At 40.4% G+C, this 72,089-nt stretch overlaps 1 protein-coding gene across 3 annotated transcripts; it reads right to left on the minus strand.

The window, feature by feature from the left end:
• Positions 1–16,856: 16,856 nt before the first annotated feature.
• On the minus strand, positions 16,857–45,615 carry RAB18 (RAB18, member RAS oncogene family). Of its 3 annotated transcripts, XM_068987001.1 has the most exons (7): positions 45,509–45,615; positions 40,453–40,508; positions 27,750–27,811; positions 23,720–23,792; positions 21,952–22,070; positions 21,811–21,877; positions 16,860–18,726 (listed from the first exon to the last, which is right to left on the minus strand). In XM_068987001.1, the coding sequence occupies exons 1-7, from the start codon at positions 45,574–45,576 to the stop codon at positions 18,551–18,553; spliced, it is 621 nt and encodes a 206-aa protein (XP_068843102.1). In that variant the 5' UTR covers positions 45,577–45,615; the 3' UTR covers positions 16,860–18,550. The 3 variants fall into 3 exon arrangements, with proteins under 3 accessions (XP_068843103.1, XP_068843102.1, XP_068843104.1); XM_068987002.1 differs by lacking the exon at positions 21,811–21,877 and having other exon boundaries at positions 16,857–18,726; XM_068987003.1 differs by lacking the exons at positions 21,952–22,070; positions 23,720–23,792 and having other exon boundaries at positions 16,861–18,726.
• Positions 45,616–72,089: the final 26,474 nt, after the last annotated feature.

The raw sequence follows: 72,089 nt of genomic DNA on the forward strand, positions 1-72,089 counted from the left end.
TTTACTGTGAACTACCATTAAAAAAAAAAGTCTGTTTCCTTAAGTAGAGGGAAGAATTAATCAAAACTGAAACATTACCAGTAAAAGTATAGACATTATCAATAAAACCAACAGTTTAAAAGTGGCAAGGGTGATCAAGAACACTAACTGAAAAAAGACTCCTGAACCTTCTAAAAATGACTAACATTATAAACATATATTTATACCAAGCATGTCTGCCATTACTCAGTCCAGAAACAGTGCCATTTAAGCAAAGTAAGCAGAGAAAGAGAGGTCCTGCCAGATTCTGATGAAGAATACAATGACAGAATTGTCTTATAATTCAAAACATTTGTAGAAAAATAGCCTATGAGAATTAAGTGCCTTCAGTATACTGGAGTCAAAAATCACCGAACAATTTAGTTTTAAAAGTTTGGTGGAAAATGAAGTGCAATTTTAAATCCTTTAACTGAGTGTTTCCAGAAAAGTTCTCAGTCCCACAAAAAGAAGCCTAATATAATCTCCTCTTTGAGCTCTAAAATGACTTAAAATAAAAAAAAGTCAATAATTTTAAAGCCTTAAATTAATGCAGTTTCACAGAATATCTGTGGCATCCTCATCTTATCTGGAAAGTCTCTATTCAATCCCCCAAAACTTCTCTTTAAAAAGATATAAAGGCACACGAGAGGAAGGAAGCAGTCCTCTTCCAAAACGCTAGTCAATTATGCTTCCATTTTCTCCACCTCCAGCCAAGAAAACCGTGAGGACTGTTATAAAGTCTATATGTTGACTTTGGTATAAGTAGGTCATTTCAGAACAGAAAGTCTCAGGTCTAATAAAAAGGTGATCTGTGCCTGAACTTTGCCAAAAAGGAAAAAGAAAAGAAATGTAAACAAGAGATAGTGACAGAGAGAAAGAGAGAGAAGGCAGGAGAGAGGGAGGAGGAAGATGGCAAGATAAAACAAAACAAAACACAGGCAGCAAAAACAACCCCACAGGCTGTAAAAATTCTCAAAAATATTGGACAGTGTTTGATTGTGACCTTCACTGCGGGAATTCTCAAATAACTGAAGAGCTGCTGCCCCCTCATGGTAAACTGAAAGATCTCATTTAGAAGCGTTGATTCTACAATCACACATTTATTCATATATTCTGACTTCTCTTTTTTGGGACTTTTTTTTTTTTTTCTTAAAAAGCCACAAACATTTTCTATAGAAGACACCCACTATTCTTGACCTATAATTAAAAATAACTGATTTAATTTTTGATGACTGTGGTATTATATAGCACCTGCATAGGAAAGGAATAAAACATAGAAATTCACAGTAAGCTTTTACTTGGATTTAGATGTCAAACTCTTTTTTCCCAAATATGACTATGGGGAGAAACAGCCTGATGTTCCATATTACAATTCTTCCCTGAACACACACTCTACAAATCTAACAGTGAAATTGCAGAGTTTAGAGAATAGTACCTTCCCTGAAACAACCTGACTGAAAATCAAGAATCTTTCCTTCTAGTCTTGTGTATTGTCTTTCCAATTTCATGTCTATGTCAAGCCATGTGATCCTAGCAACAGAAATGGGCAAGCTCAATAAATTCACTTGCAAAAAACTTTCATCAGCTCAGTTCAGTCGCTCAGTCGTGTCCGACTCTTTGCAACCCCATGAATTGCAGCACGCCAGGCCTCCCTGTCCATCACCATCTCCTGGAGTTCACTCAGACTCACGTTCATCGAGTCCGTGATGCCATCCAGCCATCTCATCCTCGGTCGTCCCCTTCTCCTCCTGCCCCCAATCCCTCCCAGCATCAGAGTCTTTTCCAATGAGTCAACTCTTCGCATGAGGTGGACGAAGTACTGGAGCTTCAGCTTTAGCATCTTTCCTTCCAAACAAATCCCCAGGGTTGATCTCCTTCAGAATGGACTGGTTGGATCTCCTTGCAGTCCAAGGGACTCTCAAGAGTCTTCTCCAACACCACAGTTCAGAAGCATCAATTTTTCAGCGCTCAGCCTTCTTCACAGTCCAACTCTCACATCCATACATGACCACAGGAAAAACCATCGCCTTGACTAGACGGACCTTAGTTGGCAAAGTAATGTCTCTGCTTTTGAATATACTATCTAGGTTGGTGATAACTTTTCTTCCAAGGAGTAAGCATCTTTTAATTTCATGGCTGCAGTCACCATTTGCAGTGATTTTGGAGCCCAAAGAAATAAAGTCTGACACTGTTTCCACTGTTTCCCCATCTATTTGCCATGAAGTGATGGGACCGGATGCCATGATCTTCATTTTCTGAATGTTGAGCTTTAAGCCAACTTTTTCACTCTGCTTTCACTTTCATCAACAGGCTTTTTAGCTCCTCTTCACTTTCTGCCATAATGGTGGTGTCATCTGCATATCTGAGGTTATTGATATTTCTCCCAGCAATCTTGATTCCAGCTTGTGTTTCTTCCAGTCCAGTGTTTCTAATGATGTACTCTGCACAGAAGTTAAATTAGCAGGGTGACAATATACAGCCTTGACATACTCCTTTTCCTATTTGGAAGCAGTCTGTTGTTCCATGTCCAGTTCTAACTGTTGCTTCCTGACCTGCACACAGATTTCTCAAGAGGCAGGTCAGGTGGTCTGGTATTCCCATCTCTTTCAGAATTTTCCACAGTTTATTGTGATCCACACAAAGGCTTTGGCATAGTCAATAAAGCAGAAATAGATGTTTTTCTGGAACTCTCTTACTTTTTCCATGATCCAGCGGATGTTGGCAATTTGATCTCTGGTTCGTCTGCCTTTTCTAAAACCACCTTGAACATCAGGGAGTTCATGGTTCACATATTGCTGAAGCCTGGCTTGGAGAATTTTGAGCATTACTTTACTACTAGCATGTGAGATGAGTGCAATTGTGCGGTAGTTTGAGCATTCTTTGGCATTGCCTTTCTTTGGGATTGGAATGAAAACTGACCTTTTCGAGTCCTGTGGCCACTGCTGAGTTTTCCAAATTTGCTGGCATATTGAGTGCAGCACTTTCACAGTATCATCTTTCAGGATTTGAAACAGCTCAACTGGAATTCCATCACCCCCACTAGCTTTGTTTGTAGTGATGCTTTCTAAGGCCCACTTGACTTTACTTTCCAAGATGTCTGGCTCTAGATTAGTGATCACATCATCATGATTATCTGGGTCGTGAAGATCTTTTTTGTACAGTTCTTCCGTGTATTCTTGCCACCTCTTCTTAATATCTTCTGCTTCTGTTAGGTCCATACCATTTCTGTCCTTTATCAAGCCCATCTTTGCATGAAATGTTCCCTTGGTATCTCTAATTTTCTTAAAGAGATCTCTAGTCTTTCCCATTCTTTTCTTTTCCTCTATTTCTTTGCATTGATCACTGAAGAAGGCTTTCTTATCTTTTCTTGCTAGTCTTTGGAACTCTGCATTCGGATGCTTATATCTTTCCTTTTCTCCTTTGCTTTTCACCTCTCTTCTTTTCACAGCTATTTGTAAGGCCTCCCCAGACAGCCATTTTGCTTTTTTTGCATTTCTTTTCCATGGGGATGGTCTTGATCCCTGTCTCCTGTACAATGTCACGAACCTCATTCCACAGTTCATCAGGCACTCTATCTATTAGATCTAGGCCCTTAAATCTATTTCTCACTTCCACTGTATAATCATAAGGGATTTGATTTAGGTCATACCTGAATGGTCTAGCGGTTTTCCCTATTTTCTTCAATTTGAGTCTGAATTTGGTAATAAGGAGTTCATGATCTGAGCCACAGTTATCTCCTGGTCTTGTTTTGGTTGATGGTATAGAGCTTCTCCATCTTTGGCTGCAGAGAATATAATCAATCTGATTTTGGTGTTGACCATCTGGTGATGTCCATGTGTAGAGTCTTCTCTTGTGTTGTTGGAAGAGAGTGTTTGCTATGACCAGTGCATTTTCTTGGCAAAACTCTATTAGTCTTTGCCCTGCTTCATTCCACATTCCAAGGCCAAATTTGCCTGTTACTCCAGGTGTTTCTTGACTTCCTACTTTTGCATTCCAGTCCCCTTTAATGAAAAGGACATCTTTTTGGGTGTTAGTTCTAAAAGGTCTTGTAGGTCTTCATAAAACCGTTCAACTTCATAGCAAAGCAAAGCCGCATGCCTTTTTCTTCTTCAGGGAAGAATAATATGCTGTAGTGTGAATTTTGATCCAGGCAAAAAATGACCTCAAAATCTAATCTTTTAATTGCCTGTCTCATCCTCAGTTCAGTTCAGTCGTTCAGTCGTGTCCGACTCTTTGCGACCCCATGAACTGCAGCACACCAGGCCTCCCTGTCCATCACCAACTCCCGGAGTTCACTCAGACTCACATCCATCGAGTCAGTGATGCCATCCAGCCATCTCATCCTCTGTCGTCCCCTTCTCCTCCTGCCCCCAATCCCTCCTAGCATCAGAGTCTTTTCCAATGAGTGGCCAAAGTATTGGAGTTTCAGCTTCAGCATCAGTCCTTCAAAAGAATACCCAGGACTGATCTCCTTTAGAATGGACTGGTTGGATCTCCTTGCAGTCCAAGGAACTCTCAAGAGTCTTCTCCAATACCACAGCTCAAAAGCATTAATTCTTCAGCGCTCAGCTTTTATCACAGTCCAACTCTCACATCCTACTAGAATATAAATTCCAGGAAAATAGGGAACTTGTCTATCTCGTTCTAGGTCATAGGGAATTTAAAACACTTCCGTGTCAATGCAAAAATTAACGTTGGTGTTTACACAATGACAATCATTATTTTTTTCCCCCACTAGCACCTGTATCTTGGCTGCATTTCTAAGTTTTTTCAAAGCACCTGATGTCATATGGACAGAAATCTATCCACAAAACTAGTTTTCTCTTAAATTAAAATTCAAAGAGGAGCCCACGACACGCTCAGAATTGGCAAAGGCGGGTCCTGTTCAGGGCCATCTCGTCCGTCCTGAAAGCCCCCAACTCCTTCCACGCCTCCATCCGCCTCCTGGTGAATCACCTGAAAAAGGCCCACAGGGGCAGGATCGACTACATCGCCGGGCCTAGACTCCCACAATTTCCTTATTTGGTCCGTCCCTGGCCCAGGAGCTGGGCTTGGACTACGTTCTCATCCGAAAGCAAGGGAAGCTCCCGCCCCACACCGTGCACGCCTCATATGCGCTGGAGTACGCAAGGCTGAACTGGAAATCCAGAGAGATGCCCTGGGACCAGCTGAAGGTGGTGGTTGTGGGCTGTTCTGTTCGCCACTGGTGGAACAATGCGCGCCGCCTGTCAGCTTCAGGGCCACTTGCAGGCTGAGGTTGCTGGAGTGTGTGAGCCTGGTGGAGCTGAGCTCACTGAAGGGCAGGGAGAAGCTGGGGGGCTGCGCCCTTCTTCTCCCTCCTGCAGTATAAGTGACCCCAGCCCCAAGCCACCTGGAAGAAGAGAGGACCAGCATGGGCAGATGCAGCAACCCCCAATGGCCACCAGGGGGCACTGGCTGCCCGCCTGGACTTGCTCTGTGTCTATGGCTGAGTGACTTTCTTCAGAGTGGGGCTGCCCCTCGGGCCCTTGCTAGGGCTCTAAGTCCTATGGCCGGGAGCTGCCGGCTGGTTGACAGTGGAATGAGAATAAACAACTTTCTAGGGAAAAACAAAATTCAAAAAGGATGAACTTTGAGAAATTACTGAATTTACTTCGATCTCTATTTTCAAATACTAACCTAATGCTTATGCTTTGTAAGTCAAGACTCATTCTTGAAAAAAAGAAAAGCTCCTTGTATCCAGCTTTACTGGAAGCATAGTAAATACTGTAAGATATTTAAAGTGCATATCATGATGATTTGATATAGGTATGGATTGTGAAAGCATTCCCCCCATCTAGTTAATTGATGCATCTAAGATGCAATTTATACAAATTATATTCATCACTGCTTGAAATGGGGTTCCCAATAGTTGCATCTTAATTCTTAGAAACTAAGTGAATTTTGTTATCTCCACATCTTCTTTGAATGCTCCAATAAGGACCCCTTCTCCGTCAAATCTGTGTAAAAACTAAGACTTTAATAACTGTGTTCACCTACTTTTGACCCCACTTAGATATTAACATGATTTGAGAACAAATCTGAATTCCTGTATTTTGCACACTCTCCAAATTTTTCCAAAGTTGGAAGAGAAAATCTAATGGTAAAAGTCTATTTTTAATTTTATTACCAAGTCTGATTTGTATAGAAATTGAGTAAATCTCCCAAAATAAATTTTATACACACACAGGCACATTCACAGTAGGACCTCAATGGGTGTTCATCATATTATTCTTAATAACATATATACATTATCCACATTCTCTTATAAAGATGAAAAAATTAATGAAATAAAAACAAAAGAATACATGGTTGTTATATTATCAGGTTAAACAAGTTCAAAATGCAAATAGATTTAACAAGAGGGAGTTTATGCAATGATAAAAGATACAATCAAAAAGAATATATATGTTCTGTTTCTTTATGGACTAAATAACATAAAGCTAAATCTTACAGCTCTATAGGAACTTGATAAAATCATCTATCATAATACCCTTTAATACAACTGTTTCAGAATTTGATGGCTCAGATATACAAAATAAGAATGTATAAAACTTTATTCTCTATAAATGATATATATTAAACTTCTGATATCCATGAAACATCTTTTAAAATGAATCAGAATTTCAACTCTATTGGCTGTGTGACCTTGGAAAAGTTACTTAATTTTTCTGAGTTTCTATTTCCTTTTCTGTAAAATAAAAATTGTCACACCTGCAGTTCCCTGGTGGTCCAGTGGTAAAGAATTGACCTGCCAGTGCAGGGGACACAGGTTTGGTCCCTCATCCAGGAAGATCTCACATGCCACAGGGCAACTAAGCCAGTGAGCCACAACTGCTGAGCCCATAGGCCCTGGAGTTGAGGCTAAAAAGAGAAGGCACTCCAATGAGAAGCCCACACATGGAAATGAAAAGTAGCCCTTGCTGGCCACAACCAGAGAAAGCCCAAACACAGTGATGAAGACCCAGCGCAGCCAAAAATTAATAAATAAACCTTAAAAAAAGAATATTATGAATCTAGAAAGTAAAAAACAATTAAGAGATTAGTATTAACAAATTTCAGTAGGATTATGTTTTAAAGAAACATATAAACTAAATATTACAGAGAAAAATAAGAAAAAACAGTGGTACATGATAGTAACAATAAAATGCCTAGGAATACATTATGCTGCGCTGAGCTTAGTTGCTCTGTCATGTCTGACTCTTTGCAATCTCATGGACTATAACCCGCCAGGCTTCTCTGTCTATGGGACTCTCCAAGCAAGAATACTGGAGTGAGTTGCCCTGCCCTCCTCCAGGGGATCTTCCCAACCCAGGAACTGAGTTGGGGTCTCCTGCATTGCAGGTGGATTCTTAACTGTCTGAGCCACCAGGGAAGCCCAAGAATACATTATAGGGGGTGTGTATGAAGGAGATTCTGAAATTTTATTGAAAGATTTAAAATAAGAACTCAATAAATGGAAAGATATGCCATGTTTCTGGATGGGAAGATTTCTTAAAATGTCAGCTTATAAATTAATACACAAATGTAATGAGGCTCCCATCAGAATTTCAAAGAACTATATTTTCTAATCGGATAAAATGATTGCCAAGATGATAAGTTGTTAAAAAAAAAATGTAGTGGGGGGGGGAAGCTTGCTTTATAAACATACGACAAATCATTATGGTTCGGCACAGGATACATTTGCTGAACAGGTCAGAATCGAGAACTTATTTAATTGCCTATATATTGATTGAAAAAACATCCAGGATCAGTCAAGTACTTTGGTCCCTTCACTTCCAAATTTCACCCGTGTCAGGAATCACACGTTTATAATCATGATTTACTCCCAGAATCTCACTAGCAAGCATCCCTCCACTATTGCCTGTCTTTCCAGCTCACTGGCTCTAACATATAGATTCTGAAATATTTGGCCTAAGGGGAACACTCATTCTTCGGTTCTACCGTTTTCCCCCTATCAATTTCCTATTGACCCCATTGTTGCCTGTTCACTTATATGTGGAACCTAAATAATATAACTAGTGAATATAACAAAAAAGAAGCAGACTCACAGATACACGGAAGAAACCGGTGGTTACCCTTGGGGCAAGAAAAGGGGAGAGGAGCAGTACAGTGGTAGGGGATTACAAAATGCATGCTATATGACTGAGTTACAGAATGCGTGCACAAGCTGCAAAGATGTACTTGACAATACAGGGAATATAGCCATTATTTTATAATGAGTGGAGTAAAGCTTTTTAAAATTGTGATTTATTGTATTGTATAACTGTTGTTCAGTCGCTAAGTTGTGTCCAACTCTTTGCAACCCCATGAACTGCAAGATGCCAGGCTTCACTGTCCTTCACTATCTCCCAGAGCTTGCTCAAACTCATGTCCATTGAGTCAGTGATGCCTCCAACCATTTCATCCTCTGTCGTCCCCTTCTCCTTTGGCCTTCGATCTTTCCCAGGATCAACATCTTTTCCAATGAGTCGGCTCTTTTTATTAGGTGGTCAAAGTATTGGAGCTGCAGTATCAGTCCTTCCAATGAATATCCAGGGTTGATTTCCTTTTAGGATTGACTGGTTTTATCGCCTTCCTGTCCAAAGGACTCTCAAGACAATGGTAATGTATGTAAAAATTGTACAGCAACTATAGTGTGAATAACACATGCATACTCAGTGGTGTCTCTTTTGCAGCCCCATGAACCATAGCCCACCAGGCTCTTCTGTCCAGTGGATTTCCCTGGCAAGAACACTGGAGTGGATTGCCATTTCCTATTCCAGGGGATCTTTCTGACCCTGGGATTGAACCCAGGTCTCCTTTTCCTGAACTGGCAGGCAGATTCTTGCAACTATGGTGCTGCTCTTAGTCACTAAGTCATGTCCAACTGTGACCCCAGGGACTGCAGACTGCCAGGCTTCTCTGTAAATAGGATTTCCCAGGCAAGAATACTGGAGTGAATTGCCATTTCCTTCTTAAGGGGATCTTCCCCACTCAGGGATTGAAATTGCGTCTCCTGAATGGCAAGCAGATTCTTTACCACGGCCAAAATTGAAAATAAGCAGGAGCAAATGAACTAAGTAATTTGAACAACTTGACGGTATATCCATGGTGAGATAAACATCTTAAGGTCAAAAAAGAATGCAAGTGAATTTTGACATTTTCTTAGCAGGTTCATGCTTGGTAGTTCCCTTGGTATTACAACTCTGAAGTCATTCTGTAAGAATCGTTTATTTGTACTTCTATTAATGAACAGTGAACTGTGCAAGAGGTACATGTTAACAGGCATGTTTATTAATGTACATGGTTATCATCTCTACCCAGCACTGCAAGATTTATTAGTGTGGTTTTAGAGAAAACTTAGATGTTGCTTGTGTTTTCTAACCTAAAAAAAAGGTGGTATGAGTGTGACACACAGGAATATTTAAGTAGCTTAAAATTCCTTGTGAAGAAAATATGGCTGAAGGTACATGAATCTCAAAAGGACAACTGCCTCATGTCCAGGAGTCTGGACCATTTCCTGATGTGGTGGCAAGTTTGGACTTCAGAGGCTGGGACACACGAGATGCCTTAGAGCCTGATGTGAGGTTGGCTGACAACATCTGGGACTTCACAATGCAGGGAACCTGGCAGCGTTCTCAACAGATACCTCATTTGCACTTAATGGCTCTCCTTGGAAATCACTTTAGCATTCATTTCCAGTTCACTGTTCCACACTACCTTTCTGCTTGTTGAAAAGACCACAGAGAAAAAGTACTTGCTGAAGAAAAAAGGAAAATATACATATACATATGTGGAATGAGAAACTATAACCTTACAAAACTTTCAAATGAGTATATCCACTTTTGTTCCAGAAAAATTTTAAACCTCCAAAGAAAAAATAAAACCAAACAACTTTGTTTTCTCTACATTAATTATAAAAAAGGACTTAGGAATAGAAAAACTGAGAAGACCAATAACCACATATGCTATCATTCAGTTCAGTCACTCAGTTGTGTCTGACTGTGATCCCAAGGACTGTAGCATGCCAGGCTTCCCTGTTCACCAACTATGCTATTATTAATAACAGCTAAACATACTGTTGCTCAGCTGGTAAAGAATCTGCCTGCAATGTGGGAGACCTGGGTTCAATCCTTGGGTTGGGAAGATCCCCTGGAGCAGGGAAAGGCTACCCACTCCAATATTCTGGCCTGGAGAATTCCATGGACTGTATTCCATGTATTGCGATGGGTCGCAAAGAGTCAGGCATGACAGAGCGACTTTTACCTTCACGAATGTACTTAAGTGTGCTGTCAAGCTTTATACTGTCTTAATTCATTTAGTGCTCAGAACAACCCTAGAAAGTGTTAAGACTATTATTATCTCATTGTCAATTTGAACAAACTGAGACCCAAGTCTAGGAAACATGCAATAAACGATGACCCTATATGCAAGACAGCAAGAGACACAGATATATAGAACAGTCTTTTGGACTCTGTGGGAGAAGGCAAGGGGGGGGATGATTTGAGAGAATAGCATTGAAACATGTATATTATCATATGTTAAACAGATTGCTAGTCCAGGTTTGATGCATGAGACAGGGTGATCAGGGCTGGCACTGGGATGACACTGAGGGATGGGATGGGGAGGGAGGTGGGAGGGGGGTTCAGGATGGGGAACACATGTACACCCATGGCTGATTCATGTCAATGTATGGCAAAACCGACTACAATATTGTAATTAGCCTCCAATTAAAATAATTTAAAAAAAAAACAGGAAATATCCATTTTTACAATTAAGTATTCCAGCATGTGGAAAAAGAATCCTCAAGTTTATGAATCCTGCAAAACATGAAGCTAGCATCAATAGAAACGACAGACCAGTCTATGATTGCATGTGAAAAAAGCAGAAAATGGTGGCCCTGAGGGAGAGCTTGGCCTGCCTGAGAGCCCTGGCCTGGGAAGGGGCTGGGAGGGCTTACCCAGGAACTGAATGGAAGGCTGCAGACCTTAGCAGTGGTTGTGAAACGGGAGGTTTCCTCCACTTTGTCAGAAAACAAATTCAAAACGGTATTAGAAACGAAACAGATGGCTGTAATTTCCTCTAAATATATATGTGTATTAAAATTACCATTTTAAAGTAATTTTGAAGGCAAAAGGAGAAGAGAATGGCAGAGGATGAGATGAGAATGTTAGAGAGCATCACCAACTCAATGGACATGAACTTGAGTAAACTTCGCGAGATAGTGGAGGGCAGGTAAGCCTGGTGTGCTGCAGTCCATGGGGTTGCAAAGAGTCAGACATGGTTTAGTGACTGAAAGATGACAAAATTACAAATTATATTTTCTCTATTTTACCTAGAAAATGAACAAAATCTTACTTTAAAACAAAGTACCAAATTGATTTAGTCAGGTGGATAGACAGAAGTTAATAGCTTTTCCTTATTAGCATCATCTACATAGATTCCAAAATTAGACCAACTTTATTCACACTTAAAAAAAAGTTTTTAGGAATAGTTTTTAAAAAGAAGGTTCAGAACCTATGTAACTAAAAGTATAAATATAAAAATAGCATAAACTCTGAATAGAAAGCTATCTCGTTTCCTAATGGCAAGTCTTACCATTAGATGATCAGTTTTCTCATAATTAACACAGAAATATTTATCAAGTGATTCCAATAAGAATTTGAGTTTTATAATTAAAGTTTTCCTTAATTTTTTTAACTTTGCACATTTCAAACAAATTCAAATAATTTTGAGACTTCAGCAATATTTATTAGTGACAAAAGACTAGTACTCTTACCACATTTTATAAAGAACTCCTCTGTTTAAAAAAAAAGAGACCATGAAAAGGAAAAATGGGCATAGGATAAAATGAAGGAATCGTATGTCAAAAAACAAATTGAAAAAGAATGAGAGAGAACTTGCCTTATCAGTCATGAACATATTATAGAGCCACTACCACGAAAACTTTGGTTTTGTCGGGCCTCTGGAGTTGTCTAATGAAACCTGCAAAGCCCTTCTTAGAATGCTTTTAGAGCATAAATCAAACACACAGGATTAAAGAGATCTAGACACACTAAAATCCATAACCTTCCATGGTGAAGAGAAACTAAAATAGAAGGCCAGAGTAGACTCCACTACTTATGGGAATTTTACCAAGGGCAAAATGATTATTTCAGCTCAGTGGGGAAGTGCTGGCTCCCATATGAAAAACAAGATGGTTCCCTACCTTGTGTCATAAGCAAAAGTGAATTCTAAGTTATTAAGGGTTTAAAAAGAAAAAACTAAAACAAAAGTCTCAGAAGAGGTTAAGGAGATTTGCATGTACAGTCTAAGAGCTGAGGAATCCAAAAGGTATAATAAAATACTTTTAAAAGTTGTAAGAAAACACAGCATAAACAAACTGAAAAGCAAACACTAGGTTAGATACAAATGCTTAAAACTTAAATATATGGGTTAGTATCTGTACTAGTTAGTATCTCCCTGTGGCTCAGAGGTTAAAGCATCTGCCTCCAATGTGGGAGACCCGGATTCGATCCCTGTGTCGGGAAGATCCCCTGGAGAAGGAAATGGTAACCCACTCCAGTATTCTTGCCTGGAGAATCCCATCTGTACTATATAAAGAGCTCATGTAACATCATAAAATCAGGAAAAAAAAAAAACTGAAATAGAAAATTGGCAAAGGATATGAATAATCATTCCAAAAAAGAGCAACTCCAAATAGCCTACAAACATGAAAAAATGCTCTACAGAAAATGCAAACTAACGTAAGCTAACATCTTACAAATATTGAAGTGGCAAAATTTAAAACTTGAGGACACCTCCTGCTCCTGATGGTGAATGCAGGGGGGGATATCTTTACATACTGCTAGTAGAAATGTAAACGGTTACAGATTTTTGGAAGGCAATTTACAAAACACATCAAAATAAAAAAATAAATTTTCTTTGGCCGACAGACCCAACTCTTAGAAGTTGGATCCCATAGAAACAAAAGGTATACATACAAGGGTATTTATTGTAGCACCATCTGCAAAGGCAAAAATGGAAACACCATAAATGCCCAATACTAGAGGAATGGTTAGCTGTGATAATCCACAGCATTGAATATTATAAAATCATTGAAATAGATGCTGTGTATGTTCAATCGTGCCTCTTTGCAGCCCCATGGATTGTAGTCCACCAGGCTCCTCTGTCCATGGAATTTCTCAGGCAAGAATATTGGAGTGGATTGTCATGCCCTCCTCCAGAGTATCTTCTCAACCCAGGGATCAAGCCATGAATCTCGTGTCTCCTGCCCTGGCAGATTCTCTACCACTAGTGCTACCTGGGGAGCCAAAAGAGATGCTGCTGCTGCCAAGTCGCTTCAGTCATGTCTGACTCTGTGCAACCCCACAGACAGCAGCCCACCAGGCTCCGCTGTCCCTGGGATTCTCCAGGCAAGAACACTAGAATGGGTTGCCATTTCCTTTTCCAATGCGTCAAAGTGAAGTCGCTCAGTTGCATCCGACTCTTCGCGACCCCATGGACTGCAGCCTACCAGGCTCCTCCATCCATGGGATTTTCCAGGCAAGAGTACTGGAGTGGGGTGCCATGGCCTTCTCCGGAAATAGACGCTAGATGCATCCAAATTGGCTTGAAGGGATTTTTAGAATTTACTGTTAGGTAAGAACAGCAATATGCAGAGACGAATATACAGAGAATCTCATTTTTGTAAAATAGCAAGAGTAAAATAATGCATATAGCAGAAAGGATACACACGCCAGATTGTAACAATGATTATCTCAGGGAGGAAAGTGGGACAGTGAGTGTTAGGATGACACAGGAAATTAAACAAAACAAAACCCCCCCCCCCGCCAAGACCCTATAAAGCAAGCCCTCAAAATTATATTGCTGTTGTTCAGTTGCTGAGTCATGTCCAACTCTTTGTGATCCGACGGACTGCAGCAAGCCAGGCTTTCCCGCCCTCCAGTATCTCCCGGAGTTTGTTCAAGTTCATACCCATTCAGTCGGTCATGCTCTCTAATCATCTCATCCTCTGCCACCCTCTTCTCCTTTGCTTTAAAATTAGATACTTGTATATATCCACAAAAAATATATGAAAGTAACCCCACTAAAATATTAAATTATCTAAGAATGATGACTTTTCAAGTGATAGTGATCAACACACTGAACTCCATGTAGGAAGAGTCCCCACAAAGACCACATACACCATAGCAAAGCTTTGATTACAAGAAAAAAAAAATCCAACTCAAACTGGCTTAAACAAAAAGAGAATTTATTGGCTCACATAAGTGAGAAGTCCAGATATAAACTAACTTCAGGTGCAGTTTGATCCAGACGCTCCAGACTTCATCAAGACTCGAACTCCAACTCCCTTTTCTTTTCTTAGTACAGCCCTCAAGCTGGCTCCTTTAAATCAAACTGGCTACAGCAAGTTCAGAGTTATCACACCACATTATCTCCAATGAAGTGTCACCTTCTGCAGTTCCCGAGGGAGGCTAAGCAAACATGCTGTAACTAAGTGGCCTGATCTGGGTCTGTCACCCATCCCTGAACCATGTACTGGGGCGAGCAGGGCAAGTGGCACTGATTTAAGAGAATCAGGTCAGCTCTGGAGCTGACAGTGTGACAATCCCATTCAAACTGTATGTGTGATGGAGGGTCGTTATCCAAAGAAAAAGGGGATGGTAGAAGGAGGTGGATGGTGGATGGGTGACCACAACATAACATGAAAAAAGAATAAAAGAAAATAATACAAATATCCGATGAAATACTAGAAGTGCTCAACCACACGAGTAATCAAAGAAATACAATAAAATTGCATACTTTTGTTATTTATCAGGTTAATGAAAGAAAAAGACACTGCTTGTGTGTGAGAGAGATGGTGAGGAAGCAGGTCCCATGAAAACTAAAAGCTCAACCACTACCGGAAACATCTGTGACAAAACAGCTGTAACTCTAAGAGGCAATGAAACAAGCTTATACCACCCCCAGAAACACTACTGATTCATAAACATGAAACAAAAGGCTAGCAACAAATTGTAAAACTTAAAGGCCATAATGTAACAGAACTTGAGTCATGTTTCCTTTCCTCCAACCTGACAGATGTTCCTATTAAAAACAAACAAACAACAATAAAAAATACCCAGAGATTTCTGGGTAAATCTATATACCTTATCTCCAGATCTTGACTTGGCTTATTCTTTCCGTTCTCTTCTTCAACATTTCTAGACAAAATCCAAGATGAAATCTATAGTTGTTTACCCTCAGCATAGCTGGGGTCAGAACTAGTATAAAATTATCTAAAACTGATTAAATTATCTTATTCCTATCTCTAACTAGGGAAAATAAATGAAGGACACAAAAATCTCCTAAGAATGACTGGTGAAACGAACCTCAAACTATAGAATCATAAGGATTGAGTACTGTAAAGATCTACAACCTATAGGATCAAGAGGATTATCCCACTTCATTTGAAAATCAGAAAAAAAGACACATTAAATTGTATTTAAATATATTATAGATATGAGGTAGGTCTGTGCTATTCCACACTTGGAACAGAATCATGTAATTATGTGTATTTGAGTACATGAATCACAATGAACCAAAATCAAGACCAATTTCACTGTGTTCAATTAGAAAGTCAAGTGTGAATTTGTACATGGCAGCTGAGTACCTGAAATGAAAACATCCCCTAGATTTTAATTTTGAGCAAAAGGCCGTTCCCAGATTTAATAACTTTTCTCATGTCCAATTATAAACAGGAAATTAAGGTGCCATAAGTTCTGACTTTTCTAGGTCAAAGATTTTCATTCCACCATGAGGAGGTAAAGAACTAGGAGACCACCCACCCTACTACCTTAGCTTTTAGGTAAAATGACTTACACAGTTGGTTTGTATCAATGGGATTTACTCTATAACCAAAAAATCTGAAATATACCTACTACACATAACAAAAGAATGATAAACCTGCTATTTTAAAACAGAAAGCTAGTGACTAGCCACAGCAAAGGGAGCAGTGGCTAAGAGCATGGACTCAGGAGTGAAGATGCCTTGACTGAAATCCAGTTCTCACTGATTAGCTTTGTGATCTTTGGGAAGTTCCTTAAAATATTTGTATTTGATTATTTTCATCTTTAAAATGGGCAGCACCAACCAATCTCTCAAGGCTGCTGTGAGGTTTAATAAGATAAACCAGCACTTAGAACAGGGCTCGACATCAAGGAAGCTTCAATAAATGTTAACTATCCCTCTTAATATAAACCGAATTTGTTTGTTTAGCTCTATATGAGTATTCCCAGAATTCAGAATGAAGTGAAGTGAAAGCTGCGCAGTCGTGTTCGACATTTTGCAACTCCATGGACTATATACAGTCCATGGCATTCTCAAGGCCAGAATACTGGAGTGGGTAGTCTTTCCCTTCTCCAGGGGATCTTCCCAACCCAGGGATCGAACCCCGGTCTCCCGTATTGCAGGCAGATTCTCTACCAGCTGAACCACAAGAACACTGGAGTGGCTAGCCTAACTTCTAATCGTTCTAATTTGCTCCATCTGCAAAAGGCACTCAACCTCAAACGACTGAGAAATGAAGAACTGACAAAATCCTGTTATTTAAGTGACAATTTTTAGCTATTACAACTACTTCATTTAGAAAATCTACACTATGAAACAAGAAGCTTGCAGCAAGAATAACTCTTGCAACACGAGTTTTATATATATATATAATATATATATATATTCTATATTCCTACAGAATATAGGAAGTCGTATAACATTTAGGACTTCCTCAACTGATGAGAGTAACAAGGAAATGTATAATACTTCCTGCACAAATGCATCTAGGGAAAGCAGGCTAGATTTATTAAAAAACTATAAAAGGTTACAATATAAATCAAACAAAATTAGTTGTTAAAAGTTAAGTGACTCAAATGTATCCAAATTCTGACCAAATAAAGACAATCCAATGCATAGGAAGAATTTTCTATGGCTCAAGGAGCAAATAGCAATAAACAGAAATGTCAATACAGAAACTACATATACAAATCTACAATTTTAATGTAACAACGTATCTTAAGTACATGTGTTAGCTATCTTTCTCTAACATTAAAGTAGTAGTATATGTTTCATTTTTTGTAAAAACATATGTAATGCATAAAACCTTTAATCCCATGTAATATAGTCTAAGAAGTGTGAACCACGTAGAATGTTTTCTTATGTGAAGATACACATTTCAGTCTATTACCACAGGCATTGTAAAGGTGACCCACAAAAATGTTTATCGTTTGCAACTGTATATAGAGAACAAACCGCCCAGAAATTACTATTTCTTATTAATCTTACTGAGTTGTATTAAAGTGGCCTGCCTGAAAGGGCAAATTACTTATCTGCAAGCTTAAAATAGCAGAGATCAATGTATATTAAATAATACATGAGTGAAAAAAATATACAATGTACAATAGGAGGAGGTTACAAAACTGAATACTGTGTAAAAGATTTATTAGTCTGTACAAGTTTGTACCAAGATTTTCACTGCAACAGTATTTTTCCATACATATCGAAATCTGGAAGCAATATGCCTTTTTCAAATTATAGTTTAGTGTTTTTTCCCCAACCCTCAAAACACGGAAATATGTTTTTGAATATCAACTAGTCATTTATGGAAGTCATAAGATACAGATATTCATTAACATTACACAAGCTATAATTGAAGTACCGGAACAAACACCACCAACATTTATGGGAAAAGGTGTTGGTTTTAAAGGTGATAAGTGCTACATGAGTTACACAAACATACTACTCCCATCCTTCTGAAACCCAAATGGGGGAATCTTATTGCCATTCTGTCAAATACCACACAACCCAAAATGCTGCACAGAGGCTCATGAAGCCATGTACACATCACAGAATTAAAACTCCAGCTAAGCAATGAGCTACTCCTCAAGTCAAGGAAGACCAAACTTCTTTAACATATTAATGCTAATTCAGAAGTATCGTCAGAACAAATGGGGATTTAATTATAAATTGGCCTCGACCACATCCTGCAGAGAGGATTTTGTTTAGTACTAAAGAGAATCCGTCAGTGAACATCCTAGGAAAGCTGTGGAATCATGCTCTTTGTTATTCCTGAGGGGAAATCTGCCAGGTTTGATGACATCTGTGTATCTCCCAGTGGTCCTGGGAGTTCTATGATACCAATTAATTCAGTAATTGATAAATATTTAAGCAAAAAGGAGACCAAAACTAGACCTTGTATCGACATATACTAGAGAGGTGGATTTTTAAAAAAATCACATGATGAATGTAAATCATAAAATCATATGTACTTATAAAGGTACACCTATTTTATGTTACATAAAAAACTGCAGATTGCAAACTGCATGCTTACGTTTTACCTGGAAAAGTCAATGAGTGGGCTTTCTCACAAATATTTACTGCCATGATACAAAACAAATATGTGCAAACTGCAAGGTCCCTAAAATAGCAGTTAGAGAGTTTATATGCAGAAAGATGACATTATCTGATCAAATACGCAAGAGATGGCGTTTCCCAGAGTTTATAACACAGAACAGTAACCACCACATGCTCCGCCTCCTTGGCCTTCTTCCCTGTGTGTCAGCTTGACTCCTTTATTCTGGCTCTCACTTTCCCACAGTCCAGGGGTCTGAATGATCTTTTCAACAAGTTCCTCAAAAGCACACTGTACACCATCACAGGTTTTTGCACTTGCCTCTGAAATTCAAGGAAAAACGTCAAGAAGTATATTCTCTTCTAGTCATATTTCTATGTTTTTCTGGAAAACTATTATAGCAGAAATATCAGTGGACAATATATTTATATATATATGATTTCTCCCCTCAGGTTTAATATTAGTGAATCTCCTGCAACTCTCAAAGTTGAGCTATTTAAATTCTATCCGTAAGACTAGCGGTATATAACCTCAACATTTTGTGGTAGAATTGTACATTTTAACGCCCTACTCAAATATCCATAAGTGTGCCCAAGTTCTTAATTTTTTGGTTAGTTCTTAAATTAGCCTCTGAAGCAGATATCATTCCCATTTTAGAATAAGGAAATTTAAGCTCCAAGTTAAACAATAAATCTGGTTGTTCTGTGCCTGCAACGAACAGCCACAGGTGGTTGCATAAGTGATGTACAAACTGCGAACACTAGTTCCATTTTCAATTTATGCTCAGGAGAGCCATGTAGATACGCAGGACTGCTCTCTCATCTTGTGTTTTCCCACTGACTTTTTCCTAGTCTGATGACTATTTTATGTCTTCATCTTAAAGCTCCTCTACCTCAGCTGATGATCCAGCTTTACCCTGGGAAAAGCAGAAACAATCAGACAAGAACTACTGATCACCCCACTAATAGACTGACCAACCCACCCGCATTGTCTTTAGGCTTTGCCTTCACTCCTGTTACGATGGGTGAACCCTCCTAGCTGCCGGCTGGGGCCATCCTTCTGTCTACTTCCCGGGATCCCAACCCTCCTCATTCACTGAAGGACTGTGTACCCGCTCTACTGGATTATACACCAACCAGCTTGAAAGCCCACCAAAATTACTGTCCATCTTATTAATCACTCACCCCCTGACTAACCAACCTGCCCTCCAGCCCACTTATCCTCTAGTAGCCACCTATTTTCCCCACTCTCTTCTGAAACAAAACGGTGATAAAGAGTTATCTATGTAAGTTGTTACCATTTTATCTCCAATTTTTCTTCAAACTAATCTAATTAGCCTTTGATTCCACCATTCCATGGAAACCGTTCTTTTAAAGGTGACCAACACCCACTAGCTTGTCAAATCCAATGTCCTTTTCTTATCTGACATCTTGTGGCATTTGATACAGCTGGTCACCTTCCTCCGTTAAATACTTTGTCCACTTGACTTCCAAGACAGCTGAACACTCCTGCTGCTCCTCTCTCACTGGCACACCGTTCACAACCTTGCTCCCTGGCACCTCCTCTTTCTGCTGACTTCTAACTGTCAGAGTACCCCAGGGTTCAATCTTCAGCCCTTTTCTATCCAGCTTTTCTTATAGTGACTGCTCCAATCTCATGACTGTCAATGCCACCTAAATGCCAATGACCATGATGCCCATTCACTTTCTCAAAGACAGTTCATTCTTATGACTAAGCAGAAATCTTGGGTCCCTGCTCCTCTGCATAAACCTGTTCTTGTCTCGACCTTCCACATCTTATTGACGGCACCACCATTTACCTAGCTGCTCAGGCCACAGACTTGAACCCATCTTTGATTGCTCTTTCCTTACCCTGCACACCCAACCTACCCACCTGACAGCTTTACCCTCAAAGTGTCTCCTGGATCTGCCAACTTTCCACCACTACTACTGCCCACTGCAGTCAGAGCCCCCAGCACTGCCCATCGAGGTCACTGTAAGTACTTAGCCTTTTGCTTCTGCTTCTTATGGTCAAACGAATCTTAAAAGAATATCAAACCACAGCACTACTCCCATGCTTTCTACCACACTTGAAAGACAATTCATTTCTTTACCCATATCCCAGGAGGTCCAACACTAACTTGCATCATCACCAACCTTTCCTTAAACACACTCTGTTCCAGTCCACAAGCTTTCTTCTGTTTCTTGGACACACTACACTGGTTCCTGCCTCAGGAATAAGATGCTCTCTACCTAGATGAATTCTTGCTCAAATGGTGCTCTCTCAAAGAACTTTTCCTTATTTCCTCCCACCCTCATCATTCTCTTTCCCCTTACAATATTTTATTTCATGCAGAGCACTAGTTATGAATTCGAGTCTGCTTCCCACAATGGAATGTAAGTAAGCTCCCTGAGGGCAGAAAGTTGGACCATTTTGTTCATTGTTCTATTCTGTGTTCAATAAATATTAATTGAACAAACTAATATATGGAAATGGAAGACACCTAGCAAGTAAGCAGCAACAGTGGTACTCAAGCCCATTCTAAAATTTCCTATACTTTCCATTTGCACCAGCTCACTTCTATCCATATATGATGTTCTCCCACTTCCATTTCCTAATTCCTACCAGGTTCATATAGTGGGAACAGTGAAAACAGTTGATTCCTAAAGCTGGCTTCACATCACAACCAGCTAGGGTGTTTCTTATAAACTGCCTTCAAGGCTCTGTTTCAGACCTGTTGTAAGTAAGGCCCAGAGAGTTGTAATTTTTAAAAGCTCCCCAAGTGATACTGCCAGTCCAATTTGCCGGACAAGGGGTCAATCAACTTTTTCTGTAAGTGGCTAGAGAGTAAATATTTTGGGTGGTGATGCCATATTGTTTCCATGTAATGACTGAACTCTGCCACGAAGCTCAAGGGCAGCCACAGACAATAATGCAGATGGTGGGGCACGGGCATGGTGTGCTTCCTTACAAATGGTGGGGCCAGATCTGGTCCAGGCTGTAGCTTGCCAACCCTTGCTCTTCAGTGCTTCTCAAATATTAGCATGATACAAATCCATCTTGTTGGAATGCAGATTCTAATTCAGAACCTATGGGCTAGGGCCTCAAATGAAGCATTTCTGACAATGGTGGTGCTGGCAGGACATGGCCCAGCAGGTACGCACGCCTACAGCACTGGGTCACGGGAGGAGAGAATCATGTGCTGGGTTCCATACGCCCTCACACTGATCCTGTTCTTTTTTTACAGAGGGAAAAATAAGGAACCTAGTTCTACAGTTAGCTAGTTTTATAGCACAGCTATGAACTAAATACATATTTTTTATGGTTCATAAAGAGAAGAATGTAACAGAAACTCCATTTAAAAACTCTTCCATTAATAATGAAAAGATAAATAGTCACACACCTACCTATAAATAACATGGAATGCTTTCGTGCAAATTTCAGGCCTTCATTTCTATCAACTTCACGATTTTCCTAAAAGATAAAAGCAAAGATTAAGAAAAGCTATCAAAATATACAGCCAAACTGCCAAGTGTCTGACTTCTCACCTTATCAATTTTATTTCCAACTAGCATGTTCACTATGTCATTTCTCGTGCAGTATGTTTCCAGCTCATTTAACCAATTATCCAGTTTAACAAAGGTGTCTCTTCTTGTGACATCATAAACTGAAATAAAAAGAATCATTCACTAAATAAATATCAAAAGCCAGAAGCAATGACATTATATTGCTGATATGTACTAGGAACTGACATTATTATAAAGGCAAGTCTGTTTTTTTAAGCTGTTAATGCTTTAAAAATCAATGTCCACTGATCCAGATGGAAGAAACAAGTCTGTTTTTTAAAAAATGCATTTATATACACACTTCAATTTAATTAACATATGCTGTTAGAGAAATGAAATAGCTGTCCTCATAACAATAAAAAAAGTGAAAGTGAAAGTGAAAGTTGCTCAGTCCTGTCCGACTCTGAGACCCATAGTCCATTGGAATTCTCCAGGCCAGAATACTGGACTGGGTAGCTTTTCCCTGTTCCAGGGGATCTTCCCAACCCAGGGATCAAACCGAGGTCTGCACTCCCACATTGCAGGTGGATTCTTTACCAGCTGAGCCACAAGGGAAGCCCAATATGAAGAAAGGTTTGTCTAAAAGCTAAAAGGTGTTTAGACCCAAATCTGTGGCAAAATACAAAAAAGTTTTACATAAATTTAAGCATCTATGAACCCGTTAACTTATTTCTCACAAGGACCAGAATTTGCAAATTTGAAAACATATGTAAGTTAGAGGGTGGGCAACGAGGACCTACTGTATAGCACAGGGAACTCTGCTCAATGTTACGTGGCAGCCTTGGATAGGAGGCAAGTATGGGGGAGAATGGGTACATGTGTATGTATGGCCGAGCCTTTTGATCACCTGAAACTATCACATCGCTGTTGACTGACTATACCTCAATACAAAATATAAAAAAAAAAAAGTTAGTGGGTGGAACCCTGATTGTCTTCCTCTGTTTACATGTTCATCATTCTGCATTATATGAAATAATTTGTTAAAGCGTTTTCTAAACTTAGGAGGTACTGAACCAAAACCGAGTCACTTGTCAAATTAACAGAAATGAAACCAAAGCCTCACAAGTTGTGATATAAAATGAGGTCTCTCCCTACAGTTGAACAGTGTTCATTTTAGACAGTTTCCCAGCAATATTAAGAACAAGCACTTTTCAACAAATTATACTGAAAATCCACACTTGGTTTTTAAGTTCTGTGGGATTATAAATCAATAGCATTAAATGCTTTGTGCTATTTTTCAAGACTAATAAAACAGATTCCACTAAGCAACCAACACTCCTTCCATTATAATCTAGCAGTAAATATCAGTAAGCTGCTAACTGAAGATCAGTTTCTGGTAATACTCTAAGACAAATCAATGACACAAGGACAGGTCCTCAGTTATGTACTCATCAACACCTGCTTTTAAACCAAATAAATAATAGAGGTGTTTTAATATAGGTAAGCAATTTTTAGGCTGTACTTTTAAAAATGTTTTCTATGTATTTTCTTTTGGGAAAATGCATTAAAACCAAACTACTTCTTATTACATGTTTCTGATCTTTATTTTTTAATTGCTAGACAAAGGGCTGAAACAAAATTTTAAAAGTTTAAATATTTCCTAATATTACATAAAGTTAATATAAATTAAAGTCACATAGAAGCAGCCATAAAGAAAAATAAAGCAAAAAATTACTGACCTTCACAAACAGGAAAATCAGAAATTCCAGTAATACAACAATATATTTTAAACAGTAAAGTAAAACCTTACCTAATATAACACCCTGTGCACCTCTATAATAGCTGGGAGTTAATGTTCTGAACCTTTCTTGACCAGCAGTATCCTAAAAGTGACAATCAATTATTGTTAAACAAAACATTGGATAAATAACAGATCTTCAATATATTAATTTAAGAGTAGAAAGTTAACAGCATGGTTAAAACATCAAGCTTATTTAAAACTTAAAATTTAAATAAGATGTGTTCTTCTACTGACAAATGCTACATAAAAATTAAATTAACAAGTATTGCCTCATCTCTAGGAAAAAATGTAACAAAGTTCAGATTTTCTACCACTTGGACTCAAGATTTTTATCACATATGAAAACCATTCACTGAAAGCCATTGTTCTCAAATCTGGCACAATAAAATTTCCTGGGAAATGAAAAATACAGATAACCGAGGTTCAACTCACAAAGATTCTGATTTAATACGGGCATGAGAGAAGCTTTAATAAGCTTCTCAGGTGATTCTAACATAGAGTCAAAGGTTGAGAACTACTGGTAAATTACAGGGGTGTTTTTTATTTTAGGTAAGCAGTGTTTAGGTTGTATTTTAAAAAATATTTTCTAGGTCTCTTCTTCCAGAAAAACGCATGAAAACCAAACCACTCCTTATTATGTTTCTGACTCATACCTGGGGTATAAGATAAGATGTACACTAGCCAGGAAATGTAAATTTCATATGGAAGGGAATTTTTCTGCTCAATGACCAGTTTAACCCCAGAGCCTGAGAAATTCTTGCCATAGGACAGTTGCTCAAATTTTGTTGAAAAAAAAAAAAAGAAAACTAATAACAAGCCTCTTCTGGGCCTGGTTCCTTCTGTCTTCCTTCTACCATCCTTGGACTGTGGCTTCAAGTCTAAGATTATGCAAATATGCAGTCTGCAAACTGCTGCCTCAGCCCATCACCTGTTTCATTACATAAGCTTTTATTAATAAAGTCTGACTGGAACAGGGCCAGGCCCATTCACTTGTGTACTGCCACATGGACTGCTGTATGGTCCACCTTGGGGCTGGACTAAACATTTACTATCTTGCCCTCAAAGAAAAAATCTGCAGTCTGCTAATGTAAAATGACCTGAAGAAAAATAAAGACACATCAAACATCAACAACTACCAGTCCTCTGACTGTGAGTATGGGTTTAGCTATGGGGCAAGCATAGGCTCAGCTGGGTCAGGACTTACGATAACCATACAATAAATAGTCAGAGGTAGATCATTGCCTGGCTTCAAAACAGGAATTCGTAGTAAGAGTAATAACATCTTTGTAAGTTAAAAGAAGCAAAGTTTATTATCTGTGGTTTTATTTTCTGATGGGAGAAGACAGAAGGGATATTAGAGACAGAAATGGACAGAGGAAATGGACAAAGCTGGAAAGGCTACATAACAGAAACTGGGGAGCAGAAGAGCAGGAGGATGCAGAGAAGATGTGTACCACGCAGGTCCTGATGAACATGCTGCACCATCAGGGGAAGAGGAGCAGGGTGAGGCCCAGCTATTCTACTTGAGTAATCCCAGGAGGTGCATCCAACGGGGAGAGGAATTGATTTTATTTATATATGAATAAAACCACAGAAAAATGAGAGGAAACAACAGATTCATGTATTTCTAACACTGAGAAGGCCCTCCTATATATGACAGGACTCCCAGAAGCATGAAGAAAATGACCGATTCAATCATGGAAAGATTAAAACCTTGGTATGACCTAAGAATCTCTCCCCAACACCACACTCACCCCCCTTTTGCCCCCAACACTCATCCTCAACAAGATTTGAAGGTAAATCACAAACTAGGGGAAAAAAATCTGCAGCATATAACAGAGTTAGTATTACACATACGAGAACATTAAGAAATACTCATCTTAAGATTTTAAAGACAAATGACAAGAGTGGAAAAAATGTGGCATAAGACATTAAAGTCTTTGCATAAAGACTTTAATCATGAAGAAAATGAGCACAATATAAAAAGGCAAAGCATATTAAAGAAAATTCATTAAAATATAATCATATATAAGAAAAAATCTCACTAATCAAAAGAAATGCACATATAAGTGAAAAACTATTACTCAGAGAGGCAAAAATGAGAAAGATTAACAATATATAGTACAGAAGACCTTCTTCCTAAATCAATGTTAAATCTTCACATTCTTTCAGCCAATAATTCACTTTCTGAGTATACACCGTAAAGTAACTGGACAAGTGCACAAAGATGTAAAAATTAGGAGGCTCACTAAGGCACTGATGATCTTTGTGAAAAACTATTAACACTGTAAATATCTTTCACTGAGGGTTGACTAAATTATAGTCGTAAGATGGATACAAATGGTCATTTAAACTGATGGACTTCTGTACTGACACAGAACAATGAATACAATGTGTGCACTGGCGGGGGTGGGGGGGGTGGGAGGGACAGGCAGGTGAAAGGATTAAAATACAATCCTTTCTTTTGGAAAACTGCTGTGAACACATGTGTGACAATGTGGACGCGTCTAACCTATTTTATAGAATGTTCACTAAAATACACACGTTGGCTAAAGATGAACTTTCTTCTCTATTATTAATTTTCTTTGGTTATCCTTTTTTATCAATAGAATGAGACTATATTATCCTCACAATCAGGAGAAGCCTCTCTTTTTTAAAAAATAGGGATAAACTTATGATAAAGATGTCACTTCAATAATACTTGCCAGCTAGTATTTTCATTGAGCAGGAACTAGAAAGTAAATTAAAAACAAACAAAAAACCTCCTGTATGAAAGTAAGATCTCACAGCAACCATCAAACCTCAGATCCCACTCTAAACTATTTCTCAAAGCAGGAGCAAGGGCAGAAGAGTTTATAAATCAAGCAAGAAAAACATGGAAAATCAGGTTCCACTTCAGGACAGCATTCTTCAACATATATTTTACTGTGGTCTAGTCCAACATTTTCCAAATTATTTTCTGTTAGGCATTACTGTACTGATTGATAGTAAGTATTTATTTAGGGGAATGGTCAAACAAGCTACAATCATGTAAAATATTGTATCTTAGAAAGAAACTAATGGGGGAAAAAAAAAGCCATAAGACACACAGTCATTTGGAATAAAATGCGTGTTAGAAATAGAGTGCCATTCAGAGAATGTCATTAATATGAATGACATCATACAATGCATGAACACTTGCTGGTTCAATCTGTAACTGACACCAAGCCAGCATTTACTCTTTAACCACCATGATGAAGTATAACTCAACTTGACTGCAGACCAGTTCTAATGTGATTATCATGTTATAAAAATATACTGAGATATTTAACTATAGCAGATGTGGGGATCTGATGAGTATATTTTTATACATTCTATATGTAACACATTTACTATATAAGCAATCACATTTAGATTGAGAGACAGGAAGGCGGGAGAGAGGAAGGAGCAGACAGACAGAGACTGGGCGTCCTGGTGGTTCTGACAGCGAGTGCAGCCATACTCAGCACTGCCAGGGAGAGGTCGACTTACAGAGAATGTGGATGAGAACAGCTGGGTTCACAGGCAAATGAAAAGAAGCCAGTAAGTACACACTGGGCATCAGTACTCAAAAAATCCAAAGTTGGCAAACTCAAGTGCTATAGATATTTACACTAACAAACATGAAAAATCATGTTTTCTAAGTATTACTTCATTCCCTTCTCTCCAACAGCCGCCTGCAGCACTAGTTCAGTGTGACTTGTCTTTTTTAAAGCTTCAAAGAAACACATTCAACAAAAATGATTCTCTGCGGCAGATGACTTCTTAAAAAAATACTGCTTTCAAATATTCTGAAGAGGCTACATATTTTAAAAATCTGAGCAGGTGAAACAGGTCTCTGCCTAATTACAGAATTATAAAACATAACTACTTATTGTCTATCCAGTAATCAGCATCAAATTTCCCAAGTTATTTAATACAAATTGCTCATTCTCCTGTAGAACACTATACACATCAATCTTTGAGTCTTCAAAAAGTACAAGTTTAATATTTATACAAAATACATTAAAAAAATTCTTACCCATATTGCAAGTTTTGCCTTATTTCCGTCCACTGAAATTGTTTTCACCTTAAAATCAACACCTTGAAAAAATGAAAAATTTTATAAGAATTCCAATAAACTTTAAAAATCAATTATCCAGAAAACCAAGAAAGAAAAAAGCCACTTTATTAAATGCCCATATTCACATCCAAATTCTTAGTTATGGATGTGAAAATGAAAGGAAAAGTGTCACTAAAGTTTAGCAGCTTAGGATTTAATCAGGGAAATGAAAACCAAATGCCTGTAGAATTCATTCATCCACCAGTACTTCTCGAAAAACACTTAAAAGAAAAAAAGAAATTCAGTGTAAGGTGGTGACTGACTGCGTATTAAAAGTCAAGAGCTAGAATTCAGTGCTAATGCAGAGATCTCTGGCTGAGGGGTGGATGAGGGCACTTTACCAGAGGTGCTCTAAGCTATCATTAAAGAGTGTTGTCCATAGCTGGCCAACACCCTAAATCAGATTCTGACTGTGGGCAACCTGGAAGATTGGTAAAATTATAAAAGAGCCACTCTCTCCTTGCCTTATGAATTCTTTGTCTTTCTTTTTGTCCTAAAGAAAAGTATTCGCTTTATGTAACTTTATCAATAATCACTTGCTGCTGTATGACTGCAAAAAGAGAATTTACATACAAAAACATTTATGCCCAATACTTTAAGAATATTCGTAAGTGAAGAGGAGTGCTCAAGGAGCAATGAGAATCTATAAGCACTGATTTATGTAAAGAGAAGACGAATTCCATAAGAAGTCATAAGGGTTTACTACAGCAGCCCTGCAAAACCTCTTCCTTTCCAGAAAAAGGACTCGACACATGCCATCTGGCTTAAACGAGCAGTGACTGCCCAGTGTCTTAACAGTATCAGAAATAATGAGAAGTCTCTCCCACTGGCCAGAGAAAAGATTAACTCCAGACACTTGGAAAGAAACTTTCAAAAGATTTTAGCTTGTCACAATTAATTCAGGACAGCCACAACATGATATATGTACATGCTCATATACTAAATGCTTCCTAGAACATCCATCATCAATATGGAAATATATTAGTAATTCTTGGATGACTTCTGGTAATCCATTATATACACAAATGAGGTAATAAAATGCATTTCAAAACGTGCATTACACCAGGTCCTTCTGTTTGCCAAGGATTTTAAAACAACAGTTTGTGGTGTTTTGGGCTAAGGTGATAAAGAAGTTGATAAAGACATGTTTAGAATGTCAGGCGACCATGAGTTAAAGGACAGTGCTGACTGCAAAAGTCCAAGGATGTAGCCTAAATGTAGTTTCTTTGTAGCTGAACAAAAAAAAAATTTATATGTTAAAAAATCTTGTGTCCACCAGGGCTATATAAAGAAATATGCCACACCATCTATATTAAAAATATGGAATTTTTACATTCTACTTATATTTGCTTAAAAAAAAAAAAAACTTGAGAAAATGCAGACGAGGAAAATGGTTTTGACTTGGTCAAGGTACTAAATGAAGGCAATTAGACATTTAATAGAGACAGCCTGTCATATATACTCTATAGTTAAATTCTCAAGGTTCTTCAAAGAAAATACAAAGAACTTATTTTCCCTTAAACACCTAAGACAACATGCCCAAGGGCAGACTGGCCTTCCTGCTAGCCTCCAGCTATGTATTCTACCCAGGAAAAGAAACTGCATGTTCCAGTGGGCTTGTGCTCTCCTCCCTTCCCCCTTCCTCTTTCTCTTTTATACTTCCTTGCATTGTTTTCTTGGCAGTCTAATGACTGTCTCTGAATAACTGTCTCTAAATTACTCTTCTGACAGATTTGAAACCTACAGATAACACCCTCAGGAAACACTCCCCCTGGAGTCCCACCATCCAAGTTAAGAGACAAGCAGCCTGAAAGGGTATTTCATCTACACCCAGGACCTTCAGTTTCCATTTATCCTCCCTTGGTTCCTCTGCTGAATCTGGTGTGCAGACATTGACCCCTTTAGCTCTTACATGCTCAATCTGCCTTTTCACCATGTCTGGGTCTTGTATTTTGCAAGTGGCTATTAATTTGCCTTTATTGGTGGCAGCAGTGGGAATCTTTCTGATAAATTTGATTTTGCCAGCTTCTCACTGTATTTGATTAAACTATCTTTTCAACCGCATGTGGATGACAAACAAGGAGGTCATAAAAGAAGCAGACTATTTAGGAAAAAGACTCCTTCCTGTCTCTCCTCCTCTACAGCACTGAGCACTTCTGTGAGCCAATATGCAGGGTTCCCCCAACAACAGCCAATTCTTTGACTTTCTGGGGACACCAGATGTGTGTCCCACGATTCAATTCAGTTCTGACATCATCTTCCTGACGTTAAAAGGCAGATCCCACAGGATAAAAGTGCAGTCCCACAAGACTGCCACACCCCACATCAGAGGCCAGTCTCACATCCAGGTTATTACCTGTGCTTCTGACCAACTGGCTATAAACTAGAGGTTTCCACTTAGATTAATTTAGATAGTAGTTAGATTAATTTGAGATAGTGGCTCAAAGAACGTAGAACACAGTCTACTGATTTACTAGATTATCATTCTATTAGAAAAGGACACAACCCAGGAACAGCCAGATGGCAGAGATGCACAGGGCACAGTGTGGGGAACTGGCAGAGCTCTCACGCCCTCTCCACGCATGTCATCCTCCCAGTATCTCCATGTGTTCTCCAACACAGCGCTCTCTGAATCCATGGGCTTTCTTATGGAGGCTTGGCTGGTTAAATCTTTTGCCTTTGATGATTAAACAAACAAAATCTCCAGCTCCTTGCCCCACCCTGGGAGTAAGGAAGGTAAACTAGAGCTAAAGTTCCAACCCTTTAATCACATGGTTGGTTTTCCTCTAGGCTTAGAGGCTTTCTAGAAGTCACATCGGTAATATAAATTCAGGTGTAGTTGAAAAAGGCCTGTTATGAAAATACAAAAAACATCCTGGGAATTCCCTAGCAGTGCAGAGATTAGGATTTGGTGCTTTCACTACTGGGGCCTGGGTTCACTTCCTGGTTGGGGAACTAAGATCCTATAAGGAAAAAAAGGAAAGAAAGAATAGATAAACAAAAGACATCTTTAATGATCTTATCACTTAAGAAAATCCAAGTGTAGAGCAGAAAGCAACACAACATTGTGAAGTAATTATTCTGCAATTAAAAATAATTTAAATTGTAAAAAATGATAATAAAAAAGAAAATCCAGTAGTTTAGGAGTTCTGTGGCAAGAATCAAACATATATTTCTTAACATAAACTATAAAATCACAGAACTGTTGCTTCAGCTTTTCTCTAATTGTTCATTTGGGCTTGCATTTTTAATACAATATTCAATTCTGTTCCTTTGCAGGAATCTTTCCTTAGGCACAGGCCTATTTTATAAAGGTTAAATTGGCTAAAATTAGGTAATATAATCAACAAAGCCTTTGAAATAAGCAATAAGTGAGACATGAAAATTTACCAAAGGCATATTAACTGCACCACAAAGAAATACCAATGAATGGGAAACCAAAACACAACAATGGAATCATCTGCCTTACCAAAGATGAAAAAGCAATCAAGAGAAGCTGACTCAGAACTAGCAAAGATGTGAAAACTAGCAAAGAATATTAAGAACAATTATAACCATATATCACATGTTTAGAAAGTTAAGCAGATATAAGCTAGATTTAAAAAATCCAAAACAAACATCCAGAGACGAAAATGACAACATCTGAGGTTAAAAAAAGAATACACAGGATGAGATTAACAGCAGATTAAGACAATGCAGAAAAAAACAAAATTGAATACATAAGAAAACCCCATAGCTAACATCATACTCATTGATAAAGAACTGAAAGCTTTCCCTCTCAGATCAGAACAAGATTAAGAATGTCTACTCTTACCACTTCTGTTCTCAGAGTATTGGAAGTCCTAGCCAGAGCAATTAGGCAAGAAAAGGAAATAAAAGGTATCCAAACTGGGAACGAAGAAGTAAAATCATCTCTGTTCACAGACCACATGTAGACAACATTTCTTATATGTAGAAAATTCTAATGACTCTATTCCACACACATACAAAAATACTGTTATAGCTATTAAGTGAATTCAGCAAAGTTACAGGATATAACACCAACATGCAAAAATCCACTGCATTTCCATATCCTAGTAATAAACAATCCAAAAATAAAATTTAAAAAATCATTTCATTTACAATAGCATCAAAAAATAAAATATTTTAAAAATAGATGACGACGATACTACTATTCAGGAATAAACCTAACCAAGAAGCTTAAATATTTATACACTGAAAACTTCAAAACACTGATGAAAGAAATTAAAGAAGACACAAGTAAGTGAAAGACATGTTGCGTTCATGAGTTGGAAGGCCTAATATTGTTAAGATAACAATATTCCCCAAAGTAATCTACAGATCCAATGCAATCCAATAAAAATTCTAACAGCATTTTTGCAGAATGGAAAAGCTGACATTCAAATTCATACAGAATTACAAGAGGCATTAAATAACAAAACAGCACTGAAAAAAATTGAGGACTCGAACTTTACAACTTCAAAACTGACTCAAAACTACAATAACTAAAATAAACAGTGCCAGCATAAAGGACATTTAAACCAACGGAATAGAGAGGCCAGAAATAAACCATCACATATACAGCCAATTGACTGTAAACAAGGAACCCAAGAACATTCAGTAGAGAAAGCACAGTTTTTTCTATAAATGGTGCTCAGAAAATTAGATGTTCACAAACAGAAGAATGAAGTTGGACCCTTACCTTACACCATATACAATTAGCACAAAATGTATCAAAGACCTAAATGTAAAACCTAGATCTTAAAAACGCTTAGAAAACAAAGGAAAAATATTTTCACGACATCGGATTTGGTGATGATTTTTTTGGCTATCACACCAGGAAGACAGGCAACAAAAGAAAAGTAGATAATCTGGATTTCATCAAAATAAAAAACTTATGTGCATCGAAGGACAACATCAAGGGGGTATGAAAAAAAAATCTCACAAAATGGGAGCGGCCCCAACTGGAGAGCCTGTGCTACAACTAGAGAAGCCAGTGCACCGCGACACTGAGCCCGCTTCCTCCAGAGCCTGTGCCCCACGAGAGAGGCCCATGCAGTGCAGCCCAAAATTCTAAAAAGAGAGAGAGAAAAAATATTTGAAAGCCAAAGAGTTGACTCATTGGTGAAGACTCTGATGCTGGGAGGGATTGGGGGCAGGAGGAGAAGGGTGAGATAGTTGGATGGCATCACTGACTCGATGGACTTGAGTTTGGGTGAACTCCGGGAGTTGGTGATGGACAGGGAGACCTGGCGTGCTGCGATTCATGGGGTCGCAAAGAGTCAGATACAACTGAGTGACTGAACTGAACTGTCTGATAAGGGATTAGTATTCTAATATGAAGAATGACTATATAACTCAACAACAGAAAGCCTGATTCAAAAACGGGTAAAGGATCTGAACAGACAATCCTTCAAATAATAAACACAAATGGCCAACAAGCACATTAAAAGATGCTTAACATCATTATCCATTAAGGAAATGCAAATTAAAACCACACTGAGACACTATCATAATGGATTAAAAACTATTATAAAAGAAAAAACAAAAAATAACAAGCATTGACAAGGACATAATTAGAATGCTTGTGCGTTGCTGGTAGGAATGTAAAATGGTTCAGCCACTGTGAAAAATAGCCTGGTGGGTCCGCAGAAAGCTAAAAATAGAACTAACATATAACACAGCAATTCTACTCTTAGGTATAGACCCAAAGAACTGACAACAGGAACTCAAACAGATACTTGTACAATGTTCACAGCAGCTGTTATTCACAAAAGGCAAAAAGTGGAAGCAATTCAAGTGTCCACGGAGAGATGAAAGGATAAACAAAATGTGGTATGTACATGCAATGTAACATTATTAGTCATAAAATGGAATGAAATTCTGATTTATGCTACAACACAGATGAACCTTAAACATATTATGCTAAGTGAAATAAGCCAATTACAAAGGACAAATACTGTATGAGTCTACAAATATTATGAGTCTAATACAAGGTTTCTATAGACTAGGCAAGTTCACAGAGACAGAAGGTAGAAAAGGTTACCAGGGACTGAGGGGAAACGCCGAGTGGGAGTTACTGCTTAACTGGGGGAGCTTCTACTTGAGGTGAGGAAAAAGTTCTAGAAGTAGATAGTACTGATGGCTGCAAAACAACATGAACATACTCACTGCCACTGAACTATAGAAAAATGGGTAAAAAAGTAAATTGAAATGTTATGCATAATTTTACCACAATAAAAAATAGATTAACTAGAGAAGCCTAAACTATGGAAGAAACTGAATCTGTGGATAAAACCTTTCCATGAGAAAACTTCAAGCCCCAAATGAATTTCACAAACATTTAAATAATAACCCATTATAAACAAACTCTTCCAGAAAACTGAAGAGGAATGAGTATTTCCTTAATCTATGAATTCTAAATACCTAATACCAAAACCAGACAAAGACACTACAATTAAAGGAAACTAAAGATTAATATCCCTCATGAATATAAAGCCCTAAACAAAATTTCGTAAGTAATCCAAACGTGTAAAAGAACAATACACCACAACAAAGAGATGTTACCTCAGAAATGAAAGGTTCATTCAACACTGAAAAAAAGAAAAAAAAAATCATTGTGGACTTTACTAAACTAAAAAAGAAACTTCATATGATCATCTCAAGAGATGTGGAAAATACATTTAACAAAATGCAACACCATTCCTAATGAAAAGTAAAAGTGTTAGTCCGGCTCTTAGTAAAAGTTGTGTCCGACTCTTAGCAACCCCGTGGACTGAGGCTGCCAGGCTCCTCTGTCCATGGAATTCTCCAGGCCAAGAATACTGGAAATGGTAACCACTGCCTTCTCCATGGGATCTTCCTGACCCAGGGATCAAACCTAGGTTTCCTGGATTGCAGGTGGATTCTTTACTGTCTAAGCCACCAGAGAAGCCTGTTCCTAATGAAACCTCTCAGCAAACTAGAAATAGAAGGACATTTCCTCAACCTTATAAAGATGCTACCAGAAAACTACTAGAGATCATCAGTGAATTTAGTAAAGTTGCAGGATACATACACAAAAATTGCTAGCATTCCTATATACTAACAATGAAAGATAAGGACAGATTGAAGAAACAATCCCATTTTCCATCAAAACAAAAAGAAAATAACCTAGGAATAAACCTCCCCAACAAAGGTCCGTCTAGTCAAGGCTATGGTTTTTCCAGTGGTCATGTACGGATGTGAGAGTTGTTGGACTATAAATAGAGTTGAGTGTGGAAGAATGGATGCTTTTGAACTGTGGTGTTGGAGAAGACTCTTGAGAGACCCTTGGACTGCAAGGAGATTCAACTAGTTCATCTGAAAGGAGATCAGTCCTGGGTGTTCTTTGGAAGGATTGATGTTGAAGCTGAAACTCCAATACTTTGGCCACTTCATGCAAAGAGTTGACTCATTTGAGAAGACCCTGACGCTAGGAAAGATTGAGGGCAGGAGGAGAAGGGGACGACAGAGGATGAGACAGTTAGATGGCATTGCCGACTCAATGGACATGAGTTTGGGTAAACTCCAGGAGTTGGTGATGGACAGGGAGGCCTGGCATGCTGCAGTTCATGGGGTTGCAAAGAGTTGGACACGACTGAGTGACTGAACTGAACTGAAACCTCCCCAAGGAGGCAAAAGAGCTGCACACAGAAAACTGTAAGAAACTAGATGAAAGAAATCAAAGGTGACGCAAGTGTAGACATACCATGTTCGTGGACTGGAAGAATCAATGTTGCAATATACCAAATCCAGAAATATATCAAACAAAGTAAGTAAAGACTTAACTAGGAAAGCAAGGACATTTCAGTATAAAAAGGTTGGTCAACCGTAAGTCAGAGCTGAAAAGCACATGGGGGGAAAAAGACTGGAAAAAAAGAAAATTTATATATGATGAAGACCATTTGACATTATTCGAAATAACGAGATGTCAGAGCCATATTTACTGCTTTACTCTATTTAAAATGTTTACCTAAATGAAATTATATGAAATAGAATAGTTCTTTTTTTCTTTAGGTTATATCACATTTCCAAGTATTTTAACAAGTTTATGTTATGGCATTAAACAAGATGTATTAGCTGCTTTCTATTTTCATTAAGTCATCTTTCTGTTATGTAAGCTCAAACGATAAAGTAACATGTGGATGGAGATCTTATATCTGCCCTTAGAAGCCAAAATGTGAAAGGGAAGTCGCTCTGTCGTGTTGGACTCTTTGCGACCCTGTGGACTGTAGCCTACCAGGCTCCTTCGTCCACGGGATTTTCCAGGCAAGAATACTGGAGTGGGTTGCCATTTCCTTCTCCAGGGGATCATCCCGACCTAGGGATTGAACTTGGGTGTCCCACATTGTAGGCAGATGCTTTACTGGGAAGCCAAAATGGGTATCTTTAAAAACCTACTAAGGAGGTAATAAGAATCACTGACCTAAGTCAAACAACAACCAGAATTCGTCTAACTTTAGCTGAAATGCATCAACCCTCACAAAATAATTTAGCATTTGTAACAATTTTAAGTCTTACAAATTAAGAAGTAGATTGTGAACCTGTCTTAAGTAGAGAACCAGTTCTAAATTTTATCTTTATTTGAAAGGTTTTACTTAAAGCACTTTTTGTATTCAAAGGTTTCTTTAGGAAGCGTAAATTAAACAAACAAACAAACAAAATACATGAAGAAAATTGTGGTGTTTTACTCAGACTAGATCTAACATCCACGCTTAAATTCAACCAACTGTATCTAATGGAGCTGATTAAGTACTTCAGATAAAGACATGATTAAGCATCATCTTTTGGCCTGGCTATGGAAAAAAGAAAAATCTAATGTCTCCCCCCCCCTTGGCCCCCGCCACAAAACATTCCCATGTAACAAAAGCCTGGTCAAAATATTCTTACAGTTTTGTCTATGTGTGTGTTTATTTTTTGTTAGAAATGTTACCTTGGATTATATCATTAAATATTGGCTGTTTCATTATGTTTCTTCAAGATGAAAACAGACTATGTAACAATCTTCTTTTGTGATTTCCATATTTTCTCACTCGAATTTAACATTCTTATTTATTTGGGTAAATTCTACCCACTCATCCATTTCTAGCTTATTGTTCTTTAATGTGTTTTCCACAGTCTCTACTGTCCCTTGTGAGCCCTCCAATTTCATCTTCACTTCAGCCATAGTTTTATCTTATTTTTCTTTCCACTCAGCCAGCTTACACTGCACTTTCTCATGTAGTCACACTGTCTCTTCCCTGACCTCATACCATTGTTTTGTGCTCTCGCTGATAAATATTTTCATTAAGGGTCTTAAATTCATGGCAAGATGTTGGGTCATTATTTTCATCTTCTTTACAGCAATATTTTTCTCTGATGAATATTCTTCACCTGCCCTTTGTTTTTTCATTCCTTTAATGGCAGTAGCGGCCTTGAGCTGGATTCTTTCTGCCAAGTCATCACTGAAAGTGATGATGTTTTCCTGGACGAGCTGTCTACAGGAAGCTAATGCAGAAGGCCATAGTGGGATGAGTTCTGCACGAGCAAAATTCTGTTTTGATTCAGGGTTTTACATGAGAATCAGTTAGCTATTTACTTCTCAGCATCCAGAGGAGATAGAAGGCCTTAACATTAGTCAAAGGCATCACCTCCTCTTGTCTGCGTGACTCCTTGTTTGGTTTCATTTCCCAACTTCTCAAAATCAAACCAGCGGCAGGGAAACTCCTGCCATTGGCTTGAGAAGCCATCCTGCTTTTACAAAGGCTAACAGGTTTTGCACCTCAAGGTGGGCCTCTCAAACTCATGAAGCATCTCCTGCTGGCCCCAAGCTCTGCAGCCACGGCACCGGCCACTTTCTCCCACAGGCGGCCTGCCTCGTCTCCGCTGCTTCAGGCAGCCGTTCCCCTGTTTTGTGGCTTAGTAGACCATGGGGTCTGTATTTTAGTTTTTCCCTCTTTGTTGTTAATAGCCAATTCCCAGAAAGCAGAAGAAAATGCCAACTTAACAGTACCATCTTCAAACCCAAAATCCAACAATTAACCTTAGTATTTTATACATGATAGAAACTTGAATGTCTCACTACATTACTGAAAGATAAAGGTGTGCTTTACTTACTATTATACTGTGAGGTAAAATACTGACTTTCCACAAAATACTATTTTTCACATGGCCATTAACAACTGAGATAATTATTTTTATCTCAAAACCTCATGTGTATATTGGTTATAACCTAGGGCAGAAAATTATCTGATGCCAAAATGTAAAAGATTCTTTTCAAGACCCAGGGTCGACTGGGGGAACAAATTATGAATGTTCTCTCAGTATGCTACAATCTTAGTATTTGTTTTTAAAGCAGAACCTTTTTAGCAATAAAGACAACAAACCATCTGTCAATCTGTAAGAGACCAATGACATTTGGGTTTGAAAGGAAGACAATTTATACTATGGGCTCCCCTGGCAGTGGTAAAAAATCTGCCTGCCAATGCAGGAAATGAGGATTTGATCCCTGGGATAGGAAGAATCTCTGGAGAAAGAATGGCAACCCACTCCAGTATTCTTGCCTGGGAAATCCCAAGTAGAGGACAGGCTATGGGGTCCATGGTGTCACAGAGTCAGACATGACTTAGAGCTTAAATAACAAGTTTATATTATATATAGGATCATTCCCTTAGTATTTAACTCTAGGCACATTTTTTTTCCTGCCAGTTACTATTCTTCTACTCTCTGCTTATCCAATACCAGGGATGTTCTGAGTAAAATCAAGTTTTATTAATAGCTCATTTTTTAAAGAAGCAAATAATGTATCAAAACCAAATTAAACAGATTTTGAACTAGTAGTGTTTTAAATGATTCCATTTTCATACATAACTAAATCTGTCAATGCTAACATGTCATTCAAAAGGGAAGTAATGCCTGATACAATGTATCAAATTTAGAGGCACCATGAGATCATGTTGGCAGAAATGAAGGAGAGCCTTTCCTCCGTTGTTGTTTAGTCACTAAGTCCTGTCCGACTCTTTGTGACCTCAAGGACTGTAGCCCGTCAGGCTTCTCTGTCCTCCACCATCTCTCGGAGTTTGCTCAGACTCATGTCCAAAGCTCTTCCTCGCAGAATTCTAAGTAAGAAATGTAAATGGAAAGATGGAATTTGAAAAACCACGGTTCAACCACCACCGGACTTGGAATGACAGTGGACAGGAAGAGACATGGTGCACTCCATCTAAGTAACCGAATCCAATCACCACTAATTGCACCAACACACACCACGCTCTGAGAAGCACTGCTGAGGAATTCCTGCCCAAAGTGCACAACCTGAGTCTAACCATGAGGACACGTGGACAACTGCAGTGGAAGCATATTCTACAGGACGACTGGCCTGCACAGGCCCTTCAAAAATGCCAAGGCCACAAAGATAGAAAGAATGAAGAACTGTTCAGATTAAAAGAGACTAAGGAAAAATGACAGCAAAATTCAATGTAGGATCCTGGACTGGACTCTGGACCAGAAACAATTCTTTCCTTTGGTATATATATTAGCGGGGCAACTGATAAAAATCTATCTGTATACAGGAGAACTGTATCCATGCTCATCAAGGAAACATACATTGAAGTACTTACAGACACTGAAGATACTGAATGCAATTTTCTCTCAAACAATTCGAAAAAAGCAAGAATACTGTGTATGTGTATATGGAGAGAATGCTAAAGCATATGTGATAAATGTGAACATTTCAGGAATCTGATTAAGACACTTTCCCTAATTGTAATACAAGATCAGATCTTTACTACACTCTCCTCATCAGATCACGAAATTTTAGAGCTGGAAGAAAAATGTATTCTCTTGCCCAAATTACTCCCAACTTACAGATGAGGACAAGGAAGTTAATGACTTGCTCAAGGTGACAACGTTCAAGGCAGAGCTGAGACGCTCATACTACTCTGACTCAGCTCTTCCTACTACTGCCAGTTGTCTCTTGTACCTTTACATTGTCATCTACTCCCTAAACATGTGATACCAAATCATCTAGCTCTGTCTTCTCATATATTCTAATAAGCTGGTGTGGCAAACCACTTTCAGGCAATCTAAACTTCAGTTTTTAAAAGGCACTTATGTGCACAGTCTTCAATAACTAATATCAATAAATATGTTGCCAGAAACATGTTGGATACTATATGAAATGCTAAAAATACAAAACTAACACACTCTACTGTGAGTGACACAGCGAGGTCCATTATGACAGACACCACGTTTATATCATTGATCACCATAACCCACCTCTTAGGAGAGTGCCTGGCATACAATAAACATTCAAATGACTGCATGCTGCTAAATAAAAGACATCCCACAGCACAAGAATGTGTATAAAGATAATCATAACATCCTCAGTGTTAACAAAGAACCATAAGACAACAGCAAAGGAAGTTATATTTTTGCTTGATCAGATCTACAAATATTTTGGAAACTGAATGACTACCAAAGGTAACACTGAAAGACAAGTTAAGATTTTGACAGACATGGAAGCAGTGGGGTAGTGAGAGGATGGGGAGGAGGAGTTAGAGAAAACAGCCTGAAGGCAAGAAAGTATTTGGCATTTCTATTAAATTTTTAAACATGGGCTTACCTATTGTTGCTGCAAGTTCTGGATCAAAAGTATCATCTGTGAACCTCAAGAGCAGGCTAAAAGAGATGTCAAAAAGACAGATTAGTAATTCAACTTTTCTTTCTAAACACTTGATAAATCTTCCTGATTGCTGTATTTTGTCACAAGTTAGACACAATTTCAAAGAGCTAATGTAGTCAGTTTCCAGAAACATGGCCTCACTGCAGGTACATTCAGAGGAATTAAATTATTGGAAAGGCAATTAAAGAATCCCCAAAGCAAAGTAGTTTACTAGAAAACTTATTTCCCATGCTCCATTTCCTAAGTGTGAAAAGAGGTTTTTGTTTTTGTTTTATGTAACTGTACTGGTATGCCCTTCTGAGAAAATGGTATTTGCAAACATGTAACGCTTTAACTGACATGGACAAAAGAGGAAGAGGAAGTCTCTTGGAATGCAACAAATTAAATTTTTAAGAAATCTAATGTGTCATCCACTCAGGTAAAAACGGAAATGTGTGAAGTCGAGCAATTTGAAACAAGTAGTCTGACTTTCACTGAAGTGGGAAGAAGAGATACAATAAAAGTAAGGGCTGAAGGTCACATGCTGGCCAGAGTAGGTTTCCTCCGGCAATGCTGGGTAAGGTGCATGAAATCTGGTAGCAATATTCAGCTACCAAAGGCTGTCAACGAAAGGAATGGCAGGAACTGCTCTATATTTTGAAAAGTTAATGCCAGCAAAAAAAGAAAAAAAAACTAAGAAAATCAACAGAAGACAACTGCCATGATTACAGTAAGAGGTAATGAAGGACTACGCCTGGGAAACAGTAAAGCAAGGAAGGCAGGCATGAAGTGAAAGGAAAGATAATCACAAAAGTACTCTGAGATTTTATCTTCCAGAATTATTTCATTTAATATAAGGCTGAAATGTCAATTATTAGAAGTTCTTCAAAAATAAAACCTAAGTTTTTGTTAAAGCCCTTTCAGTTCATTTCAGTCGCTCAGTTGTGTCCAACTTTTTGCAACCACATCAACCGCAGCATGCCAGGCCTCCCTGTCCATCACCAACTCCCGGAGTTCACACAAACTCATGTCCATCGAGTTGGTGATGCCATCCAGCCATCTCATCCTCTGTCGTCCCCTTCTCTTCCTGCCCCCAATCCCTCCCAGCATCAGAGTCTTTTCAATGAGTCAGCTCTTTGCATGAGGTGGCCAAAGTATTGGAGTTTCAGCTTTAGCATCAGTCCTTCCAAAGAACAACCAGGACTGATCTCCTTTAGGATGGACTGGTTGGATCTCCTTGCTTTTAGATTTATAAAATTAATAAATCTCCCCTCACATTATCCCTAAGTAGGATGAGACCATTCTATTAACTTAATTGCATTAATAAGATCAAGACAATAACTATCTTATGTCTCCATTGCAGGGGACAAAAAAATGTATGACTATTTCTATAGACTGTAATTACTGCTGCTAAAGATTTTTTTTTTTTTTTTTTTTGGTCCACAGGGTATACTGCAAAACATTATGGCCTCTTGGCACTTTCCTAACCCAGCGTCATTAATTCAGTTTGAAGAACTAACTCTCCCTTTCCCAGTTTTGCTTTCTGGTGATCACAAAACCAGCACGACAAAAGCAAAGTAAGACAAAAGCATCAAATTGGAGCTTTTTCTACTTAACACTGAACTATAACTAATTTTATTTAATTCCAACATGAATTAGGTGACAGCACTAATAAGAATCTTGAAAGACTACTCATAAAAATTTTCTTCTCTCCCCAACATTAAACTTCAAATTAGGGAAGCCAAAAAATTTCAGTTACTCATAATTTAAGAATAGAGAAGTTGTGCATTATACTCATGTCACCAAAGAAAATATAACAAAAACGTAGACCCTTACCTAGCACTAGTGGTAATGATACCATAACAGTAACATAAATGATAGCAACAGTATGGGCTATTATTCATTGAACTTGGACAACGAGCCAGATACTGAGCCTGGGGGTTTTCTTATATAATTACTAATCCTTAAAACATCACTTGTCATTAACGGTATTTCGCCAGGAAAGGCAAGAATGTAAAACAACAAATTTTAATACAGGCACTGAGGATAAGGCAGCAGATTTTAGCTATGGCTACACTGTCAGATGAAAATGTATCCTAAATTCTACATGTGGATTTTCTAGGTAGGGAGTCTATTTCTCTACTAGATTTTGAAAGGAATCCACAACCCGAAAATGTTAAGCAACACTGTTCTAAAGCATGTATGGTCAAGCCTTCATTTTCAACGGTTAAGGAGCAAAATACAGAGCTGTAGATAGAAGGAGTAACTCCTGCTCTTCCACTTGGAAGAGACCAAATGTATAATTAATCAGTGCAATTATAACTAAGCTGCATTTCTCAGTTTACAAATGAAACTGGTCAAAAAGGACAGGGATGTAAGAGACACAGAAGGGACAGCAAAGTAAATAACAACAGGTCTCTATAATCCCTTCCAGTTCTGAAGCACCTTGCTACTTCTTTACTTCACCATGCGCTAGCCACAGAATCCAAGAATATTACACATTTAACACTAGATAGGTTTGAGAGATTTCTACTCCAACCTCACTTTTGAAACAAAGAGATGAAGGCCTAGAGTGTCTGAGTGTCACACACAAGGTCACACAAATGGCAGCACCAGTTTCATCATTCTGATCTCCTGGCTGCTCTCACACGTTAATTAACTCTAAGTATAAAATAAACTGGAAAAATAACCCACTAGTTTGAATGTGTTAAGATCTCCTTTGTTGTGCAATGATTTCTCAACAACACACGTGATACCTCACTTTCATTAACTCTAGATTTACAGAGAAATAGAAACTATTGGTCAGAACAATCCTGTAGGATTATATTGATGTCAAATGTTTTTGTACTAACTCACCTTAAAAAGCATGCTACACTAAATTGCTTCAGTCATGTCCAACTCTTGGCGACTCCATGGACTGTAGCCTGCCACGCTCCTCTGTCCATGGGATTCTCCAGGCAAGAATACTGGAGTGGGTTGCCATTTCCTTCTCGAGGGGATCTTCCCAAACCAGGAATCGAACCCAGGTCTCCTGCGTTGCACGCAGATGTTTTTACTGACTGATCTATGAGGGAAGCCAGGCTTCTGAAGAGTCATTTTATCTAGGAAAATAAGCGTTCCAAGTTTTTTTCCAGAGCATGTGTCCACCAGTAATGTGTAACCAGCTGGAAAGATAAGGTAGCTTTTTCCCTAAATGCAATCCCTTCTTCAAAGAGGTAAGGGTGTTAAAATTTTGCAGTGAGCTTTTGAGGTGAGAAAAAGCTTGGAGCAGATAAGCTCCAAATAAATTTGTTTGCCAGGAGGGAACCAAGGAAACCAATAAATCCACTTAACAGATTTTACTCCAGAGAAAGAATATCAACTTTCACTGTTTAGCAACTACAGAACAATAACAACAACAGGAGTGTTTACTTTGGGCTTCCCTGGTGGCTCAGATGGTAAAGAATCCACCTGCAAGGCAGGAGACATGGGTTCAGTCCCTGGGTTGGGAAGATCACCTGGAGAAGTGAACAGCTACCCACTCCAGTCTTCTGGCCTGGAGAATTCCATTGGACTGTATAGTCCATGGGGCTGCAAGAGTGGAGCATGACAAAGTGAGCTTCACTCAATCATCCATCCAATACATTTAGAATAGGCACCAACCAACCATGTTTTGGGCTGAACCACACAAAACAACATCCAACCAGTCTTGACTTCAAATTCAGCAATTTCATATGCCTTAACCTAAACGAGGGTCACATCTCAAGAAGAAAAAAGGGTCACGTGGCCAGGGAATTCCTAAGACAATGTTCACATATTACTTAACTTTTTAACTCTCACATATACTAGACAGTGATGATGAAAATGATATTAGCCCTTTAAATAACACATACACACACACAATCATACTATTTTTTTTTAGTCCGCAGTGTTTCATTTCTTTATTCCTTGTTACATACAAATTTCTCATTCCAATACAAAAAGTACATCAAAAGAGGGAAACTATGAAAATATACTATCATGCTTTAAAAGTACATAAAGCTACAGAACACATTACAATTTCAAATGCTTAAATATCTTAAAAAAAAAAAAGATCTCATGAAGTAATTTGAAAGATAAGCTTATAAGGAGGCATAGCTAAAATATGCAATTGTTTACAGCTTCTGGAATTTGAATCTTATTTAAAGATCAAGGCAGCCTGGGACACACCCTACTCATAATCGGATGACAAAGATAACTTCACCTGGAGAAACTTTGCTCTAAGACCTGGATAAAATCACAGCTCTCGCCCAACACCCAGCAGGCTCCACGTCTTCCCTATTACTCAACCTTAACTACTGTCAACATCATTCCCCCCTCTCCCGCAAAAACCGTCAGGAAATAAAAGACACATACTAACGTGTTTCGTTACCTCTATATGACGTGGCAGAGCAAGAAACAATTACACTGGATTCTCAAAAGTGGTCCACAGCTTAAGCTCCTGCATCTTAGACCAAAGTGAATTATTTAAGCAGTCAGAAGACTGATGAGTTCTTTCACAGCTGACTCATTAAAAAAAAAAAAAAAGAATAATTGGCTACGGGGTGCACCCAAATAGGCCAGGAATGCGACCTATGGCGTCACGAAACTTGCTGTGCAGAACTTCAGGTATTTAGAGAAAGCCCGACAGAAATCCCACGATGGTCAAGTCACAAGCTCTCCGCTCGCGGGGTGACAGGCAGCTCGATCCCCGGGGCCGGGAGGCCTCTTCCCTCCGCTGGACTCGGGCCCCGACCCGCCCGCCACGCCCTAGGCGCCTCTGCGGCGGCGACCCGGCCGGCCCAGCGGCGCCCTCGGAATCGCTCTTCTCCGGGTGCGACAGGAGGGGACGCGATCCAGGGAACCAGGCCGGGCCGAGGCCGCGGGGCCGCGAGCCGAGTTCGCCCCGTCAGGCCCGGCCCGCCGCCGTTTACCGTTCCCGCCGCGGCCCCAGGAAACAAGCCGCCACCGAGGAGGAAAGACCCCGCCACTGTCGTCACGAACCGCAGACCCCTCTCACCTGGACTTGCCCACGCCGCTCTCGCCGATGATGAGGATCTTCAGGGTGGTCAGCACGTCCTCGTCCATCCTGACCCTGCTCCGCACCGCGAGCAGCTGGCCGCCCCTTCCGCTCCTCAGCCCTTCCCCTCTACCGGGGCGAGCTGCCGCGCATGCGCCCCGCCCCGCCCGGGGCCACCTTCCTTTCACACCGGGTGTTTAGCTTTCGCAGGAGCCCGGGACGCCCCAGTTCCGCCTGGAGGTAGAGCTCTGAGTCTGCGTAAAACCCGGAGGTCCGGGCTTCCTTCCGGGGAGGGACCGTCTTCCCTCGCGCAAGCGCAGAGGAAGAGAGCCCGAATTCGGTTTCACGCACTTCTCAAGAGTATTTCTCCTGCCTCAAGTTAACGTAACCGTCCTTTCCTGGTGCTTGGAAGACGTGTGAGTTAGGGGCATATAGTGCTCTTTTATATCAGTAGCTGCTCAGAACAGCTGCACTGCAGTGGGAAGTCTTGTGCGTGAAGGCATGATTATCTTAATTTTAGTTCCAACCACCGTGTATGCTGTGTGCTTAGTCGCTCAGTCGTGTCCGACTCTTTGCGACCCCATGGACTATAGCCCCCCAGGCTCCTCTGACCGTGGAGATTCTCCAGGCAAGAATACTAGAGTGGGTTGCCATGCCCTCCTCCCTCCGGCGGATCTTCCCCACCCAGGGATCGAACCCAGGTATCCCACATTGCAGGCGGATTTTTTTTTTTTTTTAACACCGTCTAAACATCAGGGTCGCAAAGAGTCGGACACGACTGAGCGACTGAACTGAAACTGAACTGAAAACATCAGGGAAGCCCAAGAATACTGGAGTGGGTAGCCTATCCCTTTTCCAGAGGATTCTTCCCACCCAGGAATCTAACCGGTCTCCTGTATTGCAGGCGGAGTCTTCACTGCCTGAACTACCAAGGAAGCTCATAGTCATAGGGAACATTTTTAAGACTGGAAGTTTGGGATGACCTATGAGCAAGCCTAGTTTGGAGGAGGGGATTGTAATTATGAAACGACTTAGAAGTGTGACGGGAGGGCGCCCTAAATCTGTGCTGTCTGCAAACGTTCCCACAGCAGCAGCAGGTTCAGAGGGGGCCAGGTCAGCAAGGGGAAAAAAATGATCAAATTTGGACCATTGCCTCTTCTGCTTCTTTTTCTTTTCCTCTCAGCATCAGGGAAGAGAAGACTTAGAAATGCTGCTTACAGGATTCACATGCTCTGAACAGGTGGCAACATGAGCACTGTGAGTCACAGCTTGTCCAGGAGTGCTCCTACCCAAGTATGAGAGGCCTTTGTGGCTACAATTCAGGTGCTGCTGGTGAGAAAGAGTTCTACAGCATTCCTCCCCTCCCCATAAACTCCATTGGCCCCTGGCTAAGCAGAGGTTCCAGAACAACACCCTACCTTCCGGGTATCTTCCTACCTCCATTGTTGTGCACAGGAACTTTGGTTTGCAGTGAGTGAGGAGATTGTTCCTTTGTTAGTTGTATTGATAAGGTCCTGGGGACTTGGGGGCTTCCTTGGTGGCTCAATTGTGAAAGAATCTGCCTGCAGTGCAGAAGACTTGAGTTTGAGATCCCTGAGTTGGAAAGAACCCCTGGAGAAGGGAACAGCAACCCACTCCAGTATTCTGGCCTGGAGAATTCCATGGACAGAGGATCCTGGTGCCCTTCAGTCCATGGAGTCGCAAAGAGTTGGACACGACTAATCAACTAACACCTGGGGTCTTGGGAGAGATGCGAGAGGGAGAGTCTGAGGAGTGGGTAGCTGGCCACTTGGGTGAGATTTCAGCCCTTAGGACGAGAGAGGTCAGGATCAAGAGCTGGAGGAGCCAGATGAGGCTTTGTTATTTGATGCAGACAGTGCTGTTTCAAGGCCCACAGGACAGTATAGCTGAGACTGGGAAGATGGTCTTGTGTTTTAATTCCACATTTGACCCTTGTTCAGTCAGTCATGTCTGACTCTTTGCAACCGCGTGGACTGCAACATGCCAGGCTTCCCTGTCCATCATCATCTCCTGGAGTTTGCTCAAACTCATGTCCATTGAATAGTCGATGATACTATCTAACCATCTCATTCTCATTTGACCCTATATCTGTTACAACACACACAATATCACTTCCTACCCAGGAATTCATTCTTCAACAAAAGGTGTGCTCATGTGCACTCTTGGATTTCACCCATGTTGCCACCATAGCCCATCACCCAGAAGCAGCTGGGCTGATAAAACTGGAAGGGCCTAATGCAGGCTCCATTGTAGTGCCAGCAGGTGCTATATCCTGATGATATCTGGTGAGGTTGGGGTGCTGTCCTACAGAATGCAGCCTACCAATGATGCTTCTGCTTTCCTAACAGACTCATAGTCCATGGAGAGCATCTGACTTCCCAGGTCTGGGTTACTTGTTCTGCCTATGTGGTTCCCACCATGGCCCCTGCTCTCTCTGGGCTCTGGTCGCACTATTTCCTGCCTCTTCCCCTTCAGATCTCGAGTGGGGAAGACTTCCTACTGTGTTCATCTCTGAGTTTATCCTTTGCTGGTTGCCCTCCCTTGACCACAATGCTGTAAATAGCCCTCTTAATGATAAGTGTCTTGAGACATATGAACTGGATTGTTTCTTGCTGGGACCCTGACTGACAACAGCCAGTCTCTTTACATCTTCACTGTGAACTGAACACCTAATATTAATCCCACTTTACAATTAAAGAGTCAGAGCCTCACAGGGTTGAGGTGGTTTCCCCTGGGTCAGAAGACTGGGGGCTGAGAACGGAATGCAGCTGTCCTAATAGGCTCATTTACTCCTATTAGCATCATCACTGTGCACACTTTAGCTGAACTGGAAGAGTTTATTTCACCCGTTCCTGGTAATGGGAAGGGAAGTCCTGACTCCTCTGGTTATTTTCTAGTTTCATCTTTTAACCATCAACAAGACAGAAAGGAAGAGAATATGACTTTGGAGAATACTGATTCAATGGATATGAGTTCTTGGCTATGCAGATACTTGCATTATGTTCATTTTTACCAGTGACTAGAGTTTCTTAGATATTTCATGTTGATAATATTTTCAGTTCAAAATGCTGTGTGAGATGTCTGATATTTGAACATGGGGCAGAATAGATGGACCACGATTCAAGGCAGGCAGTAGATTTTCTTGAAGTCATACTAAATGAACAGTTAAAATTCAGACTGAATAATAAGATGATGACTGTGGTGCCCATGGTTAATAACTCAGAGTAAGAAAAGCCAACTAAAGATAAGCTAGCAAAGTATTTCAACAGAGAATATATTAGAGGTGAGTTTGTTTTTTTAATGTAAACTTAATTGTGACTTTTTAATCAATGTAATATGAGAATCTAAAATAGAGATAAACTAGTATGGATATACCTGGAAGCAAAATTACAGAGTGGCCAAACTCTTGTCCTGTGAAGATACTTGAATTCTAGTCCTGGCTTTGCTACATAATGACTCTATAACTACTGACAAGTCACTTAGTCTTTCTGACATGTTTCCTCATGTAAAAGTAAAGACTTGGGAAGGTGACGTAATAAGAAATACATGCTTGGTCTCCACCCACATTTCCTGACACAGAGCTCTTAAACCCCTTGTAACTTCCTGAGTGGTGAGACCAATATGAACCTCTAACAGAGAGTCACCCAACCCTATGGGATTTCCTAGGCAATAGGCACATCTTTTGTTCTAATGAGGCAATACTCTGTGGGCTCCTGGATGGCTTCAGGTTGGGACTGGTCACCAGAAAGAGTATTTATAGTTTCCGATTAAACGATTCTCAATATCGAGCCCAGAAGTTAATTAATAAAAGGACAGTGCACATAAACGCTGTATTAGAAGAGGAGGGTTACAGCACAGCCAAAGAAATAAAAGAGAAAGTGAAGGACGAAGGCATCGAGAGGCCACATGAATGGATGGGAGGGAGGAGGACACTGAAATGGTGACAACCAGAGCAGATCAGAGAACTGGCATAGGTGAAGAAAAGGGCAGGTTAAGGAGGAATCTTAACCAACACTAAGCAGTTGTTTCCAGGGTCTTAAAATGGCTTACTGCCACAAGACTGTGCTTTTCAGTCCTCAAGCCTAGCCTCAAAAGAACAAGTAGCTTACAGTAAACTCTCTTAGGTCCCTTCCAACTCAGCATTTTACTAATCTTGGTAACTGAGTTGAAGAGCAAAACATAACAAGCACCTACTCCTTGAAGAATCCATTGATCATGTTAGGAATGTGTAAGCTAGAGTACAGGCTAAAGTGAAAGAAAGTGAAAGTTACTCAGTTGTGTCCAACTTTTATAGTCCATAGAATTCTCCAGGCCAGAATACTGGAGTGGGTAGTCTTTCCCTTCTCCAGGGGATCTTCCCAACCCAGGGACTGAACCCAGGTCTCCTGCATTGCAGGCAGATTCTTTACCAGCTGAGCCACAAGGGAAGCTCAAGGATACTGGAGTGGGTAGCTTATCCCTTCTCCAGCAGCTCTTCTCAACCCAGGAACTGAACTAGGGTCTCCTGCATTGCAGGTGGATTCTTTATGAACTGAGTTATCAGGGAAGCCCGTAGGGAGTACAGCTAAGCTGCTGTAATAAAGAGACCTCAGAATACAGTAGTTCAGATAAGAAAGGTGTTCATTTCTTTCCTACTTAATAGTTCAGAGAGACCTGGGTAGTAGGGGTGTAGGGGTAGGGGCAGATGGCTGTATTCCATATAGCGAGTCAGACCCAAGCTGTAGGGTTGATTGACCAATCTCAAGTTATGGTTTCCGATTCTGGATCCATTTCTGTTGCTGTTGCTTCCCATCCAGGGAGAAGGGGAAGAAATGAAGTCCAGAGAAGGAACTTACCTTTAACTCAGTAGTGCCAGAGTTGACATACTTACTTCACAGCTCTTTGGCCTGAGGTCTTCTCCAAGCCATATGCCGTGTGTGTCATGTGTTCAGTCGTGTCTGACTCTGACCCTGTGAACTGTAGCCCGCCAGGCTTCTCCTCTGTCCATGGGATTCTCTAGGCATGAATACTGGAGCAGGTTGCCATTTCCTACTCCATGGGATCTTCCCAACCCAGGGATCGAACCTGGGTCTCTTGCATCTCTGCACCCACAGGTGGATTCTTTACCACTGCACCACCTAGGAACTATTTACTTTTCAGAGTCCTCAAATAGCTGCTCCAAATATACATTCCAGGTTTTATAACTTCATTCAGTGGGAGGAAAATGGTAGAATATACTTATTCCCTCTTACCTGAAACTGAATCCCTTGACCTTTGGAGTTTGGAATTTCTGGCTCTCGAGGAACTAAAAAGCCTCTTGATGAAAGTAAAAGAGGAGAGTGAAAAAGTTGGCTTAAAGCTCAACATTCAGAAAACGAAGATCATGGCATCTGGTCCCATCACTTCATGGGAAATGGATGGTGAAACAGTGGAAACAGTGTCAGAATTTATTTTGGGGGGCTCCAAAATCACTGCAGATAGTGACTACAGCCATGAAATTAAAAGACGCTTACTCCTTGGAAGAAAAGTTCTGACCAACCTAGATAGCATATTCAAAAGCCAGAGACATTACTTTGCTGACTAAGGTCTGTCTAGTCAAGGCTATGGTTTTTCCAGTGGTCATGTATGGATGTGAGAGTTGGACTGTGAAGAAAGCTGAGCACTGAAGAATTGATGCTTTTGAACTGTGGTGTTGGAGAAGACTCTTGAGGATCCCTTGGACTGCAAGGAGATCCAACCAGTCCATTCTGAAGGAGGTCAGCCCTGGGATTTCTTTGGAAGGAATGATGCTGCAGCTGAAACTCCAGTACTTCGGCCACCTCATGCGAAGATTTGACTCATTGGAAAAGACTCTGATGCTGGGAGGGATTGGGGGCAGGAGGAGAAGGGGATGACAGAGGATGAGATGGCTGGATGGCCTCATTGACTCGATGGACATGAGTCTGAGTGAACTCTGGGAGTTGGTGATGGACAGGGAGGCCTGGCGTGCTACGATTCATGGGGTTGCAAAGAGTCGGACACGACTGAGCGACTGAACTGAACTGAACTGATTCTATTCACAGGGCTAGCACTATTGAGTAAGCGGAGGGCCACCCTTGTCAAAAGCTCAAACTTCAACAGAATGTCTTTCATGAATTTATTCAAAACATATTTATTGTGTTTATAGTATGTAATTCACATTTTTGATACACATGGAGGACATTGTCCAAACTCGTCTCATGAGAAGAAAACTCAGTCCAGTTATATTGTCAAAGGAGCATCCATTTAGGAGTAGGCTGCCAGCCCAGCACCACGTCAAAACCTCTTGCCCTTTGCTGTCACTTGAGCATGCTTATGTTAGGTGTATTTACAGTTCGAGTACACCAGAGTCATTGACACACACAGAACATGGCAGGACTAGGCCCTAACCTGACTCTCTTTGACCCGGAAGTCCTGAGGGCCCAGGCTTTCACTACTGTCAATGCTGGGGTGTTAGTGTCTTTTGGCTATCTAGCCAGTTGGCTGGACCTGCTTCCTGCTTCATCCCCGCCAGCCCCATTTCCAGGAGACTGAGTCTTGTTCTTTCTCTCTAGTTCTGAGATAATTCTGAGAACAACCTGGCTCTGTATCTGTACTCCCCCTGTCCTCGGGCCAAAGCAAGCTTGTATCCTTGTCCTTTAGATCAGGTTCTCCTTGTTGATAAACTGGACTGAATATGTTCCCTTTTGTTAGTTTTGGTCTTTTATTGCTATAAAAATTCTCCCACCTTCTATCTATGATACTTTTTATATGTGCTTAATGCACTGACTTAGCACTTCAGAAAAAAATTAATGATAATAATGTGGGTCATTTTTCTAGTTCCTAATTTTGATAGGGGTCTTTCCTGGTGGCTCAGTGGTAAAGAATCTGCCTGCCAATGCAGGAGGCTCAGGTTCGACCCCTGGGTCGGAAAGACCCCCTGAAGAAGGAATTGGCAATGCGCTCCAGTATTCTTGCTTGAGAAATCCCATGGACAGAGGAGTGTGGCAGCCTACAGTCCATGTGGTCACAAACAGTTGGACACGACTTTGCAACTAAACAACAACAATTTAAATAGGACTATCTATCGAGTTTTACCTACTATTTATTATTCATCATGGCTTATCAAGGCGATGTAATAATGGATTTTATTCTATTATTCTATGCCATGGTAAATGTTGACTGATTTTGGTAAATTATTCCTCTATATATTTCTGTTCAATTATATTTTCTGGCACTTCATCTGCGAGTTTTCACATATAAATAAGTGAGACTGATTTATCTTTTCCTGTAAGTCACTTTCACTTAGAGATGAAGGAGCACAACACATTGCCCTAAGATAATCATAGATATATCAATAGCACACATACAGACAGTTCTTTGTGGCAGATTTATCATGGTAGACATATGCTGTTTCTCACTACCCCTAAACTATTTCCCCTTCTTCTTATTAGCACTCTCCTAATTTCCTCCAGAAAGTTGTTGTTTAGTTGCTAAGTCATGTCTGACTCTTTTGCAAGCCCATGGACTATAACCTGCCAGGCTCCTCTGTCCAAAGGATTTCCCAGGCCAAGAATACTGGAGTGGGTTTCCATTTCCTTCTCCAGGAGATCTTTACAATCCAGGGATTGAACCTACATCTCCTGCATTGGCAGGTGGATTCTTTACCACTGAGTCACCAGGGAAGCCCAAATTGTAATGAAGTGCCTCCCTTAATGTCATTTGGGAAAAGCTGATTTCCATATCACCAGTTCTAGGAGAAGGCACCAACCAAAGCTGAGCTAATCAGCTCACTCCCCTAGTCAAAGTGAGTTAGTTCATGGCCAGACATAATTCAATGGGATGAAATTCTAGGACTCTTATTGAAATTTTCAGAAGAGAGAAATGCATTTTACAAGAGATGCTGAAAGGTTAGGACACGGGGGTGCAGCTACTGGGAGCTGGAATAAGGAATTTGAATAAAAAATAGAACCCAGAAGAAGAAAGCAGAACCAAGATATAGAAACAAAAAGCTCCTGATCAAGCTGATTGAGCCAATTACTCACAGATCTTTCTGTTACTTAAGCCAGTGAAGGTCGCTCAGTGGTGTCCATGTCTGAGCCTTTGAGACCCCATGGACTATACATTCTGTGGCATTCTCCAGGCCAGAATACTAGAGTGGGTAGCCTTTCCCTTCTCCAGGGCATCTTCCCAACCCAGGTCTCCTGCATTGCAGGTGGACTCTTTACCAGTTGAGTCACCAGGGAAGCCCAAGAATACTGGAGTGGGTAGCCTATCCCTTCTCCAGTGGATCTTCCTGACCCAGGAGTTGACCAAGGGTCGTTTACAGGTGGATTCTTTACCAACTGAGCTGTCAGGGAAGCCATGGAAGCCAGTAGTTTCTCTTAAAGAAAACCATGAACTACTTTAAACATATAGATAAGAGTAGAGAATTGTGTGATGAAAGCCCGCTTAATCAAATCTGTTAAGCACCCATACTTTAGATGTCTTAAAGGATTCAACACAGATTTGAGACACTCTGATCCCACCTCTCAGCCCAGAGGCAGTTTCTGTCATAAATTCAGGCTTCATCATGCCCATACATGACATTATATATATATTTTTTTCACTACTTAGCTATCCTTAAGCTTCTTTGTTTTAATGTATTTTTTAACTTTATAATTTTATCAAATTGTATAGACAGTTCTTCATCTTGATCCTGTCAAGTTATATTTATGTTCAACAGATATTCAAGCTGGTTTTAGAAAAGGCAGAGGAACCAGAGATCAAATTGCCAACATTCGCTGGATCATGGAAAAAGCAAGAGAGTTCCAGAAAAACATCTATTTCTGCTTTATTGGCTATGCCAAAGCCTTTGACTGTGTGGATCACAATAAACTGTGGAAAATTCTGAAAGAGATGGGAATACCAGACCACCTGACCTGCCTCTTGAGAAACCTATATGCAGGTAAAGAAGCAACATTTAGAACTGGACTTGGAACAACAGACTGGTTCCAAATAGGAAAAAGGAGTATGTCAAGGCTGTATATTGTCACCCTGCTAATTTAACTTCTATGCAGAGTACATCATGAGAAACACTGGGCTGGAAGAAACACAAGCTGGAATCAAGATTGCCAGGAGAAATATCAAGAACCTCAGATTTGCAGATGACACCACCCTTATGGCAGAAAGAGAAGAGGAACTAAAAAGCCTCTTGATGAAAGTGAAAGAGGAGAGTGAAAAAGTTGGCTTAAAGCTCAACATTCAGAAAATGAAGATCATGGCATCCAGTCCCATCACTTCATGGGAAATAGATGGGGAAACAGTGGAAACAGTATCAGACTGTATTTTTTGGGGCTCCAAAATCATTGCAGATGGGGATTGCACCCATGAAATTAAAAGATGCTTACTCCTTGGAAGGAAAGTTATGAGCAACCTAGATAGTATATTCAAAAGCAGAGACATTACTTTGCCAACTAAGGTCCATCTAGTCAAGGCTACGGTTTTTCCAGTGGTCACGTATGGATGTGAGAGTTGGACTGTGAAGAAAGCTGAGCACCGAAGAATTGATGCTTTTGAACTGTAATGTTGGAGAAGACTCTTGCGAGTCCCTTGGACTGCAAGGAGATCCAACCAGTCCATTCTAAAGGAGATCAGCCCTGGGTGTTCATTGAAAGGACTGATGCTGAAGCTGAAACTCCAGTACTTTGTCCACCTCATGTGAAGAGTTGACTCATTGGAAATGACCCTGATGCTGGGAGGGATTGGGGGCAGGATGAGAAGGGGATGACAGAAGATGAGATGGCTGGAGGGCATCACCGACTCTATGGACATGAGTTTGAGTGATCTCCGGGAGTTGGTGATGGACAGAGAGGCCTGGCGTGCTGCGATTCATGGGGTCGCAAAGAGTCGGACATGACTGAGCGACTGAACTGAACTGATGTTCAGTGGTATGTTTTGGAGATTTAACTACGTGGTGAGATAAGCTGTAGTTCACCTCAAATACTGTAGTCATCATTCTCGCTCTGGTGTTTCTGGTATTTTGCTAATGTGTCTTTTTTTCTCAAGTCAGGGTGAGTTTGAGTTTCCCTTGCTTGTCAACCAGAAAGTCCTTAATTGACCCATTCGGGAAACAAGTGGCTCTCTTTTGTCTCTGAAGGTGGTTTTACTGTCAACAAGTATCAGTCACTCACCAGCTTCATTTTGGTAGCGTGTGAGCAGCCAGTGGTGATGGGAAGGGGAGAGTGAAGTGAGGAGACTGGGTTTGCTGCAGGTGGCTGGCTGGAAAGAGCTCATCCCGGAAGTTCAGCTCAGAGTGTCCAGAGGGAGGTGTGAGCACTGACAGGGTCATGGAGGACATCATTCACAGAAAACAGTCAGTCCTTGTTTCGTTTGATGTCATCATGTGCCTGCTTTCCCTGGAGGCTTTCTCTACCATAGGTCGTGTTGGGTCCAGAAGCTGTTCTTGGAACTGTATCCTGCCTCCACCACTTGAGTGATGCAGTAACTGAAGGATGGGCAGTGGTGGGAAAGCATCTCAGAGGTATTTGTCACTTTGGCCTGGGGCTCATATACAAATAAGAACTTAGCCCCAAATATCTCTGACCCGTTATATCTTTCTTCACCAGTTTGAAAGAAAGGAATTGGCAATCCCACCTTTTCTTTCTGTCCTCATCTCTACATGCTGCTTTGCTTTTTCCCCTCATTTCAGTTGCTCTTCATGTTCCTTTTAACCTAATATTTTCCTTTGTTGAATGCTAGGAGAATACGTTGAGTGATCTGCTCAGAATGATCAAAGAGATGTTTTTGCTGGAAGTAAATGTATACCACTTGATAAATTTACCTTTAAGCCCCAGCGTTGAAGCTGGGCCCAAGGCAAACAGTTTTAAGTTCATCCTTCCATAGTAAAACTCCTAGGGAGTCACCAACATTGGGGGCAGTCCTGCCTGATGGAACTTGCTGAAATACTACTACTAGCATATTGTTAACATGGGTCTGTTTAGGCAGACCTTAGAACTGAATGGACCAGACAGAGGCACATGTTGGTGCTACAGAAGACGGAGCACCCCCACGCAGTGGATCCTGCTGAGCAGACCTTCATCCTGGGGATCCCAGGTGGCCTGACCATTCCCGTCCAATGCTCAGTGGAAGAAAATTGGGAGATAATGGAGGTATTTTGCCAATTTCTGATAACTTAAGTATTAAACCCTTGCTTTCAAAAAAAAAAAAAAAAAAAGCCCTACCCTATGTTTGAAAGGTGGCTGTCGAATCAAGTTTAGTCTGCATGTTTGGTCACCTTCAGAACATTTGTGTAGTTTCTGAGATGCCTAAAACTGAAATGGAAGGGAGCCCCAACTTCTCTAGTAGAGAAGCTGCAATGCTTTCCAACCCTCCAGAAACCTGGAACTTTTAAACTATTGATGCTGGACCCTATCCCTCAAGAGATGCTGATATCATTGGTTCGGGGCGGCCATGATTTTTGTTTGTTTTGGGGGTTGGGAAAAGTGATGGTCGCTCAGTCGTGTCTGACTCTTTGCAACCCCATGGACTATACAGTCCGTGGAATTCTCCAGGCCAGAATACTGGAATGGGTAGCCTTTCCCTTCTCCGGGGGATCTTCCCAACCCAGGGATCGAACCCAGGTCTCCTGCATTGCAAGCGGATTCTTTACCAGCTGGGCCACAAAGGAAGCTGGGGGAGGGTAGTAATTCTTCAGATAATTCTCATAGACTTCCAGGAATGAGATTCACGTTGGGGAGAGAATTCTACAAGTTCAAGGTTTCGTGTGCATTGAGACAGTGTAAAGTGGTGGTGTTGGTGATTCTGGGAGCAATAGTTTCACATGGAATTAGTGTGAGCTCTGCTAGAAGAGCTGTAATCACTTATCCGAAGAGATAACACTCATAGAACTCAAAGACATTGGGGAGTTCCTTGGTGACTAGGAGAGAACCCCACCAAGGGAAGACTGAGGCTCTAGGAGACCCCAGGAAGAAGACCTAGGAGGTCTTTCTGTCCTCTTGAACCCCTCAGCCACAATATTAACACAGTCACTACATGCTCAGTAACTTGTGTACAAATAATGTGAACCTTTCTGCTTCATATGGTAAACTTCTGATCAGATGCAACACAGCAATAAACCCAAGTTCCTCACTGCAGTGCTCTTGGTTAGAAAGCACGTGCTGGTATATACAAACCCTGTCACTTAGAAAAATTGGTAGAGGGAACAAAGAGGTTCTGGAAAGCTTGTGATGTTCTGTTTCTTGTTCTAGATGTTGATTACACAAGTTTGTTCAGCTTATAAAAATTAATTGGGATATATATGTGTAAGTGTGCACTGTTTTCAGTTTGTATTTTATACTTCAAAACAAAGTATTTAAAAAAATTAAAACCAACTAACCGCTGCTTCCTTTCATTATGTGCATGGGGGTGGCTAGATAACTCTTATCAATGGGAAAACAAATGTCTGTGTTGAACTCTCCTACTCACAGAGCTTGGGAGGAGGAAAATGGGGGTGGTTTGGGGACACCGGGCACACGGACAGTGCAAGGACTGCCAGTCCTTCAGAGCTGCACAGGGTGAGCTCCTGAGGAGACGGGTTTCCATTTGGCAGAGTGACAGATGCCTCTCTGAATATGCAGAAAAGTAAAAAAGTGAAAGTATTAGTCGCTCAATCTTTGCGACCCCTACAGACTGTAGCCTGCCAGTCTTCTCTGTCCCTGGGACTCTCCAGGCAATAATACTGGGGTAGGTAGCCATTCCCTTCTCCAGGGGATCTTCCCGACCCGGAGATCGAACCTGGATACCCTGCACCGCAGGCGGATACTTTACCATCTGAGCCACCAGGAAGGTGGACCCCAACCTGAGAAGGAAGTGGAGAGCTAATTGCTCTGCAAATGAAGGAAATCTAATTTAGGAGACAGCCAAAGGTGAAAGGATCTGGAGAATCGGAGAATGAGAGGGGATACCCAAGGGACAGGACTGATTAACCTGTGCAATGGCAGATTGAAGACTGGGGAGAGGATGACCAGGAAGAATGGGATGAACTCTGAGATGCAGCAGCCAAAGGAATTTTGAGAAAAGAGGCATTTATTATTTAATGCTCAATTGTTCATGTGGCTGCAATGAAAACCCCTTCCATTGTTGCAGATCCCCTGTAACATTTGCTACCCTAGTTACACTTGCCCTCTGGTGTTACAAACCAGCCAGATGGAAGGGTAATGTAACTCACTGATCCAGGGGGAGTGTGGGATGATTTGGTTAATTGGCCTGTTGCAGGATGCTGAATTGAATTTTCTTTTAATGATGCTACATGCCTGCAACTTGGTGATTTGAGGCCAGACTCTTATGCTGTAAAAGTGTGACACCACCATAAAAAAATGAAGTGGGCCCCTAAGGTGACAGTTAATTCTAACACATGGATTATAACTGCTATTTTCACCCCTCAAGTATAAGAGATCAGTGTCTCACTGGCAGCTGTTATGTGGGATAAGTAAAAGATGAAGTCAAGATGCTAAGTTAGAGTTCTGGGGAAAGATTAACATCTGTAAGCTTGTTTCCTCATCTACAAATGTAGGGAAATAACTCCTGTAGAAATTATCCAAGATCTGGATCATCGAAAAACCAAGAGCATTCCAGAAGAACATTTGTTTCTGCTTTATTGTCTATGCCAAAGCCTTTGACAGTGTGGATCACAATAAACTGTAGAAAATTCTGAAAGAGATGGAAATACCAGACCACCTGACCTGCCTCTTGAGAAATCTATATGCAGGTTAGGAAGCAACAGTTGGAACTGGACATGGGACAACAGACTGGTTCCAAATAGGAAAAGGAGTACGTCAAGGCTGTATGTTGTCACCCTGCTTATTTAATTTATGTGCAGAGTACATCATGAGAAACACTGGGCTGGAAGAAGCACAAGCTGGAATCACGATTGCCAGAAGAAATATCAATAACCTCAGATATGCATATGACACCACCCTTATGGCAGAAAGTGAAGAGGAACTAAAAGGCCTGTTGATGAAAGTGAAAGAGGAGAGTGAAAAAGTTGGTTTAAAGCTCAACATTCAGAAAATGAAGATCATGGCATCCAGTCCTATCACTTCATGGGAAATAGATGGGGAAACAGTGGAAACAGTGTCAGACTTTATTTTTTTGGGCTCCAAAATCACTGCAGATGGTGACTGCAGCCATGAAATTAAAAGATGCTTACTCCTTGGAAGAAAAGTTATGACTAACCTAGATAGCATATTAAAAAGCAGAGATGCTACTTTGCCAACAAAGGTCCGTCTAGTCAAGGGTATGGTTTTACCAGTGGTCATGTATGGATGTGAGAGTTGGATTGTGAAGAAGGCTGAGCCCGAAGAATTGATTCTTTTGAACTGTGGGGCTGGAGAAGACTCTTGAGAGTCCCTTGGACTGCAAGGAGATCCAACCAGTCCATCCTAAAGGAGATCAGTCCTGGGTGTTCATTGGAAGGACTGATTTTGAAGCTGAAGCTCCAATACTTTGGCCACTTCATGCAAAGAGTTGACTCATTGGAAAAGACCCTGATGATGGCTGGAGGGCATCACTGCCTCGATGGACATGAGTTTGGGTAAACTCTGGGAGTTGGGGATGGACAGGGATGCCTGGTGTGCTGCGATTAATGGGATCGCAAAGAGTCAAACAAGGTTGAGCGACTGAACTGACGGAACTGAAGTAGAAGAATGTATTTGAAACAATGGTAAATTGCACATGTATTTGTAGCAAAATGTATTTGTAGCAAATAGCACATAGTAAATACCCAGTAAACATTACCTCCTTTCCTTCTTTCACTTCATAATATTGTATGTAGAAGTATTTCTTACAAGTATTTTGTAACTTGTAAAGTCATAAAGATGGCTCCAACAGTAAAGAATCTGCCTGCCCTGCAAAAGACCTGGGTTTGATCCCTGGGTCAGGAAGATCCCCTGAAGGAGGAAATGACTACCCATTCCAGTATTCTTGCCTGGAGAATTTCACGGACAGAGGAGCCTGGTGAGCTACAGTCTATGGGGTTACAAAGAGTCAGACACCATTGAGCAGTTACAGAGAGAGAAAGTCATAAACATTGTTGGTTAAACTAGTGGGAACTAAAATTTGCTGATTATTTGTAAAGTATATTTTTTTAGGAGAGAAAACTTCCAGAAGTAAAAACAGTATTTTTATGCAGTAAGTGAAATGAATGGTCTAGTGGTTTTCTACCAGGATTGATTTTGCTTCCCAGTGGACTTTGCAATGTCTGGAGGCATTTCTGGTTGTCATGAGTAGGAGATGCTTTTGCCATCTAGTGAGCAGAGGCTAGGGATGCTGCTGAACATCCTACAATACACGGGACACAGACCTACAGCAAAGAATTATTCAGCTCAAAATGTGGACAGCACCACTGTTGAGAAATCTTGTTTTGACAGTAAGGCAAGTTAGTCTGGTTAGTCTTGATTTCAACTTTGTTGATGCCCAAGTGCCTATTAACATTCCTAAACCTTAATGTATTCCTTCCTAGGCCTGTGAACTCTCATAATGAATGGGAAAATTCCTTTTTATATTGACCCCTATAATTATATATTTAGGCATATAAATTCTTTACCTGTAATAGCAATACAAAGCTTGTGTTCTGCCCAGAAAAGTCTAGAAAACACTGCCACTAGACATTCTTCCACAACCCACTAGAGGATATATTTTATTTTGTAACGTCACCATTTCGTAGGCCTGAACAGTGCTGCCTATCTCTAGCAATGCTCAGTAGACCAAATTCCACCATCCCCTACTCATTTCATGATTCAACTATGAGGATGGAGCTATTTCTGGTAGAGAAGGCGATGGCTTCTCTACCAGAGTGAAGAGTCATCCTTGATAACAAAAATCCCAGGTCTTCATTTTTAGAGATCAGAATGAGAGGACTCCAAGCTAGGAAAAAAGATCTTCAAAAACATTTCTACTATTAGAGAATAATTGTCAGGAATGTTCTTTCTGGTTGTGAATCTAACAGAGTATAGCTCGTAACCGGTGGTAACTAAGCCATTCAGTCATGTCATGTTAGTTGCTCAGTCATGTCCGACTCTAGCCTGCCAGGCTCCTTTGTCCATAGGATTCTCCAGGCAAGAATAATGGAGTGGGCCATTTCCTTCTCCAGAGGATCTTCTCAACCCAGGGATCAAACCTGGGTCTCCTGCACTGCAGGCAGATTCTTTACTGTCTGAGCTACAAGGAACTAAGCCATTAGGACTGCTCTGTTAAGCTTCTTCATCTCCAATTGTCCAGACTGATAGGGACAGATTAAATGGACAAAGAGGGTGACTAAATAGTTAATCACATTAAGAAATCACAAGTAGAGAGAAAAGTATGGGAGAACCTGTATAATGATCACTCAAGAAAGCAGGCTTGCTTAGCAACAAAATCATGCAGCAGAAGCAGGAGACATGCCCCCAAACAATAGAACAATGATGGAATGAGACTTACATCTAACCCATTGAAGTCTGCATGCTAATGATCCTTGGGAAGAGGCTTCTTTTGCATGTATTAAGAGCAGAAACATAGGGCAAAGGTGACATTATACCTGAACCCTGAGATAACTTATCATGTTTTAGTATATGTTACCGCCCTTTTGCTCATTTCCAGAGCCCTGAAACAGTCCTGGTTGGGCCAAACAGGGTCAAAAACTCCCTTGCCCAATGTGTAGGGGGAGTGAATGATGAAAGACTCCAAAAATGATGAAAGACTCTCACCCTCCCCACTTTTCCTTGATTATAAAACTATAGTCCACTCAGCTCTTGGTGCATTACACACTTGCCTGCCCTATTGTATCTCTCACAAGCATCCTATACTGTTAGTTCAGTTCAGTTCAGTTGCTCAGTCGTGTCCGACTCTTTGCAACCCCATGAATCGCAGCACGCCAGGCCTCCCTGTCCATCACCAACTCCCGGAGTTCACTCAGACTCACGTCCATCGAGTCAGTGATGCCATCCAGCCATCTCATCCTCTGTCATCCCCTTCTCCTCCTGCCCCCAATCCCTCCCAGAATCAGAGTCTTTTCCAATGAGTCAACTCTTCGCATGAGGTGGACAAAGTACTGGAGTTTCAGCTTCCAAAGAAATCCCAGGGCTGATCTCCTTCAGGATGGACTGGTTGGATCTCCTTGCAGTCCAAGGGACTAGCAAGAGTCTTCTCCAACACCACAGTTCAAACGCATCAATTCTTCAGCGCTCAGCCTTCTTCACAGTCCAACTCTCACATCCATACATGACTACTGGAAAAACCATAGCCTTGATAGATGGACCTTAGTTGGCAAAGTAATGTCTCTGCTTTTGAATATGCTATCTAGGTTGCTCATAACTTTTCTTCCAAGGAGTAAGTGTCTTTCAATTTCATGGGTGCAATCACCATCTGCAGTGATTTTGTAGCCTAAAAAAATAAAGTTTGACACTGTTTCCACTGTTTCCCCATCTATTTCCCATGAAGTGATGGGACCGGATGCCATGATCTTCATTTTCTGAATGTTAAGCTTTAAGCCAACTTTTTCACTCTCCTTTTTCACTTTCATCAAGAAGCTTTTTAGTTCCTCTTCACTTTCTGCCATTAGGGTGGTGTCATCTGCATATCTGAGGTTACTGATATTTCTCCTGGCAATCGTGATTCCAGCTTGTGTTTCTTCCAGTCCAACGTTTCTCATGATGTACTCTGCATATAAGTTAAATAAGCAGGGTGACAACATACAGCCTTGACAGACTCCTTTTCCTATTTGGAATCAGTCTGTTGTTCCATGTCCAGTTCTAACTGTTGCTTCCTGACCTGCATATAGATTTCTCAAGAGGCAGGTCAGGTGGTCTGGTATTCCCATCTCTTTCAGAATTTTCTACAGTTTATTGTGATCCACACAGTCAAAGGCTTTGGCATAGTCAATAAAGCAGAAATAGATATTTTTCTGGAACTCTCTTGCTTTTTCCATGATCCAGCGGATGTTGGCAATTTGATCTCTGGTTCCTCTGCCTTTTCTAAAACTAGCTTGAACATCAGGGAGTTCATGGTTCACATATTGCTGAAGTCTGGCTTGGAGAATTTTGAGCATTACTTTACTAGCATGTGAGATGAGTGCAATTGTGCGGTAGTTTGAGCATTCTTTGGCATTGCCTTTCTTTGGAATTGGAATGAAAACTGACCTTTTCGAGTCTTGTGGCCACTGCTGAGTTTTCCAAATTTGCTGGCATATTGAGTGCAGCACTTTCACAGCATCATCTTCCAGGATTTGAAATAGCTCCACTGGAATTCCATTACCTCCACTAGCTTTGTTCGTAGTGATGCTTTCTAAGGCCCACTTGACTTCACATTCCAGGATGTCTGGCTCTAGATGAGTGATCACACCATCGTGATTATCCAGGTCATGAAGATCTTTTTTGTACAGTTCTGTTTATTCTTGCCACCTCTTCTTAATATCTTCTGCTTCTTTTAGGTCCATACCATTTCTGTCCTTTATCGAGCCTATCTTTGCATGAAAAGTTCCCTTGGTATACTGTTAAGTGTACTTCTTACCTGTCACTTTACCTCTGAATGAATTCTTTCTTTGTAGAAACATAAAGAATCTGAGCTTCAGTAAGTCCTGAGACCAGGTATGCAGTTTCAATCAGAAGACTGTTGGTTCAAGTGCCCTCTTAAGCTCAGGGATTGTGAGTTCAAGTCCCTTCTGAGGTGCAGCAGGTTTGAATCCCATCCAAGGAGTGTGGCTTCAAGACTACTGCTGCTGCTGTCCTATGGCTGGCTCAAGTGACAGAGCTTGGAGCTCCAACAGCAAGACCAGAGCTGGGTCAGGACAAAGGATGCTGAGAAAGTGGGGTAGAACAGGCAGTCTGGAGTTGTCCTGAAGTAATAATGATCCTCTCCTTAGCTTTGTATTTTCACAGCACATTCTTTATTGGATCCTTTTAACAACCCAATGATGTAGGCAAGATAAGTAATTTTATCCCTAGCTTACAGATCAAAGCAGCAGACCTATAAAGTTTGAGTGTCTTGTTCTAAATTATGTGGCTATTAAGAGCTTAGGATCAAGATTGAAGTTCTTGGAGTTTTGCACACAAGCATGTAAAGTTTACCTTATGGTCCTTTCCTTCCAGTTCTCTTGATTTGAGTTCTTTGTCTCAGTGGTGAAGAACTGGAGGTACCAGCCTGGCATAGTAGGGAAGCAAAAAAGGGGAAAAAAATCCTTCACCAGAACAAACAGACCTTAATTCACTGGTGTTCTCCACGCTGAAAAAGGAGAAGTCTTATAAAAATCTTTGAGAAAATTATTTGTTTCCTAAAAAGTCATTTTCATACTGTAATCAATCATCCTGAAAAGATTTTTTTCAATTAGCCTTTAAGTAAAATAATATATAATTTTGTTTTTGCCTAATTTTACTCTACTACTCTAATTTAAACCATATTACAGTGATTTATTTTTTCTAGGATGATTATTTTAAACATTTGAAGACAGCTTGTTCTAAGTTAGCAATATCATGGCCTGAATGCATAAACTTACCCTTCATTAACTCTCTTAGCTATTCATTCTCCCCTGAAAGGATTTGTAGTTCTCTTAACTTCCTCTTACTCGAATGTTCAATGTGATTATTTTTAACAGAACATACAGATCTTTTTTACTTTCTTAGAATGTGGAATCGTACTTGTTCCAGTTACAGGAAGTCATTTTGATGAGGGTTTTATTGTGTTCATGTGTTCGAAGGTAGTTTTAGTTTTATTTTTGTTTTCCTGGGAGTTAAAAGTTTCACAGTGAACTCTTAGTGCTATTTAAAGTTACAGTTTTTTTAAAAATATATAGTTACAAAATTGCAGTTTATAACTGTGAAGAACAAAACCAAGAGTGTAGTATTCCCATAGCAGTGGAGAGCTACTGAAATAAAAATATGCACCATCTAACTTCTGGAAATGGGCTTCCCTTGTGGCTCAGTGGTAAAGAATCTGCCTGCCAATGTAAGCGACACAAGAGACACAGGTTCCATCCCTGGGTTGGGAAGAGCCCCTGGACACGGAAATGGCAACCCACTCTAGTATTCTTGCCTGGAAAATACCATGGAAAAAGGAGCCTGGTGGCTATAGTCCATAGGGTGGCAAAGAATTGGACATGACTTAGCAACTAAACAACAACAACTTCTAGAAACACAACTCAAGAGTTACCCTGTTACTCCTTTTTGCTCCCATACTTTGTAAACTCATAGCTTCAAAGACATAGGATTCATTCACTACCTCCTGTAGTAGGAGAGCTTCAGCTGGGGAAAAAATAAAACTATTTTGTTCTAATTTCATCTACTTTGTCCATGGAAAAAATGTCACCTGCCATATCAGTGAACAAAGGATATTGAAGCCATCAAGTCATCATAATACAGCCAATGACAATGAACCCTGAGGGAACTCAGTTGGAAAAAGGATGGCTGCCAACTAGTGGTCAACTGCTGCAGCCACCCTCTGTCCCCCACCTCAACAATGTATCCCAAGGAGACTCAGGATGAGAAAGCATAGGATATTGACCCCATTACCTAAGATGCAGATCAAAGCAATGATTTCAGTGAGCCCAAACTCTTGCATCTTCCCATACAAAAAAAAGAAAAGAAAAAAGCTAAATTATTTACCTTGAGATGTCTGTTTTTCTTTAGTTACCAGTAATCTCTTGAAGTTTCAACTACCTGGTCTTTGTTGCAAAAACTGCTATCTATTCTGGCTGTCTCTTCACCTCCTCGGAGTGTTCACTGAGTGATCTGAGCGTCCTGTCTCCCAGGCTTAAGTCCTCAGAGTATCTGCTGAATAAAACATAACTCTCAATTTTTAGGTTGTGCTTTTTTTTTCTTTCCCAGTCGACAACTTCTAAGAGAAAACAGGGAAGCAGATATTTGAGAAGCCACTATGAACTTAGAAAAATTCAGCACAGATTAAACATGGGGGCAGCAATATCACAATGAAACTGATTTGCTGAAGTTCATAGGCTCTTTAGCATTTTAACCCTTGTCTATGTTTGAACTACACACTGCTTTTCTTATAACTCAATGTTTCTTTGTTGTTGTGTAGTCTCTAAGTTATGTCTGACTCTTTGCAACCCCAAGGTCTGTAGTCCGCCAGGCTCCTCTGTCCATGGGATTTTTCAGGCAAGTATACTGGAGTGCGTTGCCATTTTCTTCTTCATTTCCTTCCTGATACAGGAGTCAAACCCACATCTCCTGCTTAGAAGGTGGATTCTTTACCACTGCGCTATCTGGGAAGGCTGAATGTTTCTTTTTTCATCTTCAATCCATTTTCTAAGACAGCAAAAATTTTTATTATTGCTGGAAAATGCCTGCTTCAGTGAACAGTAAGTTTCTTGGGGCCACATAAACCAAACCAAGAATCAATCAATCTCTCTCTCGCTCACACACACACATACACATATTTTTATTGTGAAATATTACCTATGTCTAAAGTGTACATGAGGCAATGGCACCCCACTCGTACTCTTTCCTGGAAAATTCCATGGATGGAGGAGCCTGGCAGGCTGCACGCAGTCCATGGGGTCGTGAAGAGTCGGACACGACTGAGCAACTACCCTTTCACTTTTCACTTTCATGCATTGGAGAAGGAAATGGCAACCCACTCCAGTGTTCTTGCCTGGAGAATCTCAGGGACGGGGGAATCTGGTGGGCTTCCGTCTATGGGGTAGCACAGAATCGGACATGGCTGACATGACTTAGCAGCAGTAGCAACCTAGTTTAACAAATAGTTTAAAACCATGTGTCAGTACAATCACCACCCAGGTCAAAAAATAGGAATTATCTAACACAAAAATGACTCATCTGTGCTGTCTTTCCTACTCCCAACTCCCCTCCCATCCATGAGAGAATACCACTTATCCAGACTTTTATGCTAATCATTTCCTGCTTTACATTATATTATCTTCATACATGCATGTATCCATAGATAATGTGTTTAGTTTTGCTTGTTTTCAAATTTCTTAAGTGGGATGATAAATTTTCTCTTGCTCTTAATTTTTTAAATAAGATGTAGCTATTTTGTGTGCGGCTGTAATTTATCCAATTTTATTGCTATAAAAATTGTACTTTATAAAAAATCCCACAATATCTTTATCCCGTCTGCCAGTGATGACAGTTTGAAATGTTTACAGTTTGGGGTAATTTTATCAAAAACAGTGCTGTGAACCTTCTTGTGTATGTATCAGCGTATAGCTAGGAGTGAAATTTCTGTGTCATACCTGGTAAGCATATCCTGAACGTTTATACCATGTAGTGTGAAACCACCTCCCGAAGTTGTTCACGAAGTCACATCCGACTCTTAAGCGACCCCATGGGCTGGAGTCCTCCAGGTTCCTCTGTCCATGGAATTCTCCAGGTAAGAATACTAGAGTGGATAGCTATTTCCTCCTCCAGGGGATCTTCCCAACCCAGGAATTGAACCCAAGTCTCCTGCATGTCCTGTATTGGCAGGCAGATTCTTTACCACTGTGCCACCTAGGAAGCCCATTTAAATCGGTAAATGTCTCTGAAATTTTTTATTTTTTTTTCTCTAAAAGTTTTGTATATCTGACATATTCATAGATAATTGATTTTGTTTGATGCTGTTGTAAATCATAATTTTAAGAATTTGCTGCTTTACAGAAATTGGAATTTGTGTACCAATTGTATATGGAGCTACCTTGCTAAACTCTCTTACTGACTCTAATATTTTATTTGTGAATTACATTGTTTCATTTACAAACACAACCATGTCATACCTGAATTATGCCAGTTTTATTTCTTCCTTTCCAATCATCAAACTTTTGTGCCTTTCTCTTGCTTTATTGCTCTGCCTAGGAGCACTACTAAAATGCTGAATTAAAAACGTAGTAATGAACATTCTTGTCTTTTCTTGAACTCAAAGGGGGGCTTCCAATGACTCATCATTATATCTGAAATTTATGGAAGGTTTCTGGGTTGTTTACAAATAATTTATTTTCTATTCACAATTTCTGGGAATTTTTAATCATACGTGGAAATGAACTTTATCAAATACATTTTTCTGGATCTGTTGAGGTAATTATAGGATTTATTTCATTTGTTAATTACACTTATTGTTTTCTAATGTTAATCGGCATCTTTGGGCTTCCCTGGTGGCTCAGTGGGAAAGAATCCATCTGCCAATGCAGAAGGCATGGGTTTGATTCCTAGTCTGGGAAGATTCCACATGCTGCAGAGCAACTAAGCCCATGTGTTGCAACTACTGAGCCTGTGCTCGAGAGTCCGGGAACCACAACTACTAAGCCCCGAGCCACAGCTACTGAGACGCATGCGTCCTAGAGTCCATGCTCTGCAGCAAGAGAAGCCACTGCAATGAGAAGCCCGTGCTCTGCAAGAAGAGTGGCCCTTGCTCGCCGCAACCAGAGAAAGCCTGCATGCAGCAGCAAAGACCCAGCACAGCCAAAAATAAATACAAAAATAATTCTAAGACACATCTTCATCTTTTACGTAAACCATTCTTGGTGATGATGGATGATCCTTTTTACATGTTACTCACTTTGATTTGCATGTGAGTTTTCTTTCCTGTTTTCCCGTGTCAGACTGTAGTATCAAAGTTAAGCTACTTTCACAAAATAAGTCTTCCCTCTTCTTACTCCTATTATCTCTTACTATCTGGAAGAGTCTGTGCAGTATTTCCTTGGAGGCAACTTCAGTTGTATCCCATTATATTAATGCACCACATGGGTTGTCATGACAGCTTGAAATCCCAAGGAGCCTTATTCATAGATCAAGTCTTCACAGTCCTGTCGACTCTATCCCATGGGCTTTCGCTGAATACACACTGGTGCTGAGCCAAAGCCTGGGAGCAGGCAAGGAGAGCTGAGAGAAACTCCTGAAGGTTTCATTCAGTGCAAGGCGTTGGCTGCCAGCTTCCTATGGCTAAGGGATGTCAGAGTATTGACACCAGTCCCTCACTGAGAGCACTGCATAGGCTTCCAAAGCCTGAGGGTAGGCTGCAGAGAGACCTCCTGGGGCCCTGATTGGGAATCAGATGAAAAGCAAAGAGAACTTCCCATGGACCCCAAAAGCTAGCAGCTAGCCCATAGAGCAGAGAGAGGGATCTCCCATGATTTAGCAAGCTGGGTAACTTGGCTACAGAACAAGAGAACTGTAGGATGCCCTGCTGAAGGGAAAGTGCTAGCTCTTCTCTCTAAACATCTGAAGCTAGTAACCTGAATCTAGCAAACCTGAAACAAAGTCCATATTCAGCTCAACTACAGATTAGACAGTAGCACAGACGGTAAAGAATCTGCCTGCAATGCAGGGGACCTGGGTTTAATCCCTGAGTCAGGAAGATCCCCTGGAAAAGGGAATGGCAACCCACTCTAGTATTCTTGCCTGGAGAATTCCATGGACAGAAAAGCCTGTTAGCTTATAGTCCATGGGATCACAAAGAGTCAGATACAACTAAGCAACTAACTCACACACAGATTAGATGAACTCAGGCCCCTAACCAGAGGGCCTTATTGAATAATTGAAATGCACTTCTCTGGAAATAAATATTATTAACTTCCCTCTCCATGTCTTGTCTAATATCAAAAGTTAAGACATATTCAAAGAAGCAAGAACATATGAGCTAGGGTTAAAAAAAGAAATGGTCAATAAAAGCAAACCCAGAGATGGCCCAGATGTTGGGCTTATCAGACAGGGACTTTCCATAACTATAATAAATAATAAATGTTAAGGGCTCTAGTGGGGAGAAAATGGACACTACACAAGTAGATGGGCAAAATCCTCAGAGAACTAGAAGTTACAGAAATATTAGAAAATATATAACAGATATAAGAATCATTCAATGAACTTAGCCGACTGGACACAGCAGAGAAAAAAAAATTAGTGAAGCTTGTAGACAAGTCAATTGAAATGATCCAAAATTAAACTAAATAGAGGGAGGGAAGGAAGTTAAAAAGGGACAGAATCTGACTTCTGCAAGATAATAACAACAATAGCTGAACCCTGTACACGTAATAAAAGTCCAAAGAGAAGAGAGTGAAGCACAGGAAAAATCTGAAGAAATAATGGTTGAGAAATTTCTTCAGTTGATTAGTGATACCAACCCACAGATTCAAGAATCTCAGTGGAATCTAAGCAGGATAAACCCAAAGAAAACAGCTGGGGTGGGACTGTTGGACAGTCATATCCAACTCTTTGTGGCCTCGTGAACTGTAGCCCACCAGCCTCCACTGTCCATGGAATTTTCCAGGCAAGACTACTGGAGCAGATTGTCATTTCCAACTCCAGGGGATCTTCCCAACCCAGGGATTAACCCGCATCTCTTGCGTCTCCTGCAGGCAGATTCTTTACTGCTAATGCCACCTGGGAAGCCCTGACATACCAGAGTCAAACTGTACTAAAATGCAAAGACAAAGAACAGATCTTAAAAGCACCCAGATGGTGAAAAATCTTCACTTTCAGGGAAACAATAGTAAGGATGATGGCTAAATTCTCTCAGGAATCATGAAGACCAGAGAACACGAGAACCATATCTTTAAAGTCCTGAGAGGAGAATTGAGGGGTAAAAAGCTGGCAAGCCAAACTATTATATCCACTGAAAACCTCCGTTAAAAATTAAGGTAAAGACATTACAGAGTACCCCTGGGAGAACTTTTCCCCAACAGAGAGTCACTGCAAAAAAAGCTAACAGGTTTTAGGTTGAAGGGAAATGATACCAAGTGGAAGTAAGACTCTTAAGACAAAATGAAGGGATCAAAAGGATAATAAATACGTAGCTTTAGACTTGCTTGGCATAAAAGCTTGGCTTTAAAACTCAAGTCATGGTCACCAATCCTTTGCCCTAAGGGAACCAGAGCCTTTTCATCTCAGAGTGCAGGCTCTCCAGCTGCAACAAAGAGTTGGCCCCTGTCTCCAACTCTCTGGTGACCTTGGGAAGGTGGCACAGTGGTAAAGAATCTGCTTGCAAAGCAGGAAACACGGCTTCAATTCCTGGGTTAGGAAGATCCTCTGGAATCGAAAATGGCAACCTACTCCAGTATCCTTGCCTGGAAAATTCCATGGACAGAGGAGCCTGGCTGGCTACAGTCCATGGGATCACAAAAATCAAGGCTGTGTCAACTGAGCACAGCCCCCTACAGATGTTATCCTTGGGGCTCTTTCTTTCTTTCTTCTTGACTGTATTCTTTAAAAAATCATTTTACACTGAAACAGATTACTACCTGCCTGCACTGTGGCAGAAGTTTTACCATTTGGATAGATCTAGAAAGAAAGGAGCAGTTGGTGGGGCTGGGAGTGGGTCAGTGGGAAAGCTCTGTCCAGCTCACAACAGAGCTCATACGCAGAAGTCAGTGGCTGAATGTTTCTTTGGTATTTTAGTCCGAGAGATTTCCTTGTTTTGGGCAGGCAGATGAAGTGAATCGATGCCTTTTGCTTTATTGCTGTTACTGCTGCTGCTTTAGTTTAGAATTCACTGCATGCAGAGCCCCAGAATGTGTCCCTCAGCCCACCCCCAGGGACACAACAGTGCACTTGTCTTTCAATGCTGCAAACAGTCTTTTCTTTCCCCCTAAAGGAGTACATCAAGGCTGTATACTGTCACCCTGCTTATTTAA

This window comes from Capricornis sumatraensis, chromosome 15 (genome assembly GCF_032405125.1).
Source record: "Capricornis sumatraensis isolate serow.1 chromosome 15, serow.2, whole genome shotgun sequence".
NCBI classification, from domain to species: Eukaryota; Metazoa; Chordata; class Mammalia; order Artiodactyla; family Bovidae; genus Capricornis; species Capricornis sumatraensis.

Bases quoted from the DNA above. Each gene is read 5' to 3' on its own strand.
- RAB18 (XM_068987001.1), bottom strand. From the start codon at position 45,576: ATGGACGAGGACGTGCTGACCACCCTGAAGATCCTCATCATCGGCGAG. The intron at 40,509-45,508 runs GTGAGAGGGGTC...CATCTCTTTTAG, and splicing joins AGCGGCGTGGGCAAGTCCAG to CCTGCTCTTGAGGTTCACAG. The intron at 22,071-23,719 runs GTAAGGTTTTAC...TTTTTATTTCAG, and splicing joins TGCACAGGGTGTTATATTAG to TTTATGATGTCACAAGAAGA.